The following is a 72,089-nucleotide window of genomic DNA, read 5'->3' on the forward strand; positions in this document are numbered from 1 at the left end:
AGTAAAAACCAAACAATATATTTATTTGCTGCAATTAGATTTTGTGAAAAATATGGAATAAAATGAATCTGTTCCATCTGGTTCACCTGGACCCACTCCAGAAACCAAATCACCTTGTTAGAGATGTGTGTGTATAGTGGAACCACCAGCCAAAGAACCTGTCCAGACCCGCGATTCCTGTGAACCATATTTCCACGAGGCGGAGAGAGTGAAGCATGCTTCATTATGGCCCGAGCTGAATGAATCGAGGGGAAGGTACACGAACGATTTTAGCCGAAGATTCTTTTGTTTGTGCTCGCTCTATAGTCAATGATACTTCTGGGTTTTACAACCTTGGTGACAATGAAGTTCGACCAGAAAGGAATACGTGATTAAATGCACAGAGGCATAGGCAGTGGAATGGGTGACCCGCAGAAGTGACGCATGTGTGTAAGAGGAGGCGTGTGAGCAGGCAAGAATCGTGATCCCAGCATGTTGCACCCAAGGTCACGTAAAGAACGAAAACGGGGAACTATACGCGTGACATTGAACTTCGACCAGGCACCAGACCCATACGCAAAATTCCAGATAGTGGCGCATTCGACGGAAGCATGACGTCACGGACACGATAAGGGAGTCCGCCGTATATAAGCGCGTGCTGTGCACCGAGGAACCGCAGTGCATCATCACCATGGCCAGGGGCAAACCTATTGACAACACCGTGAGGAGAAGAGTGGTGGAGTTGCAACGGGATGGACTCAGTGAACGGGAAATAGGGCGCCAACTGAACTTACCCAAGTCAACCGTCCACTGCATCATCAAACACCACCAAAATACGGGTACTACAGAGCCAGGTAAGGCCCCCGGTCGAAAACACCTGCTGAGCGTGCGTGACCTACGAATATTTAGGCACTATATCCAGACCAACAATCATGTTTCTGTGGCCGAATTACGACTGTGGACTCGAGAATGCTTTCACATTGAAGTGTCAACCAGAACCATTCGCCGTTACCTACAGCGATGCGGTTACCGAGTGTACAAGGCGAAATGTAAACCCTTCCTTTCCATGTTGAACAAAGGCAATCGACTACGGTGGGCACGAATGTACCGGGGATGGACATTTCGGCAGTGGAACAGGGTTTTGTGGACGGACGAATCCATTTTCAATGTTGTGTATGGGAAAATACGGAAAACAGTCATTTGTAGGAAGGAGGAACAGAATGAAGCAAAATGTTATGCACGTCGGGTACAGAAACCTGCATCAGTGATGGTATGGGGATGCATGACGACATCTGGGGTTGGCCCACTACACGTCTGTGAGGGCATTGTGAATGCACATGCCTATACACGCATACTGGAGCAGCATCTTCCCACAGTGCAAAGGCACCTGTTCCACAGGCGGCGTCTCATCTTTCAACACGACAATGCCAGGCCTCATACAGCGTGGCTGACAAGAGCATGGTTGACTCGCCATCATGTGCGAACTCTGCCATGGCCACCATCGAGTCCCGACCTCTCGCCCATTGAGAATGTGTGGCGTGTTCTTAAGCGACGTGTGCAACAGAGGGGACCCACGACAGTGGCTGATCTTATCGCCTGCCTGCAGGAGGAATGGCACCACATCGATGTGGAATACCTTGAACGACTCGTCCGCAGCATGCCCCGACGCATTGCCACAGTTATTCGCCGACGGGGCGGCGTCACACCATGGTAAACAGGATCCCCTCTAACAGTGGTCGAACTTCAATGTCACGTGTAGATGGACCAAAATGTTTTATTTTGTGTGGACACCATACATTGCTGCGTTGCAGCGGAAATTTATGTTTTCCTTTGTTCCATGTAGCCTGCTGAATAAAATATGTTCAGCATATGCATGTGTATTACAGTTATTGAAGCTACTCTGGTACTCCAAATTACTAAATGAAATGTCCAACTATCTGAATAAAATTGTAAAAATTTATTAAACACAGCCAATTTATCTTCTTTGTAACGGCTGCAAATAGCTACATTAAAACTGTTCAGATATTGCATTTCTTCACAAATTCTCTGGCTTTCTGAAGTAGGTTGTCATAAGCTTTGTCAGCATTCTTTATCCACTTCATTGCTTTCACAGCCACCAGTTCCCATTCGTCCTTCCTATCTGCAAATCTCTCTTCCAGGATGGCAATGGCTATAACAGTTGCCCAAACTGTTTCACTCACGTTATTCATCACTGCACCTGCAAGAAAATGTAGAGAATTTCATCTGGTGTAATGTAGTCAATATTTCAAAGAAGGTATTTTTATCTGCAGAACTGTAACAAAAAGAAAACAAGGAAATGTAAATGAAAGTACTAGAACATGGATTTCTAGTCACTAAAAAGTGCCTAAATAGGCAGGCCAAAATGGCACTAAAATTTGGATTTTTTAAAATATATATATATATATATTTGCCTGTACTTAAAAATTCCAAAAAGCAATACTTTCCGAAAGAGTGGTCTTTTGTGGTAGGTAAATTCAAGACACTGGGATACATAGCCATTGCTAAGATGTGTAGACTTCTGAGGAATAGTTGGCAGCACTATTTTATTTACTATCTCATAATACATATTAGGGATGGGACGATATGAAATTTTGGCCGATACCGATAAAGTACCGATATAAAATTTACCGATACCGATAACCGATATTCTACCGATCCGATATAAAATATGAAATGGTCCTGGAAGAACCTGAAAGGTTCATTGACCTTAAAAAATGTGTGTTTCAAAGTGACTACAGTGCAAGAGAAATTGCATATTTAGACATTTACTTTCTAAAAAAGTAATTTTTATCCATAAAAATTACAACAAAAATGGCAGAATTTTGCACTAAACTATCAGATATTTATCGATATATCAGATCGGTAAAATAATCGGTAATTTTACCAATAGACTGATATGCCTATATCGGCCGATACCGATAGAGTACTGATTAATCGGTCCCATCCCTAATACCTATCAATTTTTTTAATGATAAACCATAGAACAATTTCCAACTATACTTATGATTATAAGTACATAGTAATCCTATATTTTGAAATTGTTCTATTCACTTTAGATTAATGTGGGGGCTGTAGATGCTCCCTGAAAAGGAATTTCTTGAATAATTTATCATTTTTTCCCTTCTCATAATTGCACCTGTATCAAAGTAGAATGTCAACATTATACTTCCTGCAAATGCCCCCTAGCCATCCCATCTAAAATAAAATTCTCCACAATGAATAATTCTCATTCTATGAATTAAAAAAAGATTGATTGATTTGGTGTATTAAGTCCACTTTATGCACAGTAAGGCTAATCGGGACTGGACTGGACATACAGTTTAAAGTGGGATCCGAACCACTATGTGCTTCCACCGGGTATCAAACCCGGGACCTCTTGATTACAAGGCGACGACCCTACCACTGCGCGAATTAAAAAAAGGAAAAAAATAAAGTCCATGCATTTGAGAAGCGTATGCTTTAAAACTTTTAACCAGTCAGAAATAATATCCACTCTGAAAAACTTCCAATATTATTTCACTGAAATTAAAGTATGTCATACCTTCATACATATATAAATGAATGACATTCATTCGAGAAATGACATATTAAATCTTGCCACATGGTGTTAGGACTCCTGTGGTCTCTGTCATATTGAAGAGGTTAAACATTTCACACAGTTTGGGCATTAAAATTTAAAATGGTCAATTTAGGCACAATGGAGTGTACATATGAGCAGTTCGAGAGTACAAATTGATAACTCACACTCCGTTCAAAATTGAGTTAACATCGGATTCAGTTGCTGCACAATAGTGAATGAAGTTCCTTCAGTAGCCCATTGATGGTCAGAAACACACGGGAACAGCTGGGTAACCCAGAAGCTAAAATGAACTTTCAACTGTGTTTTTCTTGATTTTATTAGTTTTATCAGCTGCTCATATAATGATTGTGGTTCCATAAAACATACTTCTCTGCTGAAACCTTACAAATCTGTTCAAGGTAACAAAATAGGCATTTAGGGCAAAATCCAGGATCTAGAAATTGTTCATTGTCAAATAGTTCATGTTCTTCCATTTAACCCTTAACACATTGGGGTCTCACGACGGGCATAGCCCGCAGTGCACTTAAAGTCAATGTGGACGAACGACGGGCAAAGCCCGTCCTGCAGTATGCAATCGCTTTGCCGATTGAACGACGGGCTATGTTCGTACTTCGTCTCATGCGCGTATTCATTCAAGCCCCTCTGTTGAAATTCCGACCGCTAGGTGACTCGTGTGCTATTTTTATCTCACACCTGTGACTGTTTGTTGTCGGGTTGATGTACTGTGCATTGTTTAGAATGGCGTCGTTAAATCCAGACTGCATAGAGGATTCCGCCTCAGAGTTTGAAGTTAGCGACGATTTTGATGATGCAGATGAATTTGAAGATTTGGAAGGTAGGTTATATTCGTAATTATTATTGTCGACAATATAAACAGTGTTGCAAACTCTAGTATTTTATGAATGAAGTGAGAAGAGGTAATTTTTTTGGGTCTATTCATCTTGCCTCTTGCTTGATTCTTCTACATGCACTGATGTATTTTTAGTTTTTCCATTTATTATTTTGTATAGTGTATGTAAAATGAAAATATATTTTATTTATTTAGTTTATTTATTTATTTATTTATTTTTTACAGATGACGCAGAACCAACTGATACATCGTCTGGTCCTGTCCTGCAGCCACTTTTTCATATAAAAGATAATTACTTGTAATTTGTAATTATTTTTTGTTATGTGCACATAAGAAGTATTCTTATGCAAGATTCGAAAGATGTATTGATAGTTTATGTAGTTAATTATTGAAATTTCCAGATTACGAACTTAAAATATCTCTATATTAACATTTGTTACAATGTTGTACTTTTTTCTTCTTCACAAAACATTGCTGAAAAAAATATTAAAAAACGTCTGAAAATGAAAATAAAATTTAACAAATTTTTGTTCATTGAAAAGAGGAAGTTTTGTAGATTTAAGAAATATCTGGTTTAATAAAAACAAATTAAAAATATTTTTTCTATGATTTTTTAAAAAACAACCAAAAACCGCAGACCAGAGGTAACAATGCTGTATTATGAGGCCAGACCCGAATGTGTTAACCGAGCAACCAGTGTCTATCAGACACTGTTGCTTATATTTTTTGTGACATACTCCAAACGATACTTCCTGGGAACATGATATTTTTTGACTTTGTTTGTTTCTCTCTTTTTCTCATTTAACAATATTTGACTTTGTTTGATAAAGAAGGTCACACATAAAAAAATATTTTCCATTTCACTTACGTAAACAGGCAAGCAGTGTCTGTCGGACACAGTGTATAATTGGTATGTAATGAAGTCTACTTGAATATGTATTAACAAATGCTTAATAAAAAATAAAGTATTTAATAAGACATCACATAAAAATATTATTAACACTAAAATAGAAAAAATGAAAAATATATGAGCAAATAAAACTATTTCCTCACACTACCTTCCAGCCTAACATGTTTCATATACTATGCTGCAAAAAATACAACAACATGCAATTATGATGATTATGATGATGATGAATACAAGAAATATGAACATAACAATGATGATGAGGTTAAATATCATGTCACTTGCTTGTTTCCACAGCAATGAAGCATAAAAATCTCGCATTAGAAGGGCAAAATCCATTTAAAACAAAGCAGTGTCCGACAGATACTGCTTGCCCAGATACGTTACAAAAATAGCTGCCCGGATAAGGGTTGAGAGATTCTAGATGCACTTTTTCCATCCTGTTTATAAAGATCAGAATTGCATAGACCCAAAAATTGGCAACCTGACAGTTTTTATTAGGTGCCCGACTAAAAATTACAGTCTCATTTTGTAACTTGCAACAACTAATTTTTCAAACACTTGTCCTCACCAGTTTGCATGAGGTGGATGGATGCTATTTCCCATCTAGGAAATTCACGTAAATTATGAAAATGGCAAAAAAAGGCATTAAAATTAATAATAGGCAGTAGGGTAATTCAAATAACAAAGGCTAACAATGAATAATTATGTACATATGTATAAATATATGTATATAGTTATTATTGACGTAGGGATGTGAGAAAATTAAATATATGCTTACAGGGCAAAATTAAGTGTTAGTTAATAATCAAAATTTAATTATTGATAACAACTTGTTTGAATCAGTTTCCAAATTCAAGTACTTATGAGTAATACTAACAAATGAAAATGATATTAGAGAGAAAATAAAAAGACGATTCAGGAAATGCATGTTACTTTTCTCTTCATAAACTTTTATCTTCTTGCATAATATCTAAGAAACTAAAAGTTAAAATATACAAAACAGTATTTTTTACTGTAATATTATATGGATGTGAAACTTAATCCCTTACATTAACAGAGAAACATAAATTAAGAGTACAATTTGAAAATAAAATCCTTAGAAAAATATTTGGACCTAAATGGGATGAGGAGACAGACAGGTGAGTGGAGAAGGTTACAATTTAAAAGTGTATAATTTGTATTCATGTCCAGATATTATTAGAGTAACTAAATCAAGAAGACTTACATGGGCAGGCCATGTGGTATGAATGGGAAAGGAAAGAAGAGTTTACAGGATTCTTGTTGGGAAACTTGATGGTAAGAAACCTGTAGGAAGGCCAAGATGAAGATGGAGGGATAACGTTGAGATGGAGCTAAAGGAAATCAGTAAGGATGGAAAAGAATGGGGTTGATCTTGCCCAGGATAGGGACAGATGGAAGCTTGTGTTGCTGCAGCCATGAACCTTCATGTTTAAGAAGGCTAGAGAGTTAGTTACTTAGTTAGTGTACAGTAGGTTACAAAATAGGCAAATGAAAAAGCTTCTAAAACATTAACAACATAAAAAATGTATATCAAGAAAATTATTATCAATAAAAGCAGCACGAAAGAAGGCATTTTTCCAAACTTCCAGGCTCTAGTTATTAACATGGAAGTTGATGATTAAAAATTTTCAAAAAATTACCTACAATATTACCTTAAAATTGTAAGAAACTGAGCTATAAATTTACGCTCTCTTTCTCTGAACTTGAACCGAAGAGAGATGGATTTCCCATTGCAGAGTTTAGAAGGAAACAAATATGACTAAAATGCACTAAACAACTAAGAAGCAAAATAGTTAAGGCAATGGCAGACCTCCTGCAAGCCCCACGAGGGTTGGGGGGGGGGGGGTGCTCAAATGACTGTTCAATTTGTATTATTTAAATGATATAAAGTTTGTCAATGATGAAGTTAAAAGGTGTGTTACAAAAAAAAATTTGTACCTACCAACACTTTCATATTCAACACACCAAATTCTTCATGTAATCTTAATGTGAAACATCATTGGCATTGTATTCGAAGAAATCATTCATCAATCAAGGAGTTCCTGTTTGTTTGTGAAGTATCACACAATACTTTTTTAACCATAAAAAAAAGCCAATTCTAATAAAGCATGCAATATTTTTCAAAATGATGTACATACCCAGTGCAATGTAGAGGTGGTAAGTGGGATTCACATTTAGGTCTGTGGACAGTGTTTTAGTGTGAGCACAAATAAATTTCTACCTTACTGTTTCTATAGGATTTGTCAAAGTGTAGGTAACATGTACCCATATTATTACGATTATTATTATTTCATTTATGTATTATTTATTTTTTGCATGTTAATGGTGTCATTACAATCATGGAATTCTCGTGAGATTTTTTCATGTACAAGAACTTACTACTGACGACTATAGGAAAACATATGAAACTTGATTTATGTAGAGGGTCTTATTTAGTTCTGCAGGGGATAGGATAGTATGCTGCCACTCAATTAAGGAAACACAAGAACTGAATGACCAATAAACCCAAAGAGAGAAAAAAAAATGTAAAATGTTTTTGTTGCTACCTGAAGAGAAATGGACTACAGTTTAGCATAGTTGCCAAGACTTCCTAAAAAAATCATAAACTTTTAAGCTCTGGCTATTAATTTCGTACATTTCATTGTAAGAAGGGCTAAAATCAGTAGATTATTTTTTTTTTTTAAACAATTTAAGCTATTTAGCAATATTTCTAGTAAAAACATACCTTCAGTTACAGCTTCGTTTGTTGAACCAAATAAACTAGGGAGTGAAGCATCCATAATAAACTGACCACCTGACTCCTGCAAGTCAATGATGTTGCTCATAGGGTCACTAGCACCATGTAACAACTTGGATCCAACTGGAGCACCCACGGAATGCATTGGTGGGCCACGCATTATTCTGCTTGAACCACTTCTCCAGCCATGAGGAAACTGGTTTGGTATCTCACGAATTACTATTTGAAACTCATTTCCAGCTACAGTATCTGTCTGTTTATCAACAGCAACAAACGATGTGTATGAAGAGGTAATACCTGAAACAAAAGAATGTGTACTGCTTTCAAAACTGCTCAGTTTGTGTACTCACTGAAAAAAAAAAACAAAAAAAAAAAAACAACTAAACTGTAGTTTTGATTTGACTTTTTCTTAGTTTGATTTAATTTTTGTTATTTAGTGTCGCTTTTCTGCCACATTTGGCTAATTACAATGATGAGGATGAGTGCGATTATATGTAAAAAATTTTGAAGGGACACTCAAAAAGAACATTCATGTCCAGACTGGGATTCGAACCCAGTACCCTTGGTGTCATAGAGCACTGTGATAACCACTCTGCCATGGAAAGTGGAAAATAAACTGTAAGCAAAGCTGATATCTATTAAATCATTTTGGGCAGCATTGGCGCCAGTACCTGTTTCGGTACGAAAAAATGTTTGTTTGAATTTATTCACTGATAACAAGGTTATACTGAAATCTGAGTGTCTTGAAAATGATACTATCACAGAATGTGAATATCCTCTGTAAAAGGTAAAGGTAAAGCTATCCCCTGTGCATTGCATTGCACCATGAAGGGACAATGGAGAGTGGATGTAACCAGGCATGGACTTGCTTGTTCCGGGCTCCTATTAAAATTTAGCCAAATTGCAGGATTTTTTAAAAAAATTGAAGTGCTGAATAAAAAAGTGACATTCTTTATTGATTGGCTACTGTTTTCATGTCATCATCATCCTTCGCCATTTCCTGTCTCTGGCTGGATCGGCATTTTCACATTCAGCAGTTTCTCGAAATGATTTCTCCACATTCTCCTTATTCCTTCATCCTCTTCTACAATGTTACCTCTTTCTTCCCTTAGCTTACAGCTGTCTCCTCTTTCTCTTCTCCTTTCTCTCACTAATCCATACAATACTTTCTTGTTCCCATCTACATCTTCTTCTAGCACGTTGGCCCATTCTTCCATCCACTTTATTCTTTCCTCCTTTACTACTGTTCTTGCCTCTTTCTTCTTTTCCACATACTCTTTTCATGCATTTTGTGATTTAACTTAAACCATTTTCTAAATGCATCTTTTTTTGTTTATCACTGCCTTTCTAGTTCTTTCATTCCACCATGGTGTTTTATTCTTCTTTTTTTTCTTGCATGTCCTTCCATATACTTTTTTAGCTGCCTCAACTAATTCTGTTTTAAATCTTGTTCATTCTGTTTCTACTCCTTTAGGTTCATCTCTTGGCACTTTTGTTCACAATATTCTTGATATTTCTCTTTTATCATCTTATCCTTCAATTTCCACATTCTTATCATTCTCTCTTGTTCGTCCCTTCTATCTTTTACTTTCCATCTCCTCACATCTCCTACTAGTAGCCTGTGGTCACTGTCTAAGTTCTCACTGGGTATTACTTTAATGTTGTTCACTATCTTCTTTACTTCCTTGTTTACCAACATATAATCTATTACAGACTGTCGTTCATGATTCCAACTGTATCTTGTAATCTTATGGCTGTCGTATTTCTTCTTAAACCAGCTACTAACAGTCCGTTTCTCTTAAAAAAGTCCAGTAGCCTCCTTCCCTCCTCCATCTGCTCCAAGTACTTCTGTATACCCTTTCCTGTCTCTTCCCACTTGTGCATTAAAATCACCCATCACAATTTGCCATTACTTTCCTCCGTGTTCTTCCAAGTCTTCTTCAAATTCTTCTTTCTCGTCCCTTGTACATCCTGTTTGTGGGGCATACACTTGAATTATTTCTATTACTTTCCCTCTTACATTCATTTTTAGTTTTATAATTCTGTCATTTACCCTTTCTACTTCCTCACTTATTCCACGTCCGACTACAAATCCAACCCCACTTCGTCTGCACTCTTCAGTCCCTGCCCAGTACAGTTTATAGTATTTCCTCAATTTCATTTCTCCTCATCCTTTCCATTTCGTTTCGCACATTCCAAAGATGTCGATCCCTCTTCTCTCCATTAGATCCACAATTTCTTCAGTCCTTCCTGTCAGTGTTCCAATATTCCATGTCCCTATTCGTAGCCCGTGTCGTCTCCAATTTCCAGTCCGGCATGCTTCTTTCTTAACTCGATTTTTTACCACCTGTGGGTTCTCAGCTACACCCTTGTTTTCTGTCAGGGTTCCAACTCCCTTAGCCTTTCTGGATCCCTCCAGACCCACAATGCAGTGGGGGCAAACACTTTTATGGCGGTGTTTATTTGCCATGTCACAAGATGTCGATGGGTATCTGTGGTATTTGCTGAGTATGTCCATGCCACTGGACACCCTCCATACCCTAATAGCCTTGCCGCCTCAGTCTGGGACTGCTTATTTGGATTTCCCCTTATTTGCAGCTCCCCCTCATATCTGAGTGAGATTTCACTATCTGCCACCTGTGACCCGTCCAGTAGCTGAGGTTCGCATTCATGTAACACCAGAAAATGCAAAGGAAACTACATGCTAATGTTGTATCGTATGTTCTTTATGTAGAGACCTTAATTTCCACAAAATCCAATAATAACCAAAGAAATTTAATTATTGTTTAAAGCTGCTTATCAGTGGCATTTTAATTTTATTTTTCATGTATACTAAGTTATGAAACAATGTAAATTTAGTTTTTTACCTTATTTTTAGAGTTTCTCAGCAATTCCACCACATTTTGCACACATTGTGTGGAAAATACCACAAAAATAAAGTTTTCTGCTCTTTGAATTTAATGTGTTTGGTAACTGTCTTGCAAAAATAGTATAGTATTTTATGAATACTGTAATCATAACTGATACATATTTACCAGAACATTGCAGGTTGTTATTTCAGATATTTTCCCCTCAACAATTTTCCAACACACTTGTTTTTTTAATCAAAAGCTGGTCCCCACCCCCACAGAAATCTTGGCTATGTTCCTACTCCACACATATTCTTGATCTCAGCCATATTGCACCACCCTCCAACCACCTGTACCCCACAGGCTTATCCCCAGGTAGAAGCTGGGTGAACCCAGAGCTGCTCCATGCAGGGGCAATGGTGGAAAAATTCCCACTGTTCTTGCCTCCACATGGCAGTCAGATGCATTACCGACTGGATTTTCCATGGTAGGAACCTTTTAAAAATATGAGTATTTGAGTGTAAGTTGACAATTTCAACTTACTCTCAACAAAGTTGTTTACATCACCACCATTTCCGTGCCTTCAGTACTTTTAGTGGTGTTTTGATTTTACTCATAAATTATTGTAGACATCTCATAGACTGGTATGCCTAATTATGTAACTTCATATTAATGGCTAATTAGTTAATGTAAGTACAGAACTGGAACTAAGCAATGATGACAATTTAGTGCAAGTAATTAACTATACGCATTGAGTGAGATGAAATCCCTACTCACCATACTTGCATCCCAAGTTAATTACTTCTTTCTTGATCTTATCTGCAGGAAAGCTTTGTAGCCAACTTATCCCATCCTCTAAATCTCGGATTAACTTCCTTGCAGCCAGCCTATCAGATTTTAATTAAATTTTATTAATGAATAATAATATTTTGTCTAAGAAGACACTCCATATATAATAACGTATGGCATAACAGCCCATGAGGGCCAGTGCCTACCTACCAACTGCCACTCTATCAGATCATTCAACCACTTATGGGATGATGTGTGGTCAGCACGACGAATCCCCAGTTGTTGTTGTTGGTTTTCTATGACTGGATTACGCTATTCATTTGTGGCTCCTCAATTTCCTCACAATAGAGGGTGGCCACTAGTCCCATACACAGACTGAAATCTCTGGAGAAAAGTTGTTACGCTTCTCCCAGGAGACTGGAACATGTACGCATCCCATAGTGAGGGCCCAAAGCCTGTGTATGTGACCGGTGGCTACCCACCATCATGAGGAAATTGGGGAGCAACGAATGACTAGCGTAACCTGGTCATGGAAATCTACAACAATGACTGGGGGTTCGTCGTGCTGACTACATGATCTCACATCTCGCCAGGTGGGAGTGAAGCTGGCAGTCGGTATGTAGGCTCTGGCCCTCACGGGATGTTGCACCATGGGTTATACCCTGAGAAAATCTCATCAATCATCATGAGAACTTCAAGACCTACTCCATGTATTAACAGGAAGAAATGTTTTCAGAAGCCTGATTTTCAAACTTAAAGTTATTTTCGTATATACTAGATATTAAATCCTCAAATAGCATAAACTCACATAAAGAAGCTCTCTGTGTACCTGTGAACTATTCTTCCTTCATATATTTCTGCATCATTTACATTCCAAGTATAGTTTAGAGGACCATTTGGTGTCTCTGCTGTCAGTGTTACTTGCTTAGGAACATTTTCTTTCTCAAAAATGCAATAAACAAGTGTTCTGTTACCACTGAATACAGGGGGTATCTATGAAGACAGAAAAGAAAATTATGAAGTAAAAAAAAAAGGCAACCATTTTGAGAAATGGCCACAACACTATAAAATACTGTTAAAGATCACATCATAACTCTGTTGATATGCATGAGACATAGGCATACAAAAAAGCATAAAACTTCACTTTTTTGCAGATTATATTTATCATGGAGATATTTACATGTTTCCATCAATTTTGAAATTTCTTCTAGTCTCTCTTCTGAAATGATAAGGATATATCACTGTAGGGGTATTCTAAGTAGCTATTATTTTCTACATCTGCCATGGTTATGTATGCCATCTCATTTATTATATCTTACTTTTCTACATCTTAGGTTAATCTCAATGATACACCCATGCCTTCGAATCTAGGACCTCCGGCTTCGTAGCACATTATGCTGACCACTCTGCCACAAAGGCCAGCACAGTGCCATAGTAAAAACCTGATGTTCGACGAATCATTGGACCAAAACAAAGAAGAGTAATTTTGCATGTACAAACTCTAGTCTAGGAAAATTGGAATAAATGAAATCATACACTCACTTCGTATGGGGCTTGCTTGAAATTTTTTGGAGTTTCTGCGTTATGAATTGTATGTTCCAGCAATAACTTGTCCTCCACTTTTTCCAGCACTGAAGGCTCAACTTCTACATTTTCCCATCTCACTGACACATCTAAACAAACAGAATGTAGCTTTAGGGTGAGCTTTTACAAAAATAAATTAATATCAGAAATTATCTATCTGTCACAATGTACAAATGCTGCTGCAAGACAATTTCTAACTTTAGTAGACAAACCACTTTAGTAGAGTAAAAATTGAGATGAAGATGGACAGGTCACCCATCTAAAAGCTGAAATTACTGTTAAGCCAAACCCTCCATTTGAATCAGTGCTCAAAGGGGAGAGGGGATGCGGGGGGGGGGGGGTATCCCCCAGCTAGGAAGAATTAAGCCAAGCATCCCTCTAGCTATCCAAAAGGTTCATGCATACTTAACATAATTATTTTCTCCTCCTTCTTTAGGTTAACTGCAACGTTGATGGTGAAAATGATGATTAGATTAAATAACACATACAATGATCAACACATGCCCTGAACTTAACATTGCCATGAAAGGGAGGAGGGCGGGGGGTTTAGTAATTTGCTCCATGGCCCCAACATCCTTGGAGCCATCAGGTGAGTGGAGGTGATAATGCATGCTTGTCTCCTAAAGTAAGTCCATACATCGACACATTTTTACATTTTATCAACCACTATAGACAAGTTATATACCTTTAACATATTATTATGAAGGAGGTGGTAACATGGACAACAGCCAAAAGTCGTGCTGTTGTAGGGTGGTGTTTGGCAGGTTGGGTTGTCTATGTTGTGTTGCTTGGTGCAGCATGGTTTGTGTTCCTTGGGCAGGTGGAAGCAGGCGTGAATCCACAGGGAGGAGGGTGATAGAGGCCCCTCCCAACTGCTAGGCTTTTGAATATAATATTATGCCCTAATATTTAATGAAGACCCAAATGTTTTGTTTATTATTACCAAGTTTAACAGACTCAAGAATATTTCTTCAAGTTTGATTTTAGGCCAGTTTATGCTCATGATCGACTAATCAGAACAGGACTTACAGTTTAAATTTGGATTCAAACTACTGTATTGGATTTCAATATTCCTCAAAAGGAGATCCCTTGAGAGAATAAGTTTTTGTTTTCTTTGTTTTTCACTTTACTCCTCACATGTGATCGTTCGGCTTCCTGTAGCAAGCAGGGTTGTTAAAAGTCCAGGAGTTTTAAATAAATTATATTCCAGTCAAGGCGAGAAAATCAGCAAGCGTAAATGGGTTCTGGACCGTATAGAACCTTTCTATCTGTAAAGTATTTCAATTCGGTCCAGGAACCTTTCTTCTGGATCAATTGAAATACGTTCCAGGAACCTTTTTTCTGGAGCAGTTTAAATAGGGTTTAAGTTCCATATTCAAATGAAACAATACGCAATTTGGACCAAATCTAAATTGTGCAAGAAGAAAGGTTCTGGTCCTGTTTCAGAACCCATTAGAATGCATGAGTTTCTGAATCTTGAGCAATCCCAAGGTTGTTGAAGATCCAGGAATTAAAAATAAATTCAATTCCCTTCCAGGAGAGAAAATCAGCATGTGTAAATGGGTTTTGTACCGTAAAGTACCTTTTTGTGTTTAAAGTATTTCACTTCGGTTCGGAAAACTTTTTTCCGAATGAATTTAAATGTGACCCAGGAACCTTTTTATCTGGATCAATTTAAATACGGTCGAGGAACCTTTTTTGCTGATGAATTTAAATGCAGTCCAGGAACATTTTTTCAGGGTCGATTTAAATACTGTCCAGGAACCTTTTTTGTGGATCAATTTAAATATGGCCCAGGAACCTTTTTTCTGGATCAATTTAAATACAGTCCAGGAACCTTTTGTCAATGGAACAATACACAATTTGGACCGAATTTTAATTGTGCTAGAAAAAGGTTCCAGTCCTGTTGCAGAACCCAATAGACCCCTTTGAAATTTATGGGTTCCTGGACCTTGAACAACTCTGGTAGCAACAGGGGCGGCGCCAGAAATTTTCGACCGGGTGGGCAGAAGCTCCATATTGATAGATTAGGGTGGGCAGTATAAATGTAAGACCATATATAGTATATATGTGCATGTAAGACGTATTTATCCCCCTCTCTCTTACACTCCCGATTTTCCTCTTACTTCTTTTCCCTTTCCTATTCTTGTTTTCCTCATTATTATTTTCTAATGTATTCTCACATCTTGTTCCATTTCCTTTTGCTTTGTCTCTGATGGACACAAACATTTCAAGGAAGTGTTTACCCATGCGCAGCCATACATTCTAATCACATTCTTTCATGCATGTTAATACAGTGAAATAAATGTGAATTAGGTTTAAGCTTGTGTTGCAAATACAAGGCACATACTTGATTTTATGTATTCGGCGACAATGATAGAAAGTGCGATGGTAGACAATCGTGAAGTAATTTAAATGCATGTTCCTGAGCATAGTATTTTCATCGTATGAGTTTTTGACTGAAAGAGTTTTCTTACTCCTTGGGGGTTACTTTTCTTAGCTTACAAGGTTTGTACAACTGACAAATCTATCTGAATGTTTGCAGTAGCGGAGATTGGGTGCCAACATTTGAGGGGCAAGGACAATATACGTTTTCTTGGTAGCATAAAGAGGCCATAGTGCGGGGGTGAAAAGTGGCAAAGTGTGGTGGGGGAACTGCATCCCACACTTCCCGCTCCTCCTAATCGCCGACACTGAATGTTTGGATTAAAATGAACGTCTTATTAGGAATGATTTAAAACACACACGGATAACCAATTGTTCGTTCATTGTCCATGAAGTATTCCTAGGCTAATGAAAGGCTATTTTGACAAAATATCACTCATAAGTAATAACCAAGTAAGATTGAAAAATCTGTTCAGAATTGAAGAGATTACGTATTAGCTAAGTTGCTATTCGTTTTTTGAACTTTCATGTTACTAATGCGGGAGAAGCAATACACGTATGGTTACATGAACATATTTTATGAGGTAACAAACTGATTTAGGACACAAGGAATTCATCAAAGTTGATTACCATACCAGTAATAATTCATCTATTTTCATAGATGACTTGGGTTGTATGGTGTGACCATTTCGAACACATTAGAATGTCAACCTCTATCCTGTGCAGCATACCCTGGAAACCTTATTCTTGCAGGGCAACGAGTCCCTGGCACCTACGTTTGGTGCGAGATCTTTCTGTATATTTTTTCCCCAATGGCACAACGCTGCCGTATTATAATGAAGAGGTCATGTGTTCGACTCCCCCCTCTTCTGGTGGAAGCACAATGCACACTGGTTCGGACTACTCGTTAAACTGTATGTTTAGTCCCGATTAGCCTATATGAGCTTAAGAGTGGGCTTAAAATCAAACTAACAAAATCGTCTTCTGGATACTTCGTGACATAACTTTTCCTTGTTTACTTCAGCTGCATCTACAATTCTGTTGACATCTTCGGCTGATTCATGTGGCAAAATTTATGTGTGGAACGAGGATTAGCAAATGAATAATTCTGTAGCTTTTTCCATACTTAAAATTTATTCAGTTCGGTATTGTAGTGATTATTGTGATTCCTTCTTATTAGTAGAATGAATATAAAGTTGATATTCCACATACCATATTGATATTTGAAGATGGCAGGTAGCTATATAAAAATTGTAATGAAATAAAAAAGGGACACCTCTGGAATTTCAATGCAGAGTTAATTAAAATTATACTATACTATCTAGCATACTTAAACCCGAAGGTTTATGCCTGCATCAACACAAGCTTTCCATTGTCCCTATCCTGGGCAAGATCAATCCAATCTTTTCCATCCTTACCGATTTTCTTTAGGTCCATCTCAACGTTATCCCTCCATCTTTGTCTTGGCCTTCCTACAGGTCTCTCACCATCAGGTTTCCCAACGAGAATCCTGTAAACTATTCTTTCCCCTGCCATTCGTGTCGCATGGTCTTCCCATCTAAGTCTTCTTGATTAAATTATTCTAATAAGAATTAAAAAGTTGAAATAATGTTTTGTTTTGCCGGAGGAAGTAACGCTAAGATGATGTTTTTATTTGTTTATTTGGAGATTATTTTAACCATACTCAGGCCGCAATTTATATACGTATGTGGAGGCCCGGAACAGCACCAAAACCTCACTCCAATCCAGAGGCATAATCACGAATTTTTGTCTGGGGGGGGGAGTACCAGGATAAACGTACCACTAATAATAATAATAATAATAGTAGTAGTAGTAGTAGTAGTAGTAGTAGTAGTAGTAGTAGTAGTAATAAAAATTTAATAATGATAATATTATTATAACATTGTTATTATTGATTTGCTTTATTTTACTTCGTTTCTTGTACCACTTTTGGCTAATTTGCGAAGATGGAGGTGAGTGATGATATGATGAAATTGATGAATGGACACTCACAAACATCCATGCATAAGCCAGGATTCGCACCCGGGACCAACATTATTATTAGTAGTAGTAGTAGTAATAATAGTAGTAGTAGTAGCAGCGGTAGTATCAAAGACCTTATTACACTCGTAAACTATGCAAAAAGGGGGTAGAAGTTGGTGCTAAAGCATTTGTGTTCGAACAAACTATTTGAATTATTTTTTCAACAGGTTCAATTTCACATTAATAATGGAAAACAAGGACGCAAACTATTTTTGAAAGACAGAAAATGCTTGATAAATGAATTCCAAACATAATTGTTTTTTACATTAACATGTACAACTTTCATGCACGATATATGTTTCACATATATGCAAGATGGAAATCTAGAATGCATTACAGAGAAGAACGATATATTGCGAGCGAAGCGAGCAAGAAAATTTTTGGATACAATTTTTTTGCAGGCTATAATGAATATTGATTTAATAGGGTGGAAATAATTTCACGAGGCACCAATGGATTCACTCTTTTACAACTTTTGTGCCTCGCCGATGGTGTAGTGGTAAGATCGTCGTCTTGTAATGAAGGGGTCCCGGGCTTGATACCCGGTGAAGGCACATGATACAGTGGTTCGGATCCCATTTTAAACTGTAGGTCCAGTCCTTATTAGCCTTTCAGTGTGTAAAGTGGACTTAAAACAAAAAATCAATCTTACAACTTATTTTTATTTAAATCGTTCGGCGCCCAGGACCGACTCCATCCACCCCCTAGCTACGGTTCTGAACTTGATAAGACTAAGAGAAGCAGGCATTGCGAGCGAAGTCCTCAAGTTCACCCTCATTTCTGATGTACTCTTGATCATACCCTGCATAATTTTGAGCCTCCTAAGCCTACTAGCTGTTTCTAATCATGGAAGTATTCATTTGATCACAGTTTTTGTTTCAATACCTCTAGTAATTACTTTCACTTTCTAATGACAAAATTGGCTTTTTATGGGTTGATAATATGTGAACATTTCTAGCATAGATATTATTCAGAAGTTAAAAATACATGTTATGTACACCAGAATACACTTATTTATTCAATCATTCATATATCCCCAAGTATATGTACTTTTTGAATTTGATTGGGTGGACAATCGGGTGGGCACAGGAATTTTTGGGTGGGTGCTTGCCCACCCGTGCCCACCCCTGTCGCCGTCCCTGGGTAGCAAGGGGAGGAATTATGATATACAATACATACAATATTTTACAATACTGATACACAATATATACAATATGACATACACAATAATAACTACCTATTCCAGTCCTGGACCCCAATTTTTGCAAAACACGAAAGTCAGCTTGGTTCTTGTTTACAGTATGACATATTGTTTATATAAAACAGGGCAAGTGTATGTTAGAATTGATTCTGGGTGAGGTGAGGTACTTGACTGAAATTCACCCCATCCCCCTAACCAACTGTAACTTCTGGATCTGCCATTGGGTTGAAGGGGGTTGTATGGGAACTATGGGAGAGGTCCATAGATGATTGCAAAGAACTCAAGGAATTCACTTACTAGTTAGTGAAGGTTGCAAGGCATGCTTCAACTGCTTAATGACCTTTTCATTGTAGTTTTCTCCATAGGATACATATTCACAGGTCCCATGACCCGCTCTTGAAATCCCAGCCACAAGCTCATGGGAAGCACAGCTTCCTATTCCGAGGCTGAAAACTCTTGCCATGTGAGCATTCTGTTGAACACATTTAATAACCTCCTTTGTGTTTGAAACCTGAGGAAGAAGAAATGCCTTGAACATTCATATCCACAAGTTCTCACGATAATTTTGGAAATTGTTGAAATCTAGTAGAAAAAGTACTTCTAGTTTCTGAATTTCAGGAGATCCACTGCTTAAATGGACTTTTATGAATATCAATAATCTCACAGTAAAGTCTATGATAAAAAGCCTTCATTTTATTATCGTACAATCATAGTACAGTGTGAGCCTAAATGATATAGACACTTTCAAAGTTTTACAGAAACAAGAGTTTTAATAACATGGCTAAAATACTTACATGGTTGGAAGAGTATGTCCTAAAGTGTTCATGGCTAAATTACAAGTGTTCTATGTGTGACCCTTTTGTAACATGAAAAATATCAATGTGATAATCCAGTTCCTCCCAAACACGACTTTTGCCCTTGCCAGACAAGCAGTTTCCTCAAATCTCTTGCTCCAGTTGTATACGATGTTCTAAAACAATACTGTATGGCAGTAATAGAATTTGTTTTTGCAAATTCAAGTACACAGAATACCTTTTCTATCTGGCTAGTGACGATATTGCTTCACTGATGTCAAGGGTGCTTACGTGATGCTGACGTCACAAAAACAAACAAAAAGTGGAGGTCATAAACTTGAAGACTTTCTGTATTGAATGGTACTAAATGCATCCTGATAAAACCATTTTCGATTTATAAAATGTTTAATCTATTTATTTTAGGCTCACCGTGTACTTTGTTGCAGTGTTCTCATATCACACTACATGCTTTGCTACAATGCTGACCACCTGTGACTGTGGAAAATACCTTTCATTGTTTCCTGCCTAAACTCAAATCTTGCAGGGGAGGAGTTTTTTTCTTTCACTGTGCAAAGTGGCTCACCCTCGTGCATAAGCACAAAATATTAGCTGCTGAAGACAGGCTTACACTGATATTGTTTGACTCTGCTATCTCCCCCCCCCCCCTCCTCCTCGGAGAGCACTAGGGACAGCATGTGCATGGCAAGATTCTGTAAGCCAAAATCCCAAACCTTACACAACCAGAAACTGAAGTTCTCATGTGTTGCCTGTTGCTGAAATGTTGCAGTATAATACAGAGGAACTTAAACACTATTGACACAAGTTTAACTTACAAAATGTTTAAGAATTTTTCCATTTTATTACATTTTACTGGAACTATAAATGTGTAAACTCAGCATTCATGAGAGCTTGAAACTTTGGATTGAAATGCAATTTCTGTTGAAACAACAACTTTCTAATAAACAATAAAACTGAAAATCTCCATGAAGCCCATGAATGGATCATTCATCTCTTTAATTAATATTTGTAACTGGTGTGGTAGCTGCAATATGTTTTCCTTTATGTTAATAAAAACGAAGTGGCAAAATCTTGAAGTTAATTTATAGAACTACCGGATTGCAGACAAGTATATAGAAATATATTTCCAAACCAAGTGTCTCAGAAAGAATAATAATATAAATGTTTAAATTAATACATTAACATAATTAACAGGACTCTTCATGATAATCTGTAAATTAATTAATATTGTATTGTTATTATTATATGAATAGGTAAAACGATGGTATAAGAATAGATATATGAGAGCATATATTTGATTGATTGATTGATTTGTTGTTTTAAGTCCACTTTATGCATAGAAAGGCTAATTGGAGCTGGACCTACAGTTTAAAGTATGATCTGAACCATTTGTGCCTCCACCAGGTATCGAGCCTGGGACTCCTTGATGACAAGGCAATGACGTTACCACTATGCCATCGGGGAGGTCGTCAGCATATATTCATTACCTAGCTTACATGTAGTGAAGATCGCCAAAATTTGTTTAAAAACAACTATTCTGGCAAGGAATTTAATGTCAAGGAGATAAAGAATTGAATATTTCTTGAACAAGAAAAAAAGATGTTAGATTCATTTGCCGAAAAGTAAAGTTCCTGATTAATATTTTATGAATATTATTATAAGTTGTAAGGTAAGGTAAAGTTCCCCGTGCATATAGAACCATGCCATAAAATCACATTTAGGGGATGTAGGGGTAGGGCTCCACACATTCTTGATCTTGGCCATTTTGGAGGTGATGTGATCAGCAACAAATTCTGGGCATTGTTACCCCCATGGTTGACTCAGGTATGCATAGATTTTAGGCTGGGTGAACCCCGGAGTCACTTTGTGCAAAGAAACAAGGCTGGAAAAATTCTGACCTTAGATCACCCACACCGGGAATTGAACCCGGGTCTCCCATGTGGCAGTCTGACACCCTACCAACTAGCCCACATAGTGTTCATAACAAGTACATATATTTCCATTATTTAATTTTAGTACTTGGTAAATCTTTCAGGATGGTCCAAACCCACAGGAACCCCCCCCCCCTAAATACATCCTTACCAGATTGGTAAAATAATTGTCAGTTTCACTGATAAACCATATTTCTATAGTCAATTCCGATATAGTCCTGAATAGTTTGTCATGTATCTACAAATCATACTACAGGCCCCGAACTTGGTGTCTATCTTCCTGATTGTGTACATTGCTTCCTAATATTGTTAATACTTGATTCAGTACAAATAAATATGAAATTCTTTGCATAGAATGATTGACTATTAGTATTTTTGGTGTTTTCATGTGAACTTACACAGCAACTCTTTATCATGGCTAAGTGATTTATTTACAAATGCTACATGATATTAGCATAGGAAAGCATAAGAAAAGCATGAGAAAAACAATAAATCAATGTCATACCGCTCCATCAGTCAAAACAAAAACCTGGCGAATGTATCCCTCAATGGGTTTCCAAGTGAATACTTCTTGCAAAGGTTGAAGAATTTCTGTTCCACCAAGATCAGCATTTAAGTCTACAAAGAAAACAAATTCCTACTAATTACACGAAACAGAAAAATAATTAAGAAGGAAAAATAAACAGTTCCCTTTTCTTGACTGTGTGCATTTTTGGTCAGATACCATATTATACAAAATTACAAATGTAACAAACAAAATGATCATAAGACCAAAAAATCTTCTTGTGTAAGCAGAAATGTAGTCAGTAACAAAAAAAAAAATATATAGGTCTCCTGTCTTTCCAATGGTCATAATGGATTCGAGTCTGTCAATTTCTTATCTTCTATACTTACTCAACTTTTTGAAAATATAGTTTTTACAAGAAAAATCAGTATTTACGTAAAATACACTAAGTCTTTTCAAAACATTGTGCCACAGATACAGGCAGGATGCAGAAAATCCTTTATTCGATGCACATATTTTGAAATAAAAGTTAAAGTTGTAATTCTTGCAGTTTGTTGAGAAGCTCAATACTCTCCAATGGATTGTTCCTGATGTTAGCCATATATATTGCCTTTAGATGCATTATCTCAACAAGATCAGATTGGACAGCAGAACTATACTGAGAGCAAAAGTCTTTGGCCTTTTTAAATATTTCATCACTTGATAACAAAGGATACTTCCAAAGGAAACTGAACTATTCATTGAGTTCTTCACATGAATCATACCGAACAATGATATCAACCATTGGCGGATTTAGCAGTAGGGGCATGTGCCCCTCCTAAAACGATGACCAAGTATTATCAAAAAGTATCTCTATATTACAACGGACAAAAATGTTTAAGCAAGTTCGAGATAGTAAAAGAATAAAACCAAATTTGGCACAAAATACATTAATCGGGACTAGATTTACTAGACACTTAACAAAGTGATTTACTAGACACTTAACTAAGTCGACACCGGAAATCGGATCTGCTGCTTGATGGTTACAAGGCAATTATGGTAACTGGTTAACTGAGGACAAAAAGCAAGGGTATTCTATGTCAAATATTTCTGAAGTTTGTGATGGTTTGTGATGGTTTCCAGAAGAAATTAGTTCTCAAGTTTATCTCTTTCTTTTTGTAGTCACTATTAAATACAAATAAGATAGAATTTACTTCTAATTTACAAAAATCTACTAATGCTATCATCTCATGATCAAAAGACGTTGGGTTCATTTCCTGGTGGAGGTACAGTGTACAGTGGTTGAAAGTTCACATTAAAGGTCTCCAGTCTGACCTCATCTTATCTAAAATGAATTCTCATAATTGTCTTGATGTGACTATGATATGTATGTTTGATGTCTTTTTTATTGTCTAGAAAAATCTGCACATTATATATCCATTGCTACTTCTTATATGATTACATCATATTTTGTGCTCCTCCCAGGAAAAAAAATTCTAGATCCAGATGGTTCTTTCCTCACTGGAGAGTCAGGTACAGTCAGAGGAAAATTTTTACTACAACACCGGAAAATTCCTATAATTTATATTCCTTTTTATCGGACTAGCCAAATAATGGCAAAACTGATGAAACAAAGCTGTTTTTCAGGATAGGGTGCAAGTTGTGTAATTTCAGTGTGCTTTTGCAATAACTACCTAACATTGGTACTTTTGCTCCTGACTCTACCAATCTGATCAAATTTCATGAAAAATATACATAACATTACCTCCTTAATTAATTCATGGCTTATATTGGTACTTTTGCTATTTAGCATTTATTTTCTGCCACTTTTTGCTAACGATGATGATGAGGATGAGTGATGATTCGATGAAAGTGGTGAAGGGACACAAAGAATAACCATGCTGTTATTATTAGCCAAAAGTGGCAGAAAATCCACACTAAATAACAAAAGTCAAGCCAAATCAAATCAAGCTTCAGCTTCCTCTGCTTGTACCCTTTCATCAATTCCATTTATTCAGCAATTACATCCAATTATCATTGAATTGTTACAATTTTAACCTCAGTTCTTGAAGTGGATGGAGATGCAGGAGGATGGTATACCCCATATCCCCAATTGCCCCCATCTTAAACATAGGAGCATATCCACCAGTTATCCCCAAAGGCAAAGCAAATATTAGGTTAGATAACATTAGATTTATTTTAGGGTTGAGCTGATATCACTTTGAACCAATACTACTGTTGATACTGTTATCAATACCCACCAATGCTGATACTTGAAAATTGTAACAATACAAAGAAGTTCAGAATATTTACAAACTTTAATAATATAAATTTTCCATTGGAACTATTTGATAGCCAGTGGTGCCCCCCCCCCCCCAAGAGCCTGGATGCAGTCCACTCCAAATTCGTTTATCATAATCCCCCCAAAATTGTATTGATCAATACAAAGTTACTGATTTTAATTTGAATGCAATACACTACAAGTGTTTTAAATTTTTGACATTCAGAATGCTATGATGCTGATTGGTTAGATACTTAACTTTAAATTTCAGGAAGTAAATTATGTATTAACAGTGGACAGGGAATACATTTAAAAAGCCCACAACTTTGTGATAACACAGGAAAATCTACTAGGTAAAGCAAATATTCATACTACAGTTCTCTTAAATAAAACTGTTTCGTTCTTGTGACCGATTCCATTATTGTTTCGAGCCTCCCAGATGGCATAGTGGTAGCATCATCGCCTTGTAATCAAGGGGTCCTGGGTGGAGGTACATAGTGGATTAGATCCCACTTTAAACTGTAGGTTCAGTTCCAATTAGCCTTACTGTGCATAAAGTGGACTTAAAACATCAATTCAAACAATCAATTATTGTTTCGTATATGGAACTGTAGATATTGAAAATAGAATTTGGTGCCTCCTGCACTGAATCATCTTACCAAAACATCAAACACAAGAAAGAAATTTTTATATATATATTTCTTTGCAAACTTACAAGAATATTAATTTAATTTAATGGAACTTCAATACCTTCACAAGATGCCTTGATATTTGCTCTTCTGTAACTTCTTCTCCAATTGCTTATTGGGTGCCAAAAACAAAAAAAAAACATGTGTATCACTAAGAAATGGGGTGAAAAGGTGGTATTCAAGTAAATGGTAAGACAATCAAACACCTGTAATAACTATTTCGTGATTGTTGAGCTGTACAATTTGCTAATTTATGTGACACACATTATCGGGGAGGCGTGGCCACTTGCCGAAATTTGTCTTTTGCCAGCTTTCTGACCGAGGGCAATACTGTGATGATGTTACCCTCATAGAGATGTGTTCGGGACACAAATTGAACCAGTACCACTTTTGTTTTTCAATAACTTTTGTGCCAAATTTTGTTGAACAAACTCATTTTGTTAATTTATCTCCATTTAAGTTTAGCGCAAATGGTCAGGCTACCTTGTTATCTGCGAAGACCTTGCTGCCCTGAACACGGTGAGTTGGTGTGGTAAAAATTGATCGGAACAATATAAATTTCCCTGATTTTTTCCAGGGAGGGGCAAGCGAGGCAATTTTTTCCAGGGGGGAACAAATGAGGCAATTACCTATAATAGTGACATCTCCTCACAAAAAAGCTATTTCAGTCTCAAATTATCATAGGGCCTCCCTGATGCCGCAGTGGCAGTGCCGTCACCTTGTAATTAAGGAGTCCCGGGTTCGATACCCATTGGAGGCACATAGTGGTTCGGATACCACTTTAAACTGTAGGTCCAGTCCCGATTAGCCATGCTGTGTATAAAGTGGACTTAAAACACCAACTCAATCACTCAATCAAATTATCATGTTCCTTCAACACGTTTATAATAATTAACACAAATTACTGTGACTGAAATATATAATTTTCAGGTGGACATTCATTTTCCAGGGGGGGCGTGGCTCTTCTTGCCCACCTTTCCAGACATCCATACCCCTTGGCAAATAATTCACAGTAAAATCCGCTTGCAAATGATGCAGAATAATGACAGCGTAAAAAAAGATCAACATATGAATTCTATATCAAAGTGCTAAATGTTGTTGCCCCCCAACTTTAAAGTTCAATCCCCCCCATTACTATAGAAGTTCTGTGTCAATTTAAGACTTAACATTGATATCCAATATCTGTATATTCCCCCCTTCCAATAATCCCTCTCCCACAAATTTAATGGTTAACCCACTCTACTAGAATTCCCCTGATAATCTAAACTTAATGCTGACATTCAAGAATTGTATATGCGTCCCCCCACCAAAGTTTAGTGATTAATCTCCCCACAAGAATTCGTCTAGGCTGCACATAATACCCCCCGCCCCACAAATAAAACTTTTTATCCGTATCTTAGCAGTATACGAAGGTATTCTTGAATGTCAAGGAAGTTCAACTTTTGATCAATACTGTATTGTTTATTCAGTCAAATTTCTATCACAAAAAAGAAAACAAAGAAACCCCTCCCCCAAAGTTTGGTGGACGCAACCTGCATCCACAAACCTGCCTGTTGGCACCCCTGATCATAGCAATCTATAATAGTTTTGCTTTACATGAGATACTTCATTGAACCTCAAAATACATTTCTTCCCACAATGTCCTTGTAAAAATAGTGAAGATTATTCATTTTGCATATTTTTCCGGATATTTAGACTCCATGAAAATCTCAGGTGGCAATTTTGCAGACCCCAAAAGACACTTGGTCTCCGGAAAAGTATTGGCCGATATTGGTGATTAAAATTCCAATCGATACTTTCTGATCCTGATATATCAGTATCATTTCAGCTTTAAGTTATTTACATTTTTCAACCATGTTGCAGTGGGCTTCATGCCACAAATGACATGGAACATGCCATTTTTATGGTATTAAAAGAGAAATTTAATAATAAGATCCTAGAAGAGAACAATTTTACATTAATTTACATTTATACTGAACAATGATAGGAGCCCTGGGTAGTTCATAAAATGATCTATACTGTGACTCACATCCCAAAACAGGAAATATAATTCATGTTTAAACAATACACATTTAAATATTCCTTAACTCAATAAAATCTACAAACTTACAAATATTTATTTACTTTTTTAAATTTAATCGCATGATTCTATCTTTCTTATATTATTTGGAAGTTTGTTGTACAGAAAAATACCACTATATTTTGGTGCTTTTTCATGTAATACCATATTGTGGTGAGGTATAACGAGATTGCAGTTGAACCTAAAAATATTCTATATTCCCCCCACCTAGAAGAAAAAGACATATTTTAATTCAGATATAAAATATATACTTACTTGAAGCATGCAAGATACATTTTTTCAAAATGGCATCATCATATTTCTTGCTTTCATTTTCGAACAACGCCTGATGTTTAGACCCAAATTTAACTATATTCACATAGCAATCCACTGGTAAGGAATGCAAGAATAGCTATTAACATGACAAGAAAGGAGCAATTAAAGTACTGTATAGAGAAAAGCATAAGGTTACCAAAAAAAATATTAAAAAAGGAATACAGCTGTCTACATTGGAACCTAGGAAACTGTAAAATGTATGTACATTTGGGAGTGCAAAATCAGAGTTCACTACAGCAGTAATAACGTGTATTGTTTGTGAATATTTGCATCAAAAGTGTTGTTAGGAACTTATTAATATGCAAATTTCTTACAACTTTCAAATCTTGAAAATCAACCACGCATTGGGTATTGGCTTCTGATTGCTACCTTTACATGACTTACCTGCTAGAAAAGAAAAAAGAGAGAGAGAGAGAATGTAACATCTTGAAATTTTAGGGAATGTTTGAATTATTCTATAACAGTGGCAATTTTGTGCTGACTGTAAACTCATAGGGAGTGGCTGAATTCAAGAATAGATTGGATTACTTGTACCTAACCCCAAAATTAACCAGTTCTACACAATTGTTGAACAATTTAGACTGTTGCAGCATTAAATTCTCAAAATCAGGCTTGAATAGTAGTAGTAGTAATGATAATAATAATAATTATTATTATTATTGTCTTTATTAAAACAGACATGTTTCAACCTCTTGGGCCACTCTTACAACCAAGACCTCTACAGAAAGAGAGAGATGGATGCAGAGGCGCAACCACAAATTTTTGTCTGGGGGGGGGCAAGTACAAGGATAAACGTACCAATAATAATAATAGTAATAATAATAATAATTTTAATAACAATAATGTTAATAATAATTATTATTATTATTTTCACAATCATAAAACTAATAATAATAATGTTATTATTATAACATTATTATTATTCTTGTTATTGTTATTATTGATTTGTTTTATTTTACCTCGCTTCTTGTGCCACTTTTGGCTAATTTGCGAAGATGGGGATGAGAGATGATATGATGAAATTGATGGATGTTTATGAGTGTTCATTCATCAATATCATCACATCATCACTCATGCTCATCTTCGCAAATTAGCCAAAAGTGGCACAAGAAGCGAAGTGAAATAAAGCAAATCAATCAATCAATACATAAATTGTCTCTCGAACGTGCACGCTCCCTTTCTTCAAAACAATTGTTAACGCACTGAAAACAAAATCAATTAAGACAAGTCTTATTTCTGTTTCTGGTAATTTACCGTGCATTAGAGAGAACAATGATAAACTTCGGGCGAAGCGAGCAAGAAATTTTTTCGATCCAATTTCTTTGCAGGCTGTAATCAATATTGATTTAATAGGATGCAAATAATTTCACGGGACGCCAATGCATTCTCTCTTTTACAATTTTTGTTCCTCCCCGATGGTGTAGTGGTAACACCGTTGCCTTCTGATCAAGAGTTTCCAGGTTCGATACACCAGTGGAGGCACACCGCATAGTGGTTTGGATCCCAATTTGAACTGTAGGTCCAGTCCCGATTAACCCTTCTGTGCATAAAGTGGACTTAAAACCACAAATCAATCAATAAATTTAACAACTTATTTTGATTTAGATCATTCGGCACCTAGGGCCAACTCCCGCTGCCTCCTAGCTATGATTCTGAACTTGATAGGACTAAGAAAAGGAGGCATTGTGAGCGAAGAGAGCAAAAAAAAAATTATGAAAAGTATTTGACCCGGTGAGACCAAGGAGGGAAAGATTCCACTTTTTGAACAAAATAGGCTGAATACTTTGAATACATATCAGAGCTAAAATAAAGCTTATAAAAACAAACCACTTATGGAATATTGTTACTATGGTTATGAGGAATAAGTTTGTAATTGTAAGTTTCTTCATCCGGCTTTTAGTTTTGGTTGCTATGAGTTTATGTTTTTTTAATTTCCCGAAAGTAAGGTCGAGTGGAATCTTTCCCTTCTTGGTCTCACCAATTCATTTATATTTGCATAAAATTTGAAGTTGTGGGTGGTAATTGACCCCCTGCAAGTACACTTGGCCATCATTGTTTGCCCCTCTTGCCCCCCCTAGAACTCATTTTGGTCCAAATTTGGGGGGCAATGCACCCCCCCCCCCCCCGTTGTTGCACCACTGGATGGATGGAACAAACTTTCAGATAAGACCGAAAATGCATTGGTATTTTTATTATTATTACATGCTATCATTCCTTATGACATGTGCTTCCTTTGCTGTAAAAATCAGGGACTGTCCCTCATTTATATTATCAGGGGATCAATGCTTGAAGTGGAAAATGTTAGCTGAGCCTTGGGGTTAGCTGGGGGGATCTCCTATGGTTTAACATGGTAACAATGAGACAGCTGGGTGGATGTGTTACAAAAAAATTCTAGCTGGGGCATTACCATCCCTCAGCAATTCGATCATGACAGGTGAGGAAATATTATTTTTCTGTGAATGAATTTAGAACCCTACATGTACAGGTCTAAAGAATTGAGATCAGATTATAGTCTAGAACAAATTTGTCCATGGGTCTGCATCATCCTTTCAGTAATGCTGAAGAATTCTTACCTTCAGGGCTTCCTTCGCTTTATTAATGCTCAGTCCAGACATGGATGCTGAACAATCTATTATGAAGATGACCTCAGCCTTTTGATCATCTAGTTCAAACTTTGGGACAACAGTTAAAACTGCTGCAGTTGTTGCTTGTTCACTGTCGTTCTGCAAAATACAATAATGTAGTGAAACCCCGATTTTCTGTTTCTGTTTTTGTAATATTTTCCTGCATTATGCATTTAACTTTCCTGGTCCAAATACACAATAATAGTATTACATTATTATCCCAATTTTACATTTTCCTACATTTTAAGTTCTTTAGCTCTAAACCAGGGGCTACTCTACAATTATAACTGCAGAATCGCCAAATTATTTAAGAAAATATTTTGTGTGGAAATTTACAAACTTTTAATTGTACATCATAAGAAACAAAATTATAGACATCAACAGACACTCCTAGGGATGTATTAGAAGTTCTAGCGACCCAGTACCCTCTTCAGTGTTGCTTTAGGCTTCATGGTCTGCGAACAACTTGAATCCTTATCCCCTATATAGAAAATTTTAACCTATGACTTATGATATTCACCTCATCCATAAATCTCCATTGGATCTACAGGGCCTGCAAATCAGAGCAGTATTTTCCATTGACATTGCTTTTTTGGAAGGTTGCTGCATTTATGACTCTGTTCTGACCTTCCACCCTTTTGGTCAAGAATCATTCAGAAAACGTTGAGCAGCTAAGAGGGGCTATTTTGTCTTCTATATAGAGAATTTCATGTGGCATTTTTGTGAATGTATTGATGTAGGTGCATGTGTATTATTAGATTGTGTTGGATAAGTAGATTTGTAAATAATATGTGTTTGTGATCTCAGATCATGTGCAACTTGGAGTTCCTTCTAACAAGATAACATACGTTTTGCATGAAATTTTAAATTTAATTTTCTCTTTATTGCAATATTATAAAATTGGACTGCAAGACCACTTGCTTTGGACTTTATAGCAAGGTCAGGGAAAATTTTCAGTTTCCTTTGTAGCCAGGGTGGATAAAAATTATTATTATTTTATTATTTTTTATATAAATCTAATTCTTTTTATTTAAATCGATTTTTTTCTTAAAAAGGCAGCTTAAAATAGGTTGCACGGTTTCTGGGACCGCATACATATAGATATATTTTTTATAGAAAGTCTTTTTCTGGTAAACGGCCTTGTAAAATATTTGAAATTAAAGCAAATAAAAAAAATATATAGTAAATATACATTTTTCTGTTTCAGGTACTGTATATATGAACCTACTATGGAAATAAATGAGTGTGTTAATGAAACTATAATAATTTCAGTAACTTTTATTTCAGAGTTAATAAAACACTCTGGATGTACTATATAAGTGTAACTTAAAATATTTTTTATAGTTTTTGTAGCTGAATTTTGGCATTTTTTTAAATGATAGTTTGCAAAATATCAGCTGCCATGTTTATTTACAGTTTAATGAAAATGAAAGTATTTATGATTTAACATGATTAGTATTTTCTTATTATTCTATACAAAATGTTTGATATTTTTGCCTATAATAATTATTGAATTTAAAATCAAGAGAAATTAAAGTGTGTTTACAATTTACATATTACATTTCCTTTCATATGAGCTTCACCCCATATGTATACATGTACTCTGTTTCCTTTCTTAGAGCCTAATAAACACCATTACAAATGATTACAAGATTAATGTACTTTCACGAAAAGCAGTGGCATACATACAATGTAAGCTACCGAAGCATTGCTTGGGAATGCAATATGCAATAACGTAACACTATATTACCGGTATGTCATTATAATCACACGATTATTCAATAATATCTAGATAAAACCATTCCATTTCTTCACTACACATAGAACAAATACCAGCAACTGCAGGCCTGCACTGAGGTTGAGCTGAAGCAATCTTCCTCTCGCATCAGTTCAGCAGTGGCAGCAGTTGCACATGCACCTCAAGGTCATGGGCCATGTGCTTGTATTTCTGCTGCAAACGAAGCTAACATCGGACAGGGAATTAGTTTGCTCTATACAGAGACAGGGAGTGCATCGGAGTGTTTCAATTCGTATTGTTTTCGGTTTTCCTCAGTTTACGGGTTTGGTTTGCTGAATGTGAAGGTACCAGGTATCTAGTAATATAGAACAATGTGTACTATAAAAGAGATTTTGTCCAATCCATTTTCTGCCTGTTCTTTGTCAGAAAAAAATGTGATAATTAAAAATGGACGGCCAACACCAGACCTACTGAACTATGTTCAAAAGACCAGTAAATTCACTATACATTTTCAGTGTAATATGTACCAAATGTGACTGACTAGCCGGTAGCGCTGAGCTAAATGCTATGTTTTTCTGGTATTGTCTTTTGTTTGGAAAGGATCGAAATACTTCTTAGACCAAAACTGGGTACACGCATTTGGGAAATTTAGTGAAGTCAATAGCCGAACACGGACTGCCTGTTAACCATCTATGATCGTCTGTAGCTCTAGCTGCTTTTGGGGAAAATAGAATAGAAACTGTGAGCCTGCCCCTTGATTTACTATTGTTTACTTAAAAAATATATATATTCAGTGCTTCGGCTATCTAAATGGTCACCGCATGCTACTGACGAAAAGTGATTCTGATATCTACAAAATCCTTATGTACATTACTCTATAAATAGTATCCAGCAAGTGAATTTCCTCTCATTACCCTGTCAAATTCTAATTTTATTATTGTCTTCACATGGGCTACCACTGTTCCAACCCCCTGGGAACATATAATTGAGGGCCCACCATACAAATAATGATTAGAAGTAATACCACTACAATCAAAAAAGTTCAACGACTAAGCCGAATGTGAACGCATACCACATGACTGTAGAACAGGGGCGTCTGCCTACCCAAATAGAATAAATACATGATATATATTTTTTGATAACGCAAAGTAATAAGCTGGTAAAGAAATATATATAAGATTCTCCATATCAGTTTGTTTCCTTTTATTAACGTGCGATATATAAACATGTAAACAAAACGTCATTCTTCCTCGGTTAGGAGATGCCCCAGTGTTTTTTGTCTATCGGTTTCCATTCTTGACGATTGTTGTTTTGTTCTCTTGTGTTTCTTGGAGCAGTGGTGTCCTTGAAAATGTATTTTCCTTTGCTGGACTTCATTTACAATTGATCAAGTCAATTTGAACAGCCGTGGTGGCCGTGGTTCATTCACAACGTTTCAATTGTAGTATGTGCGAGAAGTTGGCGGAGTTCATTACATGCTGGTGTGGGTTTACACATTATACCCATATATATATTTTTTGCTTCTATTTGGAGAAAATTTGTGTGTAAATCAACGCTCTATTTTGATTGCGTCTGTGTGAAGATGACAGTGTGGGATAGTGCAAGCAGATTAAGAAGACATTAATGTTGGGTAAACGTTAGTATATCCCATTATTTTAGAGAAGATACTAAAAAGTCTAAACTTAATAATGCCATCCATAAAAGTCATTCTGATGGCAGTGTAGAGGAATTTGAAGTTATTTTACCAGTTGAAGTTGAAGTTCAAAGTCATTCAATCAGAAGACACAATCGAAGGGGAACTGATCGGTAAGTGATTCTGCTGTTTCAAACTCTTCCCAGTGATATTGCCGAAACTCCAAATGAAGTTCCACAACAGCCTGTATTAACGCATTCTCCTCAGAGAAAACAATTAGCAATGTAAAGAGAAGTTTCCAGGTTGATTGGTATAACTCTTTTAAATGGTTCGAATACAGCGTTTAAGCTGATTCAGCCTTTTCTTTCCATTGACATTAGTTTTTCGAGTTTCTAAACCAGAGAAGTTTTAGAAAATTATTGTATTATCACACAGTTCTTTCCCACATAGATTCTTTGTAACTGAAAGCAAACATGGGATAGTCACATTCGCAAAAATTGGCTTTAATAACTGGAAACGAGCTCTGGATAAAGATTCTGGTTTTCGAAGACATGACAACAGTTAGGCTCATAAAGCTGCTCAGATATCGTGGGAGTCCTACATTAAATTGAAAGAATAAGGTGAAGAAGTGTCACGTTGTAGTCTAGTAAGTTAAGTGCATGGATCTCAAGTAAAAGAAACAGAATATTTGGCAAAAATTATAGTCAATTGTAAAAACAAAAAAGAAACTATCAGTATTCACTAAGATCCTCCTGAGACTTATACAACTAACATAAATCATTAATGTAAGAGCAAATACCAACCCCTCCCCTTTCGACATCTGCTAAAATCAAACAATTGAAAGTAATAATAAATGGTCAATCAATGTAAGTGTAAATAGCAGTAACCCTTAATTTCCCTTAACACCTGCAATTAACCTCCCCCCTCATCATTGTTCAAAACTAACAAAAGATCATTACATAACATAAGAAGAACTGACACCTACGATACACTGCTCTTCAGGGAATAGCGCAAAGAGGGCATCACAAATCCGATAAAAGTTCTAATAAAGGAAATTTCCTTGAATTGCTTGACCTTTTCTCAAAAACCAACCCTTCTTGAGAAGAAGACTTTAAGACGAAAGTAGACAAAATGTAAAATATTTCCTCCCTTCTATTCAAAACAAATTGTTCAAAATCATTGCAAAATTAATCGAAAATACATTTAGTGAAGAACTTGAACCGCGCTGGGAGCAGTCTTCTGAGGGCATCAAAATGATCAAATTAAACTTTTAACACATAAAAACAATGAGAAAACCTACAAAACTAAGAAAAAATTGTTCAATAAATTTTATTAAAATGGTTGGTTATTCCAGAATTCTACTAACTATTCCAGTAACTATGACTAAATGATTTTTGGTAAATTATATCATTTTTTAATATTATCAGTTGACAATGATTTTTCCCATCATTGCGTTGGTCGTTTACAAGCTTCGATTGCCTTGTAAAAGCATAAAGTAGCTTTTCTTTAGAGTATTTCGATTTAATTTTTATAATATTCCTTTTTTTCTTTTTATACAAAATACAAGGAATTTATATGTCAAATTTTTTAACACTAACAAAAATTGCATACAAAATGTTTGTAATAATTGCATTATAGGTATGAATTTAAGCATGAACAAGAATGCTCCAATACAGCACAATGCATTGACAGGAGGGGAGGACCTTCACCAAACGTCGCTCCACCTTCACCCTTGAGCCCACCCTATGAAAAATTTCTGGTGACACCAATGCTGTAGAACAATAATAATTATTATATGTACAAGCATTTTCTAAGTAATGTATCTCATCCATTATGCACTTTGCCAGCATCGATGCAATTGCTGGAAACACTCTTAGAAAGCATTCTGTGGAACCCTACATAAGACCAGCACTGATGCGGTGATGACTTCCTTGGCTGGTTGGAAACATTAGCAGATATTCTTTCATATATCTCAAAAGGTAAAACCACAAGGTGCCAGGTTTGGGGGAATTTGAAGGATGTAGCAAGTCTGTCATGCATTTTTGAGCCAGTTCAGTTTACACAAGAACAGAGCAATGTATTGTGTTATTCCACCACAGTGCAAGATACTTGTAGAAACTTCTAACAGTAGGTCCCTGCAGCAAGACTTTGGTGGCATCTTTTGCTATATAGGAATAATGGTGATTTCCAAGTTGCTGATTGCTGGATCAATTGCAGATCTTTACAGGAAACATCAAGTTTCATCACCTGTTATGAGTAAGTGCAGAAATGTCGCATCCTTGTCCACGTTGTTACTCAAGTCTCCACAAATGGTCATCCTGTCTTGAAATTGGTCATCTGCTAACAAGTGCAGAACGACAAGTATTCTTTCAGAATAGTGTGATAGTTACATTGGCTGACAGCCTGCTACTGCTGCAATACCATGAATGGTCCATTCTCATTGTAGCTAGTCAGCATGCATTGTCTTCAACAATGCATCCCTTCTGCGAAACACAGGTGCAACTCAAAGATGCAAGAGCAGGGCATGGCTTCATCATCATGCACCTACTGAATTATATGCAAGATTTCAGTAGCAGACTTGCCTAGTTTTGGCCAAACTTGATGCTCATTTGCTGCTCCAACTGCAACATGCTGCACTTAACCTCTCTCACATGACCACCTTACGCAAAATGTACTGTTCTGTGTGCACTGATCTGTCGCGAGCCACTTGCCATATCTGACAAGACAATCAGTACAGTTACCTAGACATCTGCTGCTGTTGCATCACGTCACCGTGCTATGCGATGTGGTGAGTCTCTAGTGGTATATTTCTTTCAATGAAAATTGAAACATATTTCCTAGGAATTGTAACTATCTCAAGTTTTAGCTAGCATCAATAAGGTTGTAATATAAAGCTACCAGCAAGTGATATTCTACCGATCTGATATGAAAATGTTCAACAAAGATCTTGAATGGATCATTCACCTCCTTATTTAATTGTAATATAATTAAGCCTTGTTTCCATATTAAAAAACACTAAGTTGCTGAGCAAGGCAGTTTATTAAGATATAAAAACAATTAACATGTAACGTTTCAACCCTGTATCAGGATCTTTCTCAGATGAAGAACTAAACTAAAATGATGAAATGAGGACTAAAAGTGGTAAATGTGTAAGTGCCAAAAGCGAAAGTGTTGGGAAATCGCATCGTTCCGCACATCAGCCTGTAGAACGTGCACACTAGTGACCTCTTTACATGCCCTTTGAACTACTTAGAGGGCTACCAGCCACATTTCACATTTACCACATTATAAAGCATGGCACATTTCACAGTTTAACATGGAAAACGGTGTTTGAATTATTGTGGCACTTACAGCATTTACCAATTTTTGTCTTCAAATATACTACACACAGAAAGTTTACATACACATAGAATTGTCACTAGCCAGTTTAAAAGATTTTCCCAAAATACATAAAGAGGAGATAAAGTTGAGACCAGTGATGGATTGCAGGGACAATATTTTGTAACCATTGGAGAAGAAGTTAAAAAAGGTAATTGAAGTGTTAGTGAGAGAACAAGAAAGCAGAGCCGTGAAAAACAGTGAGCAGTTGGTGGACCTTATAAAAGGTCTGAAGGAGTCTGGGGATAAAACCGCAATGTTTAGCCTAGACGTGAGAAGCATGTTCCCGAGCATCAAAAGGGGACACATAGTGAATATAGTGAGAAAGAAAATGGGGAAAAACATTATAGGGGAATGGGATAGTGAGAGAGTGGTGCAAGCGCTGGAAACCATTTGGAACAGTGGCTACAGCAGAGTGGGGAGTAAAATCATCAAGATTAGTGAAGGTCTGAATATAGGCTCTTGCTTGAGCCCTGTGCTGATGGAATTAGTTATGAATGAATGGGAGAAGGAAGTGATAGTGAAAGGAGGAGATAAGTTAATTCTGTTTTGTAGATATGTGGATTATTGTTTTGGGAAATGGAAGGGAACGAAGAGGCAGTTGGGTAAGCTAGTTAAAGATATAGAAGATGAGAGAGCAGGAATACATATTCCTTGAGCTCGAAACGGAACAGGAAGGGACATTAAATTTCTTGGATATTAAAATGAAAAAGAAGAGAGGAATGGGGATTGTGGCTACATGACATCAAAAGAAGTGTTCGGAAGGAGTGTTCTGCCACAAAAGAAGTGATGTGGGTGATGCAACAAAACGTAATTTTATAAGGAACATGGACGACCGGATAAAGAAGATATGCACAGAGAAAAGGGAAGAAGAAGTCAAGATTAATAGCCTGTGGGAACAACTGGAAGAGAATGGCTATGAAAAGAAAGACAGACACAGCATCAGCAGAAGAACGAAAGAAATAAAAGAGAGAGGACCGGAAAGGAAGGAAGAAAATGAAAAAGAGAGATGGTTTTGTATAAGTTGTATGGGAGATGCCACAGAGAAGATATGCAAAGTGCTGAGGAAAATGGGTATAAGAACTTACAGGAAGGGAGGATGCACTGTTTTAAGTATAGCCAGCAAGAAGAAGGAAGAAAAGAGAGAGGAAAAAAAGGAAGGGGTTATCTATGAGGTGAAGTGCAGAGGGTGTGAAAGTGTATATATAGGGGAAACTAAGAAGAGACTGAAAGACAGGTTAAAGCAACACATGGATGATGTGAGATTGAAGAGAGACAGGAATGTTGATATTCAAACACACTAGAGAAACGGGACATGAAGTAGAATGGAATTCGGCTAGGAGAATAGGAAAAGAGAAGAGAGAACTAGTGAGAAAATGGAAGGAGGCCAAAGAAATAGAAAAGAAAGGAGAAGATATCATGAATTGGAATGGAGGACTCAAGATAAACAAGGAATGGAAGAGTGTGTTAGAGAAAGTTGAAAGGATGAAGAAAAGGAAGGAGGGAAAAAAGAAGAAGAATGAACAAGGAAGAAAGAGAAGAGAAAAGAAGAAGACCAGAGGAGGAGGTATTCATCCATATCCAAAAAGGCAGGAGGGGTGGGGAAATGGTAAACAGGTGATTCCAGACTCTTGCTAATCTTGACCTGTCAATCACCTGTCAGTGTTGTAGACCCATTAGTCAACTGTCAAGAGGTGATATGCTTAATTCCTTTGGAGAAATCTTCCAAGTTAAGGACTGTCAACTTGATTTGTTTTTTTGTGGCTAGTGACCCTGCTATGTGTATGTAATCTTTCTGTGTGTAGTATATTTCATCATTTTAGTTTAGTTCTCTGTCTGAGGAAGACCCTGATACAGGGTTGAAACCTTACATGTTAAGTGTTTTTATATCTTAATAAACTGCCTTGGTTAGCAACTTAGTGTTTCTTATTTAATGTATGAAGCCAAGTGATGTCAATGGTTTTTGCCATAGAAAACATAATCTGAATTTTTAAGTTGCCTCACAAAACCAGAGTTATGAATTATGCTTTTATATCCATAGAAATAACACCAAAATGACACTATCTTGCATTAAATTAAAGGCTATTTATACATATCAAATTGGTAAAAAAAATCAGACTGCCCAATAACAAAAGAGTAGTGGTTAATCTGTACCCTATTGCTAACATTCTCTCCTTACTGCCTCTTAAAATGGAAAAAATACTGACATATTCATATTGAAGATTCTATATTCCAGAATATACATGTGTATCCTGCCAAAGTGTTTCATCAACTGATAGCAGACCTTCGAAGTAGTCACGTGAATTCTTCCCTCCACTTGAATGAGCACAGGACACATCACATTATTTCTTCACTCCAGGCCATTCCCTCTATCAGGGTAATTTGAACACTTAGTTTCCACAATCACAGCCAAGGGGAAAGAAGGGCAACCAACATGAACAGAGATGTCGGAACTTATTTGTTTGGAGTGGGGGGCAGTTTTTTTCAAATCCATCAACCAGTTTTTACAATTTTTACAATATCTCCCCTCCATATATATTTTTACATAATATATGAATATCCACAGTGACGAAGCCTGATAATAGATAAGAGGAGGCCCAGATGCCTTTATTATGGACTATTTTATTAGTTATAATTCCATTAAACAGCGCTTAATACAAGAAAATTAACATATAATGTCTTACGATAATTACCACAAATTTCCAGCATGGTAACCACATTTATGGCAGTGAACCTCTGTTGCTGTGCTTCCCTAGGAAGGAACTCGCAGTCAAACAACAAATTACGCCCACCGCTTGGGCAAGATGTGACCATATTAAAATTCCCCCTCCCCAAAGCAGCCAGTAGGGAAACAGGATTTTGTCAAAATAACCATTCTGCGCTGTGATTGCACACCGGTTCCTGGCTTGACTCGATAATAGATCTTCGCATGCAGTGAGGCATGATGGTATTGAGACAGTGGCGTAGCAGCCGCCCCCGCAACCCCCGCATTGCAAGGGGGCCCTGCAATGTTCTCTCTGTGTTCCTGAAATTTTGTATAATCCCAGAAATGTAACATATAGTGTCGCTTATTTAAAAAAAAAATGATTTTATCAAATAGATGTGACTCAACAGTGATACAATTCGAACTGAAAATTCTTTGAGGTGAACACTGGATACAAGAATTCCCTCATTTTTTTTTTCTATCAGTGAACTTAGAATATACGTATCAGCACAGTTGTATCGTACGAGTTAACTTCATGGCCCAGTGTTCATTATTATTTTCTAATATGTGGGATGTGGTCGAGTGAGTTTCCAGTTACATAAGACATCTTGGATAATAAGCAGGGGGGTGTACTGGCTCAGCCAGAGGGGCCCCGAGTAACTTGACATGTGGGTCCTCATCAAAATGCAAAGTATTATAATTGTCAGCAGCTGGTCATCAATACGAAAAAACCCTAAGCTTATATCTTTATACGCCAGTTGTCAAAATCTTGTAGCGTGTAAATTGTCTACAGTTATGAATCCCGTAGGAAGATTCAGTTGCTCAGTCAGTCTGTTCCTTATTGCCACACAATAAACAATCAAACTTGGTAATTCATGAGATTCTACCAGTAATGCTCATTTTACGTGTGGTATTTAAAATGTAACTTCCAAAAAATATTTTCAAGGGTCCCCAATATTTTTCATATTCAAATAAGACCTAAGTAAAATTGCACATTGTTCACGCCTTTTATATGTTAGATGTTATTCTTGTTTCTTAGTTGTAGCGTGACAAAGCAGTTAATTTTTCTTTAGATGTTAAACACTTTAAAGGGCCCCACAAACTCGGTAAGAGGCAGTGCCCTGGGCGACCGCCCCCCCCCCCCCAATCCTAAAGCATATTTCGATCTCTACGATCTATAAAATGCAGATCTCATTTCATGAAAAAGTCTAAGCAATGTATGCTCTGTGGTAGGCCTATATCCAAAAGAAATGGCATCATTACAATTATGACTAATAATATCGAGGTTCACTGACATTAAAATTAAACATAGTGTCTATGTGGCAACAATGTTCTGAGGGACAAGTTCTTTCGACCGGCTTTTCATTAATTGACTCAATCAGAGGCGCCAACTTCAATGGGAGGTCAAGATTGACAACAATATTTTCTTTCTATGCATAATGTATACTTCTTGAGGAATTTAGGGGGTGGCCTAAAGTTGGTGCTATGGACGCATTTTTCAATTAATAGAGTCACATCACCCCCTCTATTGCCTATCTCCAGACTGGAGTCTGTTACTATTTCCTTCTAGTAGATTTAGTAGAAGCGGCGAAATCCTAAGGGGATAATTCTACCTTACACTTGATTTGCAGAGACGTGGATGCAATTCTTATCTGCATCAGTGGTGTCTCCTGACCCTGAACTTAAGGCGTTGGCAAAGAAGGAATGTTAACACCTCCCCCTCTCATTTCTGTGAACAAATATTACAAATTTTCTCCGAACATTTTGGTGTAAATTTAGAAATATTTAGAAAAACATTAAATTACATAAATTATTTTAAATGAAGTAAATACGTCATTTCAAATATAATTCAAATGGTCACTCATTACCGAAGATCCATCGTATGTCTGGAAAATTGAAGATTAAAATTAGTAAATGCTGTAAGTGCCACAATAATTCAAACACAGTTTTCCACGTTAAACTGTGCAATGTGCCATGCTTTATAATGTGGTAAATGTGAAATGTGGCTGGTAGCACCTCGAAGTAGTTCAAAGGGCGTGTAAAGAGGTTACTAGTGTGCATGTTCTTACGGGCTGATGTGCAGAACGATGTGGTTTCCCAACACTTTTGCTTTTGGCACTTACAACATTTACCACTTTTAGTCCTCAATGAATTTTTCCCCATAATTATATTTATCCATTATTTCAGTCACGTGACTAAAAAGAGCTCCTGCAGTTTTATCGGCGCTCATGTCATGAAATCCAAGAAATCTTTCAATGACTTTTTTCTGTGAGGCCGAAAAAAAAAACGTAACACTTTTGACACCTGAGATTTATTGCTAATGTCTGATGTTTCATCGACCATGATAGCCACAAAGTCTGTGTTTTGAATTTCATTGTAGATTTCATCTCTCAGAACACCCAAAACTGAATTTATTAAATCATTTTGAATGCCTGCCGAAGTACCGCGAAAAACCATAGAATTTAGTAAATGTTATTTTAATGCGAGATCAAACTCGGCATTTCCAATAAGGAATTCCATGTAATTGCCCTTATTTAGAGATGCTGTATTTTCCTCATGGCCTCGATTGGCAGTTCTTGCTTTGCTAAATAGCAGACGGCGTTAATCAACCTCTTTAATATTTCCCTGTTCTTTTTTACTTTTTCATTGTGTAGCTCTATTTCAGCTTTTCGTTGAGTATCCAAAAGAACGTCAATTCTAGTAGGGGTGGCAACAACACTACTAAATTTAAAGAAACTAGAAAGATGCAATTCAGACTGTGTGTCTTTCACTGCAGTATTGAGATGATTCAAATCCGCATACCCTTGATAATTCCAAACACTTTTTTTAGTCGAGAATAATAAACATGTCCAACAGTAAAATTTATTCACCACATCACACCCGCAAAGCCAGTCTTAAATTTCATAGAGTTCTTTTCGAAAATGTCTCTCAAAACCTTTTCCAGCATCACTTTTTCCTTTAACACATGTTGGCATCGTGAGATTCGGACATGGTCGACCATTGTCAATCACTTGTTTCATCTCTGAATACGTAAGCGAAGAAAAGGAATTGTTTACATACTTTTGCACAACACTTTCACTATTCTCCATCTTAAAAATAATCACATCACTTCACACACACGTTTAAAAAAAATGCACAACAATCACAAGCAAAACAACATGGAACGTGGGATTAATGAAAGCCAAATCGTTGGGCTCAAATACAATGCCTTGAGAAGCTAACCATGGTGGTGGGTGGCAGGGTGCGCATGCGCGTTCATTCTATGTTTTGCCAGTGGTAAGACGTTGGATTTCCTCACCAATGTCCTGTCGTCCCGGACCGATTTGCCTACCTGACAACCACTGCGCACTGCGCCACGTTCGCAAACTACCGGGCGTTCGAAACTGACAAAAATCGTAATTTATAAAAGTACAGATACTTTCTTCTTTATTTCATTTTCCTTTGGGCGTTGACACACGACTTACACACCCAGAGAAATCGCCACTGATCTGCATGTACTTCTTGCTGATAGCGAAAACTGAGTCCCCCTTCATTTAACTAGTGCAAAAATATTTTTCCACTTTTTTTAAACGATACATAAGTTGGAAAAAATATAGTCTAATTTTTAGCATGCGATCGGGGAAGGGGGGGGGGGGGGGGCAAGTTGCCCCCGGTTCCGACGTCCCTGAGCACGAAAGACATATGTACATCAGATGCTGAATAGTGAAGATATAGTTAGTCACCATGTTTGCACCAAACTATGTTTGGCAACAACAACTCTCAGATGACAGATCATGCAGTGGCAGGAACTGTATCAGAATAAATATTCTTGCCTGTAGTAGTACAAGTATTACAAGGTATCAGTTTGAATTTAACCACCTATGCCAGCCAACTTGATCCAGGGGCTGAAGTTTTGCTAAAATGTTGTAAATTTGCCAAACTTTGTAGCAAAATTGAATGACAAAAGACAGGACAATTTTTAAAATAACACTTCTTTTCTAAGATTGCAACAGCTGTATAAATGACTACATTTTTTTGTAGGAACATTATGTCCCAATAATAAATTTGCAATTGAACCTTTAAGAAATTAAGGTTTAAGGTGGTTCAAGTGCTCACACATGAATTTTAATCTTGATACTTGCAAATTGTTTTAAGCAAGAAATATGAACACCCTTGATTATTTCAAATGTAACCAGTCTGTAGGTTCAAACTTAAATTGTATCTCATTAAATAATTATTAACAATTAATTTCTACATTTGTAAAGAAAAATCAAGCACAATTCCTGCATATATCCTGAGTAAGTTTGTGAAGTACTGAACTATGAAATTTCTTTTCAAGAGAATAACCTAATAAAAGATATCATAGCTAAATAAGAAATGTGTTATTTTAGATAACTTCTAATGAAAAAAATAACCTTATTTATTTCTACACTTACCTCCAAACAAATTCTAGGTGTATGGGGATTCTCTGTGCTGATAAGAACAACGAAATCTTTATCCATATCAGTGGTCTCTGCAGCAAGGGATGCTGTAGCTTCGAACATCTTGTGAGCCTTTAAGATAGTACGTACATTGGTTGGCATGAAATTCCTCCCCAGAAAAATGTTGGGTTATCTTTATAGAATTTGTAATATTGAACCCAAAATTGCAATCGAATTTGTCCACTAGACACTATTTTAGTGATAAAAGCCTTTGAAGTTAAACATAGGTCATTAGAAATTTATAGTGTGTTGTGTTGCATAGACTGGCCTTAAGAAAATAAACTATTGATGATGTTTTCATTATTAAAGAGGTGATCAGAGACAATGCCAGATGGGTTCTGGGGTGGAATCCCTCACAATTTGCAATATTGCCTAATCACACTTCCTCCCCTTCCAAGAGACAAGAACATGTTGCTGGTTTAACATTTAGTTGCCAGATGGGAAGCTGGCTTCCCATACATACTCAAACCCATTCCAGACAGCTGGGAAGCCAGCTTCCCAGCTCCATGTAGCAGCAATTGATGTGAGATTTCTTGAAATCTACACACCAACATTTCAGTTCTCAATTTTATGTTTGTTTGTATACATATGAAGGTATGACATACTTGAATTACAAAACAATATATCCATTGTTACTATTATCAACATGCAACGTCCATTGCTTCCCTCAAGTATTATGGGATTTATCGTACAAAATGGGCTATAACTCCTCAACCACTGATTTTGCTGACATATTTCACTTTTCATGCAATAATGAAAACAAAAGAACACTTTCACACCATGCATCCAGGGAAAATATGCAATTTTAAAAATTCCTGGAAATTACAACTTTAACAAATGTTGCGCAATTTCAGTTTTTCTTTTCAAAATTGAGATACGTGCATTATGTATCCGCAAAGAGTGGTCTCTTGTAGTGCTTCCCTGACAATTTGGTCCATCCAGCATCCATAGGGGCAACGATAGAAGCGAAATTCTGTAAATTGTTTCTATAAGTTGGCAACACTGCTGCTCTTATACATTGTTACAATTTTTTCCAGAAGAAGTATCAGCCTATCTTCAACGAAGCTTTGCATGGTTGTGGAAATGTGCCTCTGCTACATACTACATTTTTTCATTCACTTTCATCCATTGTGATGTCCATAAGGGCTAAACCAACTGAGCTAAACAATCCAGCCTTGGTTTTGTCCGATTTTTCATAATGCCACACTGGTACAGAAGCAGCAATAAAAATTAGGTGAAACCAGGGCTGGATCGGTTAGCTCAGTTGGTAAAGCAATGGCACAGTATGCCAGAGATCCAAATTGGAGTCCTGGTCAAGCCTGCAAATTATAAGGCAAAACAAATTAGATAAAGGTAGATACAAGATTTTTACCATGAGAAATCCTTATGAATTTTAGTAATAGTAATTTTCCAAATAAATTTCTGTCTTTCTATCTCTTTTTAATTTCTATCTTTCAATGTAAAAAATGTTGAGCTTTAAGCTATAGGTTAGTAAATGGTTTTGTGTATAATATACAAAGATTATTACAACATATACATTCTATAATGCCATGAACAAACTAATGCATAATTTGTTTATTTTCTTAATAGTATATTCGCTTAAACCTAACATTTCTTAATTTAAATCTTTTCGTTATTCACTAACAATCTCTTACTATTAAAAAGTATCCAAGTAGTAACAGCAATAATATAACTTACATTTTCAGTATCTTCTATAGTATATTTTATTTCATGACTCAGAGATTCTATTCTAGTTATCCTGGACTTCATTTCAAATTTCATTGCAACTTTCAAAGGAGCTGGAGAAAAACTGAAAGAGGGAAATATATAGTACTTCACAATTGTAAAAACAAAAAAGAAACTATCAGTATTCACTAAGATCCTCCTGAGACTTATAAAACTAACATAAATCATTAATGTGAGAGCAAATACCAACCCATCCCCTTTCGACATTTGTTAAAATCAAACAATTGAAATTAGCAATAAATGGTCAATCAATGTAAGTGTAAATAGAAGTAACCCTACCTCTCCCATAACATCTGAAAATAAGTCCCCCCCTGTCATTGTTCAAAACTAACAACAATAGACCATTACATAACATAAGAAGAACTGGCACCCTTTGGCATACAAAAAAGAGGCATTCACTCCTCCTCCCCCTCCTAGTTGAAGTCTGAAACAAAGCAATTTCTCCCCGAGACATCTAAAACAAACAATACAGCTTTGATGAACCTGATAGGCTTTAGCTAAAAATGAAAAGGATATTCCCCTCTCAATGTCTCATTGACTACAAGCAGTTGATCTAAAATCAATCAGGATGATAATGAAAAGAATTCACATATTCTTACAAATCCACCTCAGCCCTCACCCCTTTTCCACAGACATTAACATTAGTTACTGTTGGGGTTATGTGATGAACATTATTTACCATTTCCACAGTTACTGAACTTGCTCATCTAAGGGGTTAATAAGAGATTTTATCATGTTGATTAATGATCGTGTGTTACAAAGAACATTGCACCGCTCATAACCTTGATGAGCATTTGCTTACTCTTGGGGAGTAAGGAATGACCCATTGTGACAGTAGCGCAGGAGTTTTCCATTGGTGGGGAGGGGGGTACAAAATTCAGCCTCCCATATGTATGTATGTATATTGGTTAATTGGTTGATTTAGTTTATTTTACTTCGCGTTTTGTGCCTCTTCGCTAATTTGCGAAGATGGGGATGAGTGATGAAATGATTAAATTGATGAATGGACATTCACAAACAACTAAGCCCAAGCAGGATTCGAAAATGGACCCTTGGCATCGCAGCGTGATGTGCTAACCATATGTATGTATGTAATATATACACATACATATATACATACTACTTCACAGGTACCTATTTTAGAACAGCGCACATGAATTTCCTGTTTTTTAATGCAAAATTTGCATAAATAAGTTATATTTCTTTGATTTTCTTAGAATTTATGGCTATTTTGAAAACAGATTTTAAGACCAGATAACAATTCTGAGACATATAAAGTTCTGGACCTTGTTTTGGGCTCATTTTGAATTTAACGGAATGGAAAATCAGGAGTTTGAAATGTGAAACCCATCCCAACCACGAATAATCATCTCCCACCCACTCGATATAGAAAACACACTATTGAATATATCATACTTACAGAGTTCCACTTCATTTCAGTTCATTCTAATTTTAAAGTCCCATAGCTATGCATAAAAATATCTATTAACAATTTATGGCAAATGTGTACCACATCCAATACCTTTTTGAAGACATATATTCATTATTTTCTCAGACAGTTACAGGCTCTTGTGTTAAAGAAGAAATTAAAAAAAAAAAAAAAAAATACTGAGTGAGATGGTTCCCGATCAACTCATAAGAGGTCTAACTTTGGAATATTTGTAAAACATTTGAGAAAAGCATTTCTTTGCAATATAATTATCTGTACTTAATGACACTCTTCAAGCACTGAAGGTACTATCTATACATGTACAAAAGCGAAATCCTTCAGATTTCAGAGCAAACAAGGAAAGTCAAACGCTTGAGAGTTTTTTTTATTTTTAAATTTTTAATGGAGACTATGAAGAGCTGGCCAAGGTTTCTTTTCATATTTAATACCACTACATACAAAAAGGTTTTAGGGTGACTTGTCAATTCCTTGTTTAAGTGAAAAAGTGAACTTTAATGTAAGCAAAAGCATGTGCACGTCACAGTTAAAGATTTTCGCATACAAAGAAAATCCAAAACACATTCCCACCTCGCTGGCCTCCATGGTGGAGTGGTTAGCATAGTGCTCTATGATGCCCCCGGGTTCGAATCCTGGCCTGGGCATGGATGATATTTGTGAGTATCCATCAATTTCATCACATGATCACTCATCCTCATTTTCGCGATTAACCAAAAGTGGCAGAAATGCGAAGTAAAATAAATCAAATCAATCAATCAAACATTCCCACCTCACTCCAATGACCTTGTGAATCCAATCCCAAATCTACCAATCTCTAGAGCCCAATGAAAAATAAACCTAACCTTAACTGATTAGAGAAATCATTTAGAAGTTTCTACTTCTCCTTTCCTTAGACCCCCAGTACATTGCTTTCAGGCAGAAAAAATTGCAAGAAATTGGATCAAGTCTAAGTATCACAGTGCCCTTGACAAACCATCTGGAGAGCCATAGAACCTGCAGTAAGTCTAACTTATCTCGTGCATTCATCTGACTAATGTCTACAGTTTGACGTTAGGCAGTGATTCCCAAAGTGTGCACCATGGAGCCCTGGGGAGCCGTGGCTGGCTTATAGGGGCACCCCAAAATGTTCCAATGTTTTCACTGAAATGAAATTTACTTGTTAGTCTACACATGGTTTTAAAATCGAACCATTGCATGAATACAAATATATACTTATTTAGGACTTTTTACACATAAAATGTTTCTGAATTTGAAACATGTGTTTATTTTTTAAATTAAGGCAAGCAACCTAACCACATTAACTGAACGTTGCAAGTGTTAGATAGGCCTACATTCTGACTTGGGTGCTGCGGAAAAATCTTGAAACACTAAGGACGCTGTTAAACGAAAAAGTTTGGGAACCCCTGCTTTAGGGTTTAACTTAAAATGGCATTATGCTTGTGTTCCATTCAATATCAAAAATAGATTTTAAGCAATTGAGGGGAAGAGTGACAATTTCTCACCAGTTGTGCATTTATTTCAATATCGTCCGAATGGGCAATGCTACCCAGGAATATAGCCGGTGTTGACTAGAGTAAGAATTTCTCCACATGTTGCAAGTGAAAGCACTTTTTAAAGTTGATTATTAAGCTAGATACGATGTTTGAAAAACATGATGAATAAGAATTTTCAGAAACCCATGTATTCCTTATGTGTAATCAACTTCAACTTCAAGTTATGGCTAATCAAATGGAAGTTTAGACTTTTCCGCCTGTCAATTACTACTTCAGTCTGTCCTTTTTTTTGTTGACATCTTTTTTTATACCATCGGAAGTTTGATATTCCCAAGAGAATAAATAAAATAATACTTCCATAAGCGCAATGCATTTCTCCTTGCCTTCTACAGCCATCCTGGCAGTGCTGCTAAACCTGATGCGCATAAAAGAGCTGAATTTCACCGTAAACGGAGTAAACACTTTAAAGGAGCTAGATTTATGAAACTGGATAAATGGACTCCTAGGGTAATTTTAGGTGGGCAGGGAGGGGGGAGGGGGGCGCTGTGAATACCCTTAGCTTTAAAGTGACAGTAATTTATTCTTAGTTTTCACCATCTAGATCTGGCAACATCACCGATCTCAATAATCCACCGATGGTCATATGAAATCGAAAATAAAGTATTCCCAGATAACAATATTATGCCTTCTTCACGTCAGCCAAGGCGCTATAAAGAAAAGTAGCTGGGGTGGTAAGAGGGAGTGGGGCGACGCAGCAAATATAACAATATCACGTGCAAAATATATACTTATGGCAAAAGTTGTCTATGTAAGCTGGAGCCAGTGATGGCACCATAGTGGGGCAGGATGATGTGCGCCCCAGTTCACAGCCAAACAAGTGCACGAAAGAGCCAGACCTGGCTCAAAAAGAACTAAGTTGGCAACAGTGCTCCAGCTGCCGCAGAGAGGACGGCCACGTGGTAATTCTTCCCTCATGCCCTTAATGTCCAATTGTATGTATGTATGTCCTATGTATACCTAATATATAGGTAAAAATAAGTCCTGCCTCTGATAAAATCACAAATTGCACCATTTTAATGTCTAGGAAACATTTTATTTCACCTAGGAATGATATCACGATGAGACGAGTAGAGAATTGTCACAGCCTCATTTAGTCTCCTGTGTGGAGAGTCCTTTTTTGTTCTTGTTTGTGCTTATTTTTGTTTCGGTTTCCACTCAGAAGTTATAAAAACTTATTCTCGATTCACTTCATGCTCAGGAAGGCTAATCGGGACTGGATCTACAGTTCGAAGTGGAATCCAAAGCACTGTGCATGTGGGACAGTATGTTTAGTATAAGGAACATGTACATTGTGTCACCACTCAAAGTTTCACAACGTACAATGTGTCATTAAAGCAAAAACTTGATTGATTTTGCAGAGATTTATTTCAGTCTCGTCTCAAAATATGAGAGGAAACAGACTTCTCTTGTCTTAGTACCATCTTTATCCAAAGCACTGTGCATGTGGGACAGTATGTTTAGTATAAGCAACACGTACATTGTGTCACCACTCAAAGTTTCACAACATACAATGTGTCATTAAAGCAAAAACTTGATTGATTTGGCAGAGATTTATTTCAGTCTCGTCTCAAAATATGAGAGGAAACAGACTTCTCTTGTATAAGTACCATCTATATCCAAAGCACTGTGCATGTGGGACAGTATGTTTAGTATAAACAACACGTACATTGTGTCACCACTCAAAGTTTCACAACGTACAATGTGTCATTAAAGCAAAAACTTGATTGATTTTGCAGAGATTTATTTCAGTGTCATCTCAAAATATGAGAGGAAACAGACTTCTCTTGTCTCAGTACCATCTTTATTTTCAAAATCTCTTAATATATAGGTTTAAGTATAGTTTTCCAAACACCCTCTACCAAAGTTATGGAAATTATGGGTGAGGTACAGGAGTACATTGTACCACCAAGTTGGTCTGTCATGTCTCGTCTCGTTTGTGTAAGTATTTCGTTTCGGAAATTTCAGTTTGAAGAATTCAACAGAAAAGGAGGTCCCTCTTCTGATGAAGATTTGTATCTTATTTTTGAATCGACATGGCCACTTCTTTAGAAAAATGTGACCCCCTTGCGCAAAGTAGCATTCTCTGCAGAGTGATTTTCTGAGAGTAAATTTTATCTGATTCCATCGTACCACACACGTTTTAAACAATTTTCATCTCCTTAAAAAGGTTTCCAAGATCACAGGTCAATGAACTAACTACTATCCGTGACAAAAATATTGAGCCCTTTGTTTATGTGCTTGTAAAATTGTACTCCGTGGGAGGAAAAAAGTCAAATATACCTCGTTGGAAAGCTACAAGTGTCTACTTTTAGAAAAAAGCAAGACAAATTAATTTTAGCTCTGTCTACTTTCTATTCAAACAAAAATGTTCGTAAAAGTGTAGTTTTTCGTGTGTGTTTTATGTAAGTCGGATTCAATTGTGTGTAGCTTCTTGAAAACCAGTCGTAAAAATATGAAATTTCTTGTGATTGAAGCTTGTTTATGTGTAAATATCTCGGCCATATATAATTTTGCTATCATTTGTGGAACAGCCAATATTAATGTTTAATAACGGTGTTGCAATCTCGGTAATGGTCAGCCCAATGGCAATGCAAAACATATCTAAGTAATGAGCATGGAATAAAAATCAAATTTTTATGGCTTATCTTTTCATATTCTGTGAATTGAAAATGACAGACAGAATTGTTTCTCTTGGCACCCAGCTCGTGCGTTTTTTGACTTGTTGCTACGACAAAGTGTGCTTTGTTGCCACCGGCAGCCCTTTAAACTTTGCGTTCAGTCAGCATCTTTGACACGGAAAGTAAGCTGAAAGTTTTGGTTACAAAGCGAATTGTTGTGCACAGAGAAGCATTGTTCAGATGCTGTAATTGACAAATGCAGATTTTCTTTCATCACTCTTGTGTTTCTACCATATAGCCTGAACTCGCACACATACATAAGATCCCTTACATGCACATTTTCTTGCTGTTTTCCTTTGTTATGAAGTTGCTGTTGCTGTACATCGCAGGCACGTTATTTTTTTTATACAGGGGAGACTGCGAAGCCAGCAGTCACGGGTTCGAATATTTGGTAAGATATTTCATTGCCTTCATCAAATCAAGCTCATCGTTGCACTTACTCTTTTTAAATGAGGGGCATAAAATGATACAGAGAAAATGATGTTCGTATAAAGATTGGATAAAAGCTAGAAAATATAACAATAACTAAAATATACAAAGAAAATGTATTTCATTCATAATATGATAAATTGTTTATTCATTATTTTACACTGCCACAATGTTTTGGATCGGACCAACGGAATGCACTCAAAGTATTCCCGCAGCATAGACCATGTAGATGCAGCGAAGAGGCAACACTGTGCAAGTCACATGCAGCCCGCAGAGTCTGAGATTGGCCGCATCTCGCCATACGTCATCCGTGCGTTTACCATATTAGGAGTGGTCAATAATAATTTATATCTGTGGTCATACTTGAGATATACATGTTAAACTTCTGGATTTGGATCAAATGTGTCACATAAACAGCTTTTTACAATTTAATTGAATTTGCAATTATGCATTTCAAGATTGCACGTTTGTCTAAAATTTCAATTTTTGAAGCATCTAGTTAAGATCTGTATTTGACTTCATCCACAGAGATGCAAAAACAATCCATCCTCACGTACAAAAAATCTCAATATTATATCAAATGTGGATTATGAACTGTATGATGTTAAGTTCCCCATTCTTGCAAACTGGAAGAAAAAATTACACTTTTTAGTGAATTTTTCATTATAATACGAAAATGCAACGAAGAATAATTTTTAGATGGTGCTTTTAAAAAATAGATACTTGAAGCTTTCCAATGAGGTATATTTGACTTTTTTCCACCCACAGAGTACAATTTTACAAGCACGCAAACAGAGGGCTTAATATTTTTGTCACGGATAGTAGTAGCAAGCACAATGCAGTAGAATAAGTTTACCATGGTTTGAATTTCGGTGGTATGGAAGATAATGCTTATAAGTCATAAACAATATGCACTTTTTTTATTGAGCGAATTGAAAATATGTTATTTTAACAGTAGTGCCTTGCCTCTGTCAAATTATCTAAGGAGGGGGGTATAGGGGGTACAACTGGATTTATGGATTTAGGGGGTACAGTACCCCCCATTCTTGCGCCACTGCTTTGTAAAGTACCAAAATGTCAACCTCTCTTCATAGTACACTCCGGACTGCATTTTGAAGACTAATAAGGCTCTGATGTCTGGATTTTGGTTGTGTTCTGTCCATGTGTATTCATGATTGTCCTTCCATACACAATTATCAAGTTTCTTCTTTATGCAATTACTCATGTTCTACCTTTGTGGACTAAAATAAAACAGGTTCACAAAATATTAGTATATTTCATCACAAAGGTGGGTCTGCATTAAAAATATCATACAAATTTATGTTATTCTAAAGTATCTATCTGCAACTCACTCAGTATATTTAATGTTTGCTATTGCCTTGGCTGCTTTGCTGTTGTCTGATGCAGGGCAGTATCTTGGTGCTATGGTGGTTGGTAAATAGAAACGAACAGCTGAATCTTCAGGAAGGAGCTCTGTGTAGTAGGCAATCTTGACCGATGCTTGTTTTCCAGGAGGTATATTTCCAATTCGAGCCTTGACATATAGATTATTAGTTACAACTGTACATTTCCAAATTACATTACAAACTAATCTCAATCATAAAAAGACACACACACATACAATGTATTCTATGCAGCACTGACAAATTGTCATGGCATGGATATGAACATTTTTGTAATGTCTTGCTCATTTTGTCATTTTGACATTATGAACCTTAAGACAATTAATTACATATTAAGTTGTCCATATTCTAACAAATGAAGGCAATAATCCAGCAGCTTGGGATTAAAACCTGATAATCCACACTCCATTCAAACTTGAGATGCATTAGATATAGTTGCTGCACAGTCTCCTGTTGCTTACACATTAGTGAACAAGGCTATTCATTAGCAGTAAGTGGCAAAAATGCACAGGAACCTCTGGGTAATACAGAAGCCACAATGGGTGAACTTTAGCTTGCGTTTCTCTCAGTTTCGTAGTTTTGTGGGTTATCAAATTTTGCTTCCAAATTGCTCAATAATTTTTAAATGCCACTGTAATGCATACATGAAGAACAGGGGATGCTTACCTTAAAAATCTCTGTCTTGATTTGCTGTAGTATAGCAGCTACTTGTCCATGTTTCAATGCCTCTTCATATTCTTTCATTGCTGCTTCCTTCTCTTTGATCACTCCCACAAGCTGCCTTCCATCTATGTCTGCTTCAAAAGTGTGGACTGCGGAGTCATGATCAAGTGGAAATATGTAGATAGCTTCAATTGGCGTTTCTTCGTCATTCCGATATTGTTGCTCTAGGATAACTTCAGCCACAAAATCTACAACTTTGACTGACACGCTGACATACTGCAGTGGTATTGGACATAGGGGATCCTCCTTTATGGTACGCTCTTTGAACAATCCAGAAATAAAAGCCATGGTGTAAGGTGGCATTTTCTATACTCCTTGTTTATCTGGACCTAGAAGAAATTAAATACATGAATCACATTAATTCTATTTGTCTTGCTACAGTTTAAAGCAGAATCTCAACCACTATGCACCTCTACTGGGTGTCAACCCTGGGGGCCCTTGAGTGATGGCAATTCTACTACGCCATCAGAAAGAACTATGCGTTTTTTTTTAGATGCAAGTTGCATTGATCATTACTCATAAGTCAGAAAAATCTGGGGTGGCTTTAAGATCAGTCATTTATGATGGAATGTCAGTGATGAATACTTGGTAAATCGTAAAAAAAAATCATACTTAAGCACCATTATCATACATTTCTACAACCAGTGATTCAAGTGGAATTTGTTAGCTGAAGGTGTATGATAAATCAATGTTTGTGTTAAGTGTGAAATATTATCATGTCAAGCTTGCAACATTTTGCATGCACTCAGTTTGCACTAGAGTGCCAGACAGCATTCTGGCAGTCAGCCAGTGCTGGACAGAGGTGTTCACCCTCCGGAGGGTGACCCTCAAGAGGACAGACCTCACCCTCACCCTCTGGAAAACTTGTGAGGGTGAGGGTGGTGGAGGGTGAGGGCGACTGCGATCTCGGAGGGTGAGGGCGACTGCGATCTCGGAAGGTGAGGGCAGATGAGAGCGAGGGCAACTGTGATCTCGGAGGGTGAGGGTGGTGGAGGGCGACAGCAAGAGTGATGTCAGAGGGTGAGGTCAGTGGAGGGTGAGGGCGACTGCGATGTCGAAGGCTGAGGGCAGTGGAGGGTGAGGGCATGTGGAGGGGGGTTGAGGTTGAGGGCATGTGGAGGGCGATGGAGGGTGATGAAGGGTAAGGGCGTGTGGAGGGCGTTGCAGAGTGATGGTAATGGCGGGGCTGATTGAGACGCGAAGAGATAGGATTAAATTCAATTTATTTTTGTTTTCATGAATAATTATTATAAAGTTCCTTCAGCCAAAATAATATTTCCCTTTTTTTGATAATGTCTTATTCCCATTGTAGCTTACATGATTGCGTGTTGTTTCGCACCGTGTTGTTTTGCACGACTTTGATTTTGTGTTTGTTTGCATGGTTTCTTATCTCATCACAATCAGGGTGTTGTTTCCCATGGCTGCACCAGGCGAACAGAAAGCATAGAGGAATTAAAGATTAATCGAATGAAAATCAAAATATATGAGGAATGAAAATAACCACAAATGAAAACAAAATAAAGACACTAATAAGCTCTTTGATGCAAAGCATTAATGAATACTGTTATTCAATTTGGAAACAAAAATGACTTAGAAAAAAATAACAAAATTGAATGTTAAAACAGATTTATTTATATTTTTTTTCCAATGTATTGTTCCAAGAAGAACATATGTTATAGGAAACACTAACATAACTTTTGCATGTAGCACAATCTTCTCAAACAGAATAACTAAATTGAATGTTAAAAACAGATTTATTTATATTTTCTTTCCAATGTATTGTTCCAAGAAGAACACATCTTATAGGAAACACTAACATAACTTTTGCACGTAGCACAATCTTCTCAAATAGGTTTTAAGGTCACCGCTCCTTGCCAGATTTTCCTGGATAGATTTTATACTGGCGTCAAGTTTAATATACGTCGTTTTCCTTTTTTTTTTGTGATGATTACCTTCAATCTCAATTCTTCTGAAACAATTGAAAGCCGCTGCAGCGTTATCCTTGAGTTCCTTTACAAGCAAAAATATGTGCAGAGAACTCCTGGAGTTTGTTGAGTTTAATTTGTGGTGCCAACCCTCGACAGCATTGTTGGTTCTGTGTCTCTGACCGTAGCAGTTCCATGTCTCTAACGGAATGTTTGGGTTTTCTAGCCATTGTTGTACAAAGTAATCGTTAAACAGTTCACTTTTCTCTCCCGTTGGACAATCTTCCATAACGATCAGCCATCCATCACTAATACTTTCCCTAGGTATCAATGACAGAGATGAACACATCCTGATATGGTGGCGTATATCTTTGTTATTTTTGTATTCCTCGGAGAGACCTAGGCTCTGAACTTTTCGCCAAATACTCTGGCCGAAGTGGTAGTTACATCCTGACACCTGGGCATTGTGGAATGTAATTTTTAGCGAGTTTATAGCTGCTTGTTCAACCTTGATCACCTTTGGCTGGTACCCACCACACCAGGCTTTCCCAAAAGAAAACAGTTGACTGTAGGTGCTCTGGGTTTTGTCCGGGAGCAATGCATACAAAACGGGAACAACTGCTGTGCAGTCAAGTGTGCTTCCAAGATCTGCATGTATTGTGTACAACTGCGAAAATCAACAACTTTGAAATGTTCCGTCCAGAAACCATTCTTTGCTTCCCCATAGTGCGGCTGCCATACCCTCGTATCCGAAACATAATAATCGTTTCTCTCCTTCCACTTTGTCAAACTGCAAAAACGAGGTTTCATCTTCGAAACGTAGAACATCGGGAGGGACAGATACATTGGCTGGGGTAGGTGTTTCTTGGTGTATTGCCAGGGTTTTCCTCCTGACAGCGTTCAAACCTCCTTTGCGGTTACTGTATACTGGAACGGTGGTCACTAAATCAAGTCCCTAGTTAACGCCCACAGCCATTTCCTCCTTAAAAATGGTTGATACCGGCGTTAATATTTCTCTCCCGCACTCTCTTTTTGCAGTTCGCAAGTCGTTTTCTGATCTCACAAGCTGCCACATCTGGAATGCAGTCGTGATCTCTCTCCAAGGTGATGATTTCATTTTCCATCTTTAGTCTAACTGTCTATGCACAACTGCAAAAAAAGAAAACATTAATGCCAAGTTCATTTCTTTAAAACATAAGATCAATAATAATAATAATAATAATAATAAAAAAATTATAAGTACCCATACGGTTGGTTCTTTCTCTGCAGGTTGTACTGGTATCCCTCAAACAGTAAGACAGGACTGCCCCTCTTGGATTTTATACACTCCATTGCGATGACGAGAACTTCTCACAATTCCTTCTCACAGCAGAATAACCAAGCATGACAGCAGCATGCCTCTTTATACCGTGACTACCAAACAACAGGTGTTCGCCCCATCATCAATACCAAACAAACACCTGGTGTTCATTCCATTAATCTTTAATTCCTCTATGCTTATTGTTCGCCTGGTGCAGCCGTGCGAAACAACACCCTCATTGCGATGAGATAGGAAACCGTGCAATCAAACAAGAAAATGACTATCGTGCGAAACAACACCGTGCGAAACAACACCGTGCTTACATTGCATACTATTTGACCTGACATCGAATGGAATTCAAGCCTAATTCCAAGAATTACCTGCACATTCCTCCCTGCTGGTAGACAGTCTGCCTGCCTATTGAAAGATAAAGAATGCACTGGATGATTCATACGAAAGCTTCCGCGGAAAGGGGAGACTGCTGGTCCTGTATTTTCCAGCAGATATTTTCACTTGACTAGAAGAGCTTTACTTTGACACAGAAAGAACAATCAGATACCAGTATATTTAAAGCCCTTCTTGAATAAAGACCTTAAAAGATAAGTAATATTCAGAGACATATGAATCCATACCTAACGTGCAACCACACACAAGTACCAACTAACTTCTAGCCATGATTTTGAAACAAAATTATTAAATGTTGAAAAAAACACATGCCTTCGTTTTATGATTTTTTTGTTCAAATTTGTTTAATCTTTTGAAATCTGTGTTTTAAATGTGCTTTAGTGCTTAGAAATCTGTGTCTCTTCTGAGTAAATTTGAAAGGTTTATCTGTCATTTCATGTCAATTTAACCAGACCATGGTACTCGTGGTCTAAAATTTTGATGAAAATCGACACATTTCATCCTTCCATGATGGTGAGAAACTACTTTTTTTTTCACTTGCCTGGTTTCATATTTATAGCCCCTCGAAATTTCAGTGATTCATCCTTTATTCCATTCACATAGCCTCCAAGTATGATCTGGGCCTCCCCGATGGCACAGTGGTAGTGTTGTCGCCTTGTAATCAAGGGGTCCCGGGTTCCATACCCAGTGGAGGCACATGGCACAGTGGTTCTGATCCCACTTTAAACCGTAGGTCCAGTCCCGATTAGCCTTACTGTGCATAAAGTGCACTTAAAACCTCAACTCAACCAAGTATGAGCTGTGCTGTCTTGGAGAAATAATTCTATCCCTCTTATAATTTTTTCAAATTTCTTTAAACTTCACAACAATGTTAACAAACAATAAGGATTCCAGAAAAAAATATTTCAACATTTCACACTTATGTTATAGTACACTAATACATTAATAAAATAATATTTTCTATTTTTCTTTTTCCCGAAAACGTGGTTTACTAAAACTTCCATTATCATTGATAGGGAAATGGTGCAACACTAACACAAGTATTTTCATAATGAACTAATATGATCTAACTTACCCAGAAATAAAATTGATGACTTTTTCATTCCTTCTGAAAATATGACAACTTATTTCTGATTTTTTTAAAAAATGGCTGCCGGATTTTATATTTTTCAAATTAACTTAAAATCTAAGGATCTACGGTTGGTTGATTTGGTGTTGTAAGTCCATTTTATGCACAGTAAGGCTAATCGGGACTGGACAATTCAAACAAGCGAAACTGATACAAGAAGGATGGCTGTTGTAGAAAATAGCATAAAGGTACGAAACAGATTTGAAGCCTTAAGTGATTGGGGTGAAAGAAAATCAGACACATACTTGGAAAATGTTTTGTGGGAAAGGGTTTCTCCAGAAGGTCATAGAGACTATTCCAGATTTGAGAATAAATTTGGAAAAAATTTCAGACTAAATTCCTATTTGCAAACAAAGAATTATAATGGTGGAAATTCTCAAGGAGAATCAAATAAAGGTACTCTAAAGAAATTACAAAGTAATCAAAAACAATTAAATGGAAAGTCTACAGGAACTGTAATTCAGACAAGGAATAATGAGGAAGATGTTGATAATACAAACAGAAGCATGCAGGAGGTGAACATCGGAATCTGTAACAATGAAGAATTGTGTACTTTCCTCACATTACATCTCAGAAGGATCTTATGAATAATTTGTTACAATTAATGGCAAAACTTATGGCAACATTAACTAAAAATTGTGACTTATTAAGCATAAAAGAAATACTAACAGAATGCTCTCAAATAAATGGCCAAGTGCAGAAAATTATTTAGGATTTGGAAATTTTTGGAGAGACACCTTAGTGTGTGTAAGAAAAAATAATGGAAAACGTTCGTGGGGGTACACTGGAATGTAAGATCACTGAAAGCAAGAAAGCAAAATCTGGTGAAATTAATAGATGAATATAGACCTGAACTTATATGTTTATTGGAAATCTCTGTGAATCCATCAAACATAAATTATTTTAAAGTACCGTAAATCATTATCACATGATTTATGAAAATATTAAAGATGAGAGTAAAGGAGTTGCAATTATGATTCATGAAAGTATTCCATTTGAATCTATATCTTTTGATTATCAGAGGCAAAGCATCCGGTCATCGGGAGATGCGGCGATGACAAAGCAAAATAATAAAAAAAAATGCTTTTTAAATATTTTAGAGAAGAAGTAAAAAATAAGTCAGAATACTCGCGTATTTGAGCAAAATTAGTCACTCTACGCCATGAAACAGCTAGAAATATGCAAGAGATGCACTAAGTTTAGTGAATCGAAAGGAGAACCCAGTTCTACCCCTCGTACCCAGCCCTCCTGCTATGTTTCCTGTTGAGTGCAATGGTGTCAAGCAGGCCAACTCATCGCAGCAGGTCTGTGAATCCAAGATCCTTCGACCGCTTTTCCCCTGCTCTTGAAGGTCTGGTCATAAGAGACCTTTTTTCAGCCCCCTTGTTTACAAACATGGCAGGCTTTCAGTGACATCATAAGTAAGTAAAAGCATAAATTTCCCCACGGTTAGTGCTAGAAAGAGCTGGGGGGGGGGGGGGAAGCAGTTCTGGATCCATTGTATTTCCTTCACAGTATTTATCCTTTTCATTTTTTTTATTTTTTTTTGATCCTGTGGTTCAAATATCGTTTTCTGAAAATAATGTTCTTACTTTACAAAACACGAAGTACTTCAATGTTGTTTTGGGTTTACTATGCTTACGAATGACAAGACTGATCAAGATTTTTGTTCTCGAGGTGACAGACATACTTACTTAGACAGAACCTTTTCCCTAACATATCTTACATTCACACCATTGATGGTCAACAACATCAGGATTCCGGAAAATTTAAAATCTTGATTCGGAAATTTTACTACTCAGATTTTGGAGAGAGACGTTTAACAATTTTTCCATTTTTCGGGTAGAATTTAAGAAAGTTTCGTCTTTCTTATTTTACGATAATATACAACATAGAAGAAATCGAATTTGGCCATCTCTACTTCACACGTCTGTACAAACACTGTTATCATCATTATCAATGTAGAAATCCCCCCTCCCCCTCCATGGTTGAAAGATTGACCCTGACGTTTGGCAAATCTTGCAATGACTACGTAAAAATGTCACGCTTCGCCACTGTTGATTATACATTGTCCATATACGACACATACAAAATTAAAGTCGTAGGAATTAAAATTTCTTTTATGAATCAAAAAGTTAGTATTATATCTATATATATATATACCTACAAATGCAGAGCCAAAGGAATTAATGACAAATACATTATCGCAAATGTTTCAATGCATAGAAAAGCCTTTAATAGCGTGGGATTTCAATTGCCATCACACAATATGGGGAGATCAGGATGAAGAAAAGTTGGGGAAAGTATTAGTAGAATGTATGGATTTGTACAACTTTACTGTAATTAATGACGGGTCTGCTACGTATATAGGAAAATTAGGAACTCGGCCAACAGCTATAGATTTAACGTTAATGTCAGATGATATATGTGGTCAATTTCATTGGGAAACAGATAGTGATCAAAGAACCAGTGACCATTATACATGTTTCTTTTATACTGATACTAATTCAGTGAGATCTTTCACTATTCCGCTCAGAAAATGGAAAGTTAATGAAGCTGATTGGAATAAATATTCTAAATTACTTACAATCTTATTTAAAAATACAGATTTAAATAATATTGATAAGAGTACATATGATTATTTTGTAGATTTTGTTAGTATTGTTATGGACAGATCATGTGCAAGGGCAAAATAGGAAGTTGTAAAAAAAAAGTATCCAATAGTATACTGGTGGAATAAAGATTGCCAAAATTTTAAAATACAGAGAATCAAAGCTACAAAAGTTTATAAAACAATACCAAATCAGGAAACTTGGATTAAATATAAGAAAACAATAGCGCAGGCCAAGAAAAGTTATATCAGTACAAAATGACAATCGTGGGCAAAGTATTGTGGAGACATAAATAGCAAAGATTGTATCACTTCCGTGTGGGCTAAATTTAAATCAATCCACAAACCACATACCCCTCGATTAATACAACTCAAAGAAACTTGGAAAGATGAATTTATTATGAAGGTAACATGTAATAATAAACATGAACCTGCAGATGCCCCTGATGAAATTTTCTCTTCCAGTCCTAAAGATAGACATTCACAAGGATTATACACCAATATCATGATCGATGAAATAAGAGACATAATAATTAGAGCCAAGGACACAACTCCAGGAAAAGATGGAATATCATAGTCAATGATTCAAAATTTGCCGGAATGTGGTATAATATATATATATTTGTACATCTACAACTATATAATGAATTCAGGAAATGTACTGCAATCGTGGTACACTCAAATGATTTTACCAATATTGAAACCTGGCAAAAGCCCACATAAAGGAGAATCTTATAGACCGATAGCTTTGTCTTCAGTACTGGAGAAAATTTTTTGAAAAAATAATTCTAAAGAGAATAAGTTGGCATATAGAGGGACAGGGATTATTTTCAAGGTTTCAAGTTGTATTTAGGAAGGATTTTACAGATGTGTTGGCAATGTTATCATCAAAAATTTATGATACAATGAAAAGGAAAAGTAGTCTTACTGCATTCTTAGATATTAAAGAGGCATATGATAATGTAAATATAAATAAATTACATTCTACAAAATCTGAAAATACCTTATATGAATCTAAAAATAATTTGGAATCTATTAAAAAATCCTTGTTTATATTTTTACTTTCGCAATAAAGTTGAGGGTCCTACATGGATAACAAGGGGACTTCCACAGGGAAGCCCTTTACTTTTTAATATATATTTAATGGATGTTCAAAGAATATGTCCTGAGCCATTTGGATTTATACAATATGCAGATGATTTATGTATATATGAGAGTGTCAAGCAAGTAGATAAAGGAGTCACCAACATGGGATCGAAAATAATAGAGATAACGAAATTTCTTGAGAATAGGCCTATGAATCAGGCCCATACCCAGGATTTTTTGAGGGGGGGGCCAAGCCCGAAACCTTGGTTTTATATATATATGAAATATATGTCAATTAATAAATAAATAAACAATATCATTAATTAATTAATTAATTAATTTATATATATATATATATATATATATATATATATATATATATATATATATTTATAAACATATATAACAAATTAATTTGCTACATTTATAAACTAGCAAATTAATTCCTTTAACGATTGGTTCAAAATGTCAAGGATTTAGAAGATACGTGAAATATTTTTAATAAGTGTTAAATATTATTTAATTATTGCTTTTTATTGAAAATTATAATTAGATTTTCATACTTTTATTGTGTTATGTTTTCATTATGGTGTAAATCTATTAATGGTCACTTGAAAGGAAATATTTCCTTATCAGCGTTGTAGCTCGAGATTTCAGCACCCAGGACGAGAATGATTTTTGCACCCCCCTACGTAGATGTAGCTGGCATACTTAGTAGGCTTACCATATTTTCTTGGGTCCAACCCAGGACATATTCACGATCAACTCATTACTGCTGAATTTCAGTTTTTTTTACAAAAATAAATTGAAAATACTTAAAAGCCTTAACATTTCATTGGAACGTCATTAATGTTATTAATTATTATTATTGTTTCTACACAACTCTAAGTATTGGATACTAGAATTATGAAAATTGTCTACGCTTGAGAAGAATTTTTGTTCCTGAACATCATTATTTTCTTTTAGAGTGCATAGCAATTCTTTGGCAGAAGATGGTATAAATTTATGGGTTTCTCTTTCCTGAAGTTGACAAATTAATTGGAAATAATTACGTTGATGTTATAGAATTAGCTTCCAATTTCAAAACTACATTATTAAAAACCTGTAGAGGACCATGCAAAAATTTCAAATACAATTCACTTTCTGGATTTTAAAAAAAATCAAATAATAATTTTGGGCGTTTGTCACAAGAGAGGAAGTATGAGTTTAGCCCATCAAAAATGGCAAGAATTCTTTCTATTGCAGGCAATGTGCTGCTATGGAATAATCCTTTTTTTTGGGTAACGTTAAATGCACACTTTCATTTGTCCATTGCCAAATGCAAAGCACTTGTAAATACTTATAATTATCAAAAACATGTAGATGAGTTACTTCACATGCTTGCAAGACCACCAAGATGCTCACGGAAGTACGGAAATGGAACCGCTCGGAAGTAGATATCTCGAAGAAAGAAAAAGTATAATCGATCCTGGCCGGTCATAAATTCTGTTCGTGAATATTCAATACCGGTAGCTATTTTCATGTTCAGATTCTCAAAACCCCGGACATTTTGCAATCCCGGACATCACCCCGGACAACAATAAAAAACCAGGACTGTCCGGGCTAATCCCGGATGTATGGTAAGCCTAATACTTAGGCATTGTATAAATTTTATGTACTTAATCTTTTCCGCTGAATCTGATAAAAAAAACTTAGCACTCAAGAAATGTGGCTAATAAAAGGACAGTCGGTTGTGAATCCCACACCATCTTCATTGAAGCAGTGTGTGTTATTGTTCACATCTGCAAAATCGATTGCAAATTAAAGATAACTAGGTGGAGGGACAAAAAAATGAGAAACTTTGAGAAGACATTAGTTTCCTATTAAATTAACATGGAAATGCTATGATTTATTCCCGACGAAATGAGTTGAGAAATGGAGGAGAAATAACAGGTCGGTCTAATTTCTATGTTCCAGGGGCCTAGGGTGACAATGACAACAACCTTCGCAGCTACAGCTCCATTTCTTACTAGTCCAATTTGATATAATTTTAAATCTTATCTATGACTGTAGAAGTACGTTTTTATCCCATGCTGTTACCAGCCCTAAAGAGAGAGAGAGAGAGAGAGAGAGAGAGAGAGAGAGAGAGAGAGAGAGAGAGAGAGAGAGAGAGAGAGAGAGAACAAGAGATGTATGCAATAATTACACACGGCTGACATCATTCTTTGTTATTCCTTTTTTGTATGTGTTTATGATGTTATTCTTAGTAAAGTATGTTTGAAGTACAAACAAATTGCTTATCTTTGTTAATATAACACAAACTCTTACCCTCGGAAAATTTTAATGGGAGAAAATTTTAATAGAACAAGATCGTTGGTGGAAGGTGGGAGATCCCCTTCCGCCATGGGAATTCGTACCCTGATTGTGACCACAAATGCTATGGAATTGTCCTTATAATGAAGAACATGTCTGAATGTGAATTAACCACAAAAAGAGGACATTTTCTCATTGAGACTACAGTTTGAAAAAAGTCAAAACAGGTAGTAAATATGCTGAACTGTCCCGACCAAATTGGAACATTTAGTAGCTTCGCATAAATGGTTATAAAACTAAAATTACTAAATATAGTAGACTGCAGACATAGGCGTACCTAGAACTTTATATTTGGGTGTGCACAAAGGGAAAAAAACGAGGTCTTGTACCTTTTTAATAGCATATTTTGCAATACAATCACTTGGTTCTTTAACTGCACTGATCTTTGTAAAGGAATATAAATTCACTAAATGACAGTGTTGAAAATTTCTGAATATATGTAGTACAAGAGAATCAAATTGCATAGAAATTACACACACAAAAAATGTTCATAAATGTTACAAACAAATTCATCAAAATACACGTCATCTATAACAAGAGACGTCTGTCAAAAGGTACAATGTTCATAAACTCATCAATAATTTCATTTACATCAATAGACGAAGCTTTTTCCTGTTCCACAAATAGCAAAAGCAGGGCTTGCAATCTATCCTGCATCTGAGTTGCTCTTAATTTAGTTTTAACTTGGATAAGCTTGGAGAAAGCTCTCTCACACTTGCAGCTTGTAACAGGTATAGAAGAAAAGCGCTGTAGTACAGAGTAGAATGCAGTAAATATCTTATTTCTATCTTCTTTCTCCAACAAGTGTGACATTTTTCTACGCAGATTAGTAATAAAAGCATTACGTTATATTATCGCGTAGAAAAACCTCACAGTTTTCCTCATCACTTCGGTACGCCTTGCTTCAGTCTTTTGTTATGGCTAGTTGGTTGAATCGCCGCTAGAGGCCCTCAGTTGCATCTCTTGGTTTCCGCGTTTATGCATAGACGGAAGTCGCCAGAGTTTTGAAGTACAGTCTCGGACTCGGACTCGAAGGAACATTGGACACGTTGGCCAAGATATACCTCCTCCTACTCCGGTTTGACCTTCGAGAGCAGTGCCTGTCTTTAACTCTCGGAACTCGACAAGAAGTTCTTTCCAGACTGTATGCTGAACAATACCCGAGAGAGTTGTTGCTGGAGAGATGGAAGCAAAGTAGTGGTGGGACTATACGAAGTGTTTTGACTTTGCCCATTTTGATTCCTGTTTTTTCTTGGTCGAAGTTGGGTATGCACGAGGAGAACATAGTTGACGATGTTCGAGGATAAGATACAGGTTGCCGTCCAGGAAGTTTAGACGTGTTTGGATAATGGCGCTTAGGAAGAAGACGTTTGACTTTGGATATTACCATCATCAAGAAACCAGGCAGTCGAATCGATACGTCGCTGAGGTATGTACTTTTGTTACCGGTTGATAGTGAATAACGAAGTGTCATCGGGGGAATGTACATAGTTACGATGGATTATATTGCAAGTGCGAATTATCAAGAAATATCGTAAATAGTGCAAACAAAAGGGCTACTTTTGGCGAAGTACGTGTATACAGCATTATCGCAGTGTTGCGCTGAATAATTATCAAGGAACTTATGACAATAAAAATAATACATTGTCATAACTACATTTGTAAATGGTTAGGCTAAGTCCAAAGTTCCACATTTGTGCAATATTTATAATAATTTAGTCATATGATTGCTCAAAATTTTATTCAAATAATACAATTAAATGTCTGAAATTACTACTTAAACCTATTTCATTAAATATGATGTTTAAAAAAGTCAATTTGTATATCATGACAAAATTATCAAATTGTGAAATATTCTGAGTTCATATTCATAACAGTTATTTTTGACTGACAAAATGAAAAACAAATATTTTTAAATCATATGTGTTCTTTCTGACAAGAAAGATATGATACTTTCAAATTTATAATTAAATTTATTGAAATAATGTACATTTGCATTGGCATCAAGGTTTATATACAAAGGTCAACTCTTTAAAATTGTTCAATGTATAATATGATGTCATACTTGGTATTTTGTATCAACATTCAAAAAATGGTAATTGTAATCATTAGATAAGTATATTGTAATATACATAGTAAAATAGCTGTAACAGAGCAAATATGTACATTTACAACACAAACATTCAAGCTGTTAAGCACTTATGGACAAAAATATAAAACAAAAACAATTGAAGATTATACATACTAAAAAATCTGGCTTGAACTATACTGCTGGACAATGAAAACCGGACACTTTAATATTTGACATCTGAATTGCAATAACAGCTCGCAGGTATATTACAGAATGTTCGGCAGATCATGTAGTACCATATGCACCATTCATAGGCTCGGACTTTGTTTATGCATTCGTACTTAATTCAGTTTCTGCAACATTTAGTTAGCCCTTGTACCAGAGCTTTTATCGACCCATTGCGTTATCACAAAAAATGCAAGTGTCCGTTTTTTTATGTCCAGCAGTATAGTTGCTCTAATACTAGTTGTCTGTGACTTTAAAAAGAATCTCAAGATGGATGGGAGATAAGTAAAAATGTGAGTATTGGTGAAGGTTTGATATAGTTAAAAATCTGGATATTTTGAGAGATTATACTTGATAAGTTAATCTTTAATAGTTTGTTTAAAACTATATAGAGACATTTTGTTTATAACAGAAGCTTGAAAATGCTTTTATAATGGAATAGCGAAAAAGGAAAAATTTGGAACTGGTGAAAAGTGCCTAGTTTGAAAATTGGAAGCAGGAAATTATTATCAGCTGGCATCTGCATTAACTAGCTAGTAAATGAATATTGCATTATCTAAAATGAAATGTTATGAGAAATAAGACTAAGTGAGTGAAATATTTTCTGCATTTTGGATGTGAATAAGCCAAATGTGAAGTTTTGAAAATTGAAGGAAGCCATCTTGTGGACCTGATTGAGGAGTTTGACATGTTGAGTGTGCTCAGATGTAGAACTGACGCATGCCCAAATATTTAGAGAAGGACTTGCTCTGCCTCGCAAGGAGACAGTAAAGAAGTGTTTTCTTCATATAAATAACATTATATGTTATAAATGTTCTTTCAAATAATTGCATAATTTGATGCTCTTGTAACTTTTGTTATTTCTAGTTATTTTATCAATGTAATAATTATAAAAATATTTCTTTTATATTATATAAGCACTATTCTTCATATGTAAGCTGGTATTCCTTTTCATCATATATCCGCAGCTACCTACTGAGCTATAACATTGATTTGAATTTTTGACAGGTATATACATAAAATGATGTGCCAATCAAGACTTCATTTTTAACCGAGGACATTTATCAAAGTGAATGATTAGTTGAGAGATAGATTGGACTGAATTGTCTTCTTGATATTTAGTCACACTTTCTTCTCTTTTCATCACGTTCCATCAGTCATAAACTTAGTCGTTACGAGTTGGTAAAAAAAAAAGGAATTAAAAAATACACTTACGTAATTTCACATCGACGCAGTGGGGATAAATTGATATGCTACGTACCTTAGAAGAAAAAAAAAACATGTAAGAGCACCAAAGAATTGGGGTTTCTGAAATGTCATGTGTAGGCCAAAGATGCATGATTAGGTATTTCTAGCTTATAAGAAGAAACATTTTTATAGGGATTGTCGATAATCTAATTTGTCAAAATAGCATTGGTTTAATGGTGAATACATTGATGCTATTTCATTTGGGTGTGGCTTTAAGAGGTTGATCTAACCTATTGTGATGGTTCCGTGAAGATTTGGACTATTAAATGGACGCTGGTTCGTCAAATTGTTATGTTGATGTATTTGATGTTTTTTTTTTAAAAAAAATAATAGTCATTTCTTCGCTGCGGGGGCTATTTTAATAAATTTGACCACGTGTCACAAATATAAATTGCATTGTAATTATTTGGACACGGAGCGCACTCTCAACTTCCGTTCTAGATTAAGGCGCCTTTTTATGTAAAAATAGCATCTCTTGGCGTTAGTACGGGCGTATCCCTCTTCGTTTAATCGATCGGGTATCCCGATTAGTGGTTCTCTCACGAGACTGAGGCGACGGTGCAAAATACACGTCATTAGCCTCAAACAAAACGACTTTTGTAATTGTTGGGTTTGGGTACGTTTAACTTTGAATCCACGGCCTCAGTCCACGTCTTCCCCTTTTTTCTCCTTATTTAACTACCCACCTAATCAGTTACACAACTCAAACCACTCCTGTAGCATAACAGAAGAACTTCCTTTAGGTACAGAGGATTTTCCTTTCAGAAGTCTTACTTCTGCTGCCAACTCATCGCCTGACAATTTGAATGTTCTAGCTAAGACGGCTATTTCTTCATCCTTTACATTCAAGTCAAACAGATTTTCCATGACACTGATGTCCCCAAAAGTTTCTTGACGAAATCTCTCATCAATACCACAAACAACTGAGTCTAAAAGAGGATAATAACAAGAAATTCTCATCTCCTCTTCCTTTGTTTCATACAAATACTGTGAGCTGACTGATTTGTCAAGAGTCTTTGCAATTTTGCGCCTTTTCACTGGAGGAATTGAAATCTCCAGACTATCACAGACCTTCATAGCTTCGTTGAAGAGTTCCATGAATTGAGATGAATTTCTCATGGATTGCACAGAATTGCAAAGCGATCTGACACTAGATACAGCCGAAAGTAGATTTACATCTAGACTTTGGAGTAACTTGCTAACCTTAACGACCATTTGTAGGACTGGATGCAGCATTGTGAGAGACAAAAGACGAACTCAAACGATCTGACTTGTTGTTTTAGTCCATTCCCTTTAGCTCTCACATCACCCTGATGACTGTTTTGAGTGATTTCTTCCAAAGCCAAAATAATTGCAGAGTAGTTCCTTTTCACTGCAGAAACAGCTTCAGCATGGCACGCCCATCTCGTTGTTAACAAAGACTTCAGTGTTCTTAAACTTAGACCAATTTTCTGGCATACACTTTCAAAAACTGCATGCCTTGACGAACTACTTTCAATGAAAGAGTAAAGGAATTGAATTGTTCCGAAAAAATCTGAAACGTCTATTTTCGGGTCGCGAGTTACATGAGTCCACAAGTACAAGATTCAAACAATGAGCATAGCAGTGAACGTACATTATTGAACTGTTCTTTTCTTTGCACTTCATTTGCACCCCGGATAGTGTCCCAGACATTGTTGAGGCTCCATCGAAGCAAACTGAAAGAACATTTTGCCAATCAACACCAAACTCTGACACTACTAGTGCTAACATATTAAAAATTGTCTTTGCATCTACAGAAGATAACTTACGAAGAGCCACTAAATGCTCAACAGGTAACTGTTTAATGACATCAAAAAATCGAAAAACTATAGACATCTGTTCATGATGACCACAATCACTTGTTTCATCAGCGATAATGCACACGGTTGTACCAAGTAATGACATTTTCAACTTCCTTACAAAAACATTTTTCAAACTGCGGATTAGATCATTCTGAATTTCCAAAAAGGAGGACATTTACCGACTTCTAAAAAATCCACCCGGACACCGGACAGACACCTAAAAAGGAGGACGTGTCCGGATAAAAGAGGACGTCTGGTCACACTAATCCAGGGTAGCATCTGCAGCCTATATGTTTCACGGGCAAATGAAGTCAAAATTTGCTACATTTTTAAAGCGTCACACACGTAATGTACTTTTGTTAATGCTCTTCATGCATTCAGCCTTTGCAATGATACTCAAGTCTTTTTTAATTTGTTAGCCGAGACGTTAAAATTCTTTATAATTCTACGAAATCAGTTTGTTATGAATACTTTAATCCAATCTCATGTCAAGAACCTTAAATTTTGTAATGTAAAATGTCATATACATGTAACGCTGGAATGCCTCATTAACATTTTCTATTTAAAAACGTGGGTGTAATTTTAAAATTAACTCACTTTCTATGTAATCTATGCACATGCCATAGAACTCGTCTCATTTTTGATTGTATGCAGTGTCATAAACCGATTTCCAAGAACAGGGATTATCTTTAAAAAATCCACATGAAGAGGCCGAAGAAGTCTGTTTACGTCTACTTAAAATAAGTTTTCCTTATTTATTAATTGCATTCATATAATTACATGAATCTATTATATAAGAGGTTTTCGTTTGATATACGGAATATGTTTTTGTTTTATCATACATTTGAATGGATCTACTTGGTTTGTGTGTGTGAGAGTGTGTGAATCTTTCTTTTTCTGGTCTATTAGTGCATAGATGTGAACAGGCACGTATCCAGAAATTCTTTTCTGGGGGGGGCTAAACATCATTTTTTTTACAGGGGTATAGATAGAACCTCGCAAGGTTTAAGGTTGATGGTGGCGATTCAGTTCCGAAACGGTGGGGGGGGGGGGGGGGCAAGAAAAGTTTACTTTCTCTTGGTAGACAAAGGTTAACATTAAAAAGCCATAGTGCAGGGCCAAAAATGGAGAGCAACTGTCTCCTAAATATGCCACTGTTTAAGGTGGTTTTTTTTCTCCTTTCAGAACGTGATATCGGGACATTTTTTATCACTCGACTCCTCTGTTCTGTTATGCAATGGACATTCCATTCAAATGTATTCTCCCAGGTTTGGATATGCTCCTTTATGGTGTTGTCGCCTGCTTTCGAAACTTAATCTTAACGAAAATCCTAATTTTCCATCCTTGTGACTTGGATCTTCAAGATTTAGGAAGAATTCCGACCGAAGGCACACACACGTCGTTTGTAATGAGTGACCCAATCAACAGAAACTTTTCACACCGTAGCGGCACAAGCCTGTGTTCGATTTGTGAAATCCTCAAGCGACACGTATAGCTTGTAGCTTCGGTGTGAAACCTGGTGGGTCAATCTCATTGTCACTTTGAAACGGCAGCTCGCGTTGACCACAGAAGAAAAATATCTTGTCAACCGGTGGGAATGTCTCTTAGTTTTATTCTATCTCCTTTTTCTGTGCTTGTTAATTAAACAGGCAACATCTTATGGTTGGGCATACACAAGAGATGTGCTATGCAGGAATTTTAGCGGAAAATGCTGACTCCACCAGGCATACCGTGCCATTGCTCTACAGCGACAGCAAAAGATCAAACGAAGCCAAGGGTGACTTGGTAGCTCACTTGGTAGAACAAAGAATGGCACGGTATATGCCAGAGACCCTGGTTTTGGAGTCATGGTCGAGC

General features: G+C 36.5%; 1 protein-coding gene across 1 annotated transcript; it reads right to left on the minus strand.

Moving 5' to 3' along the window:
- Window positions 1-1,997: 1,997 nt before the first annotated feature.
- On the minus strand, window positions 1,998-54,351 carry LOC145985501 (von Willebrand factor A domain-containing protein 5A-like). Its single transcript, XM_083119569.1, has 13 exons — window positions 54,001-54,351; window positions 53,284-53,465; window positions 45,777-45,888; window positions 44,034-44,150; window positions 30,115-30,264; window positions 27,482-27,617; window positions 22,198-22,310; window positions 19,247-19,460; window positions 13,279-13,409; window positions 12,566-12,729; window positions 11,725-11,834; window positions 8,087-8,395; window positions 1,998-2,197 (listed from the first exon to the last, which is right to left on the minus strand). Exons 1-13 carry the CDS (start codon window positions 54,343-54,345, stop codon window positions 1,998-2,000), a joined length of 2,283 nt encoding a protein of 760 aa, XP_082975695.1. The 5' UTR covers window positions 54,346-54,351.
- Window positions 54,352-72,089: the final 17,738 nt, after the last annotated feature.

Source organism: Lepisma saccharinum, chromosome 3, assembly GCF_977018435.1.
Source record: "Lepisma saccharinum chromosome 3, izLepSacc3.1, whole genome shotgun sequence".
Lineage (NCBI taxonomy): Eukaryota > Metazoa > Arthropoda > Insecta > Zygentoma > Lepismatidae > Lepisma > Lepisma saccharinum.

Excerpts from the sequence above, each read along its gene's own strand:
- LOC145985501 (XM_083119569.1), bottom strand. The coding sequence starts at position 54,345 with ATGGCTTTTATTTCTGGATTGTTCAAAGAGCGTACCATAAAGGAGGAT. Across the intron at positions 19,461-22,197 it reads TTGTTTTGACTGATGGAGCG|GTTTCAAACACAAAGGAGGT; the intron begins GTATGACATTGA and ends CTTCTTCCTCAG. Across the intron at positions 11,835-12,565 it reads GAAGGAAGAATAGTTCACAG|GCTGGCTGCAAGGAAGTTAA; the intron begins GTACACAGAGAG and ends AAAATCTGATAG.